Below are 61,265 nucleotides of genomic sequence, written 5' to 3'. Positions count from 1 at the left end.
TTCTCATGAACCATTCACTACCTTTCATCCTCACTGCCCTCTTTCTTTCTTCCAGGTGGAGAATTCTAGAAGAATGTTTAAAATATATAAAAAACAATCTTGGGTTTAATTATATACTCTCTGCTGATTCATTGCCTCAGGAGGTGTAGTTAGCAATTAATTAGCACAGCAGACTAACATGCTTTGTACCAATATCACTCATAAAGCCACTTTTCCCTGGGTCTAGGCCCATGTCCCTAGCAATCACCCATCAGGAGTGGAGGCCAGTGCTGTGCCAGGAGCCATCTGGGGTGGAGGTGAGCTGGTGTCTGCCTGCCTCCCCCTGCCACACCACTCCCAAACTCTGGCAAGAGCCTCCCACTGAACTCCTTTGCACGGCTTTCTGAAGACCAAAAGGGGTAACGCTTTCAGGTCAAATAACTAAGGAAGGACTGGGAAATTCTGGAGCTATGCAATGTTAGAGCTCAGTTTTCGCTATGTTTCTTAACCCTTTGTGATAATAAAAAATTGTAAAACTCTTTTTTCTAAGACATTGCAAAGCCTTTGAGCCCTTTGCAGCTTCAGCTTGAGAGTACCAGCCCAGCCTAACTCACCTCAGTAAGGCAAAGAGCCTCTAGGTCTCATGTTATTTGGCAGGAGGCTTTTGGGTGGGATAGCCATCACCCTGACAGCCACTGCTGCCTGCCAACACGCTGCCGTGCAGAGCACAGCACAACAGGCATGGGCCAGTTGCAGGTTTAAGTGGGTCCTGCTGTGCTACCCTCTGCAGCACACCTTCCCTGTGGGGCAGTACCTAACTCCAGCAGCAGCGCTGGATCCCTGCAAGTCCAAAATGTTTTCAGCTGAAATAGGAAGCCCCACAAGATTTAGGTCTTTGTCCTTTGCTCTTGCAATGGTTATTTGACACAAAGTTATGTTGGCAGAGAGTAACCTGTAATCTCCTTCCTCCCAGCAAGACAGAAGTGTCTTTGTGGCACAGAGATGCTTTGTCCCCATCAGCACAGGAATTTGACAGTGAAATATTCACAGATTCATGTCATGGGCAGCATTTCTCACCTCAGTGCAGATGACGGATGAGCCCTCTCTCACTGGTGAGGCTGCAAGAGGATGTGCATTCACTTGCAGGGTGAACTGAAACAATACTTGAAGCCTATGTGTTAAGCAACCTGGTGAAACATTTCAGCCAGGTTCAGAAAGGCATGCTCTGTTCTAGGGTTAATCACACACTTGGATGCTGCCTGCAAGCAGATTTGAGCCTGTAGTCCAGTCCTCTTGCACATCAGTGAGATTTAGGCAACAGCTGTGCTGAGACAGACAACAGAGTGAGGCTCATGTGAAGTTAGTTAGCTCATAAGATAGCACCGAGGGCTACGTGGGGGTCACCTGGACCAATGCTACATGTCAGGTGCCTCTTTCACCTGCACAGAAAAGGCATTATTGCAGCAGAGAAGGCTAAACTCAGTAGGCAGATGGACACACACGACAGCGGAAAGTCCAGCTGGGATGGCTAGCGAAGGCAAGATGTGCAGAGAAGGAAGAAGGCTGCAACCTTTCTGTCCAAAGGCTGCCTCGAGTTCTCATTTCCAGTGTGTCTGCAGTCACTACACCTTCACTATGAAGGGCAGCAGACAAAACCAAGCAGTTTCCAGATCTCTAAACTACACTCAGGCATTTTTTTTCAGACTTGCACATCCTTCACTTTTAAAAATATGAACCCTGGAGTGTTTACTGAGGAAATTTCCTTTTATATTTGTTGATGTTTTGGTTGCAGCTCCTCCAGTTTCTTCTCTAGGCAATTCTGGCTCACTGAATGTTTTCCAATATTATTTTTTTTACCAAGGGAAACAGGAGTCAGATTTGCAAAGTCTTTTCTTTGCATCTTTGGGTACTAGCAAGACCTTAGCCCAGCAGTCCAGATCTCTGTCTGTGGCATGTAGTCCTGACATAATGATCTATGTAGCCAGGTAGCTTTTTCAAAGAGAGGGTATGTTTTCACAACATCACGTCCCAAAATCTGCTGCTGCCCACAGCCACTGCAGTGATTCTGGGACAAATCCTGATGTTGTCACTGAAGCGCTGCTGCCTGAGCAGTGATTTCTGGGCTCAGGGGAACAGTAATGGGCTCCACTCATGAGGAATGACACTGTGCCATGATGCTTGCAAAGGGGTGACTTTGGGCTGGCTTGGGCTTCATCTGCTCCTCCACCAGGACCAGCAACTCCATGAGCAGCAGGGACTCCTCTGGTCCCAGGTGGGCTGGGGACAGCATGATGTCCCCTTTCCAGTTTTGCTGGTGCACTTGACAAGCTTTTTCTGCATGTGACTGGCTTTGTTAGGACAGGGGCATGAGGCCTTTTTCTTCACAGAAGATACCCGACAGTGTCACCCTAAGCATTAGCACTCCCTGCACCCAGAGGACATCTGGCCACAACAAAGCATTTGTCACATCATCTTTGTTCACCTGCTTTCCCTGCTGCGTTGGCTACTGTGTGAACAAACCGCTATGAACTGGAGATAAAAGTAGGATATGAAACTTGCGGTATTGTGTGCAAGGGTAACATCGCACTAATGCACGCTGGTGGCAGAGGGAGCCTTCACGGATGCATTTATCAGTAAGTCAGATTAGTTGGAAATCTGTAAAGCAGTTTCCGTGTGTGTTTGCCTCTTGCCAGGGTGGCAGGACGTTTGTGGAAGTGCAGCTGCTAGGTTTCAGCGCCACTTGCATCTGTGTGAGCATACGAGACTAACATCTATTCCATGCCATGCTTTAATAGCCTGCAGAAGCCAGGTCAGGATGAATGCTTTCATCCTGCCTTTCCAAAGAGATATGCTCCCCAAGTCTCCATATTTCCTGGCTGCCTGGTGGCACCCCCGTTTTGCTCGCCCCAAGCTCTGACCTTCCTCCATTACACACTCAGGGCAGTGTACCTGCGTGAGCTGCGGTATAGAGAGGTGAGCTTGGGCTGTGCAGTTTGCTCCTGTAAGCCCAAGGGTCATCCACGGCATAGTGTGCCCAGCAGCAGCTGGGGAGGAGCTTGTGTGTAAGGAGAGGGGGCTTCTTTCTGCTCTCAGACACTGAGAGATGGAAAAGTCGTTAAAGGATGGAGTCCTTCCTCCTGCCTGCCTGCCCCCAACATCATATGGCAGAGTCCTAAAAGCGAAGCGAGTATCATATATTAAGTCAGTAGTAGGTACACTTGAACTTAGCCTAACAGTTGACCTTGGGCACCCAGAGGAAGTCAGGGCAGGAAAGCACGGTGGAAGTTAAGTCACTGCCTTCTGCAGTTCTGGTGCAGCGATGGAAAGACATCACAGGCTATAAACCATGGAGGAGCCGGCCCCAGCCAGGGTGGAGGGCTGCTGACATGCCTGTGCCACTCTCTCCTTCCCTCCTGTCCTTCCAGAAACTTTCAAAACTAAACAAAATGCATCATGGGCAAACGTTTTATCTGGACTTAGGGTCTGGTTCCCTCCCCATGCTGCTTGTGCGAGACGTTCCCTGCTCCACAGCGGGGGAAGCGCCCCGCTAGTAACAGTGAACTACTTTCTGCCTGCTGCTCCTCCACATATCTGGGTCATCCTTCTGACACGGGTGAACTCGCCATTAACGAACCCCACCCTGGCATCCTGAGCAACGCAGGGTCCTTCCTCTCCCGCAGCGGCAGGCTGTGGCAGTGTGGGGGGAAGAGCATCCCCGGGAAACCACACCTGAACACGAGAAGAACACTCCATCCGTGGTGGGACGCAGTAACCGGAGAGTGTGGCACGCTCCTCACTGGGGTATGCGCTGCTGCTGAAAAGCCTGCCGTCTTTTTCTTTGGTTTTCAGTGCCCACCTCGTTCCTCCCAGTCAGATAAAACTTTATGAACTAGCTCTTGAGTACCTGCTCCGCCCTAGCACCAGTGGCATCTTTTACCGCGGTTTCACGGGCTTCCAAAACTAAACGTCTCTGAAAGCCCACTCTCTCCGGCAGCGTTCCTCTCCTCACGCTCTGAGGCAGCCGGCAGGAGAGGTGCCCGCCGGTCTTCAAGGGCAGCCGCCTAAAAAGACGCGGGCAGGGCGGACGGGGGGGGGCCGTACCTCTCGACCGGCAAGTGCGGTCGCCAGCACCCCTGCCCTCCTGCGGCGGGACCGGGACCGGGACCGGGACCGGGACCGTGGCGGCGGCCGTTGGGGCGCCCCGTCCGCGAGCGACGGGGCGGCCGTTGGGGCGCCCCGAGAGGCGGCCCCTCGGCGGTGCCGCTGTGGGTGTCGGAGGCGGGGCGGGGCGGTCCGGTCGGCGGCCGCCATTGGCTGTCGCTATGCAGGGCCGGCGGCCGCCCGTCCCCCCCCGCTCCCCGCTCGTCCCCCGCCGGGGTGCGGGGCGCAGCCGGCGGCGCGGGAGCTCCATGGCGGCGGCGGCGGCAGCAACAGATGCGGCGGCGCGGCCCGGCCGCCTCTAGCCGTTCCCCGGGCGTCGCCGCCTCTTAGCGCCCCGCCGGCGAGATGGCCGCGTCCCGGCGGGCGGCGAGCGGCGAGGCGGGCAGCGGGCAGGCCATCGTCTGGCGCAACGTGGTGCTGATGGGGCTGCTGCACCTGGGCGCCGTCTACGCGCTCAGCCTGGTGCCGCGAGCGCAGCTCCTCACCCTCCTCTGGGGTGAGTGCGGGGGCGGCGCGGGGCCGCGCCACGCCACGCCACGCCGCGCCACAGGTGGGGCGGGGGACAGCGGCGGGGCTCCTGCCCGGCTCGGGGCGGGAGGTTTCCTCCGCGGCCGGCGGCGTGGGGAGTCAAGCCGCGTCTCGTCTTCGGCGTGTTTATCCCCTGCTCGTTTGTGCGGCCGCTTTCGCCGCGCGCGTTCGCGGGCAGACGTGGGCCGGGCGCCCCGCCGAGCGCCGAGGGGGGCGGACGCCCCGGCGCTGCCCGGCGGCCTCCGCCGCCGCTTTTGTCTGTTGGGGTGCCCTCCCGGCCGCTCCCGGGATATGCCGTTGCCAGCGCGGCGCTGGGACCTCGGTTGCTGTAGAAAAAGGAGGCAGCAGCCCTCCGGTCACATCTGTCGGTTTTTGTAGCTAAAAAGAGTCGAGCAGCTGATATGTCGGTTTAGAAGTCTGACGGAGAACGCGTTCGTCTTCCCTGTGCCGCCTCCTCTTGTTACTTTATGATCACCCACGTCTTTCTGCTCCGGTTGGGAGTAGAAAATCACCCCATCCTTTGTCTCTCGGGGAAGGTGATACACCTTCTCATTAGGGAAGACTTAAAAGTCGAGGAAGAGCTGGCATGGAGAAAATAAGCCCAGCTGTGCTTGCTGAGGTGGCTTGCTGTGTCTGTCTTCTTGCTAGCCGTGAAAAGCTGAGGATTTAGTTTGTAGAAGAGAATACGAAATACAGCGTCTCTGCTTCCATCCTGCAGTGAGGTCCTCTTTTCTCCACAAAAGAACGATGCCGGGAGAAGAGCTACATAGAAGCACTGCAGTATTGTGCAAGGTTTCTCGGGGTCTGTGACACTCATAGATGGTGGATGTCAGCATCATCCTTCACTGGGCAGAATTGTGTATTGAGTCATGTAAATGTGGGTGGCCAAGAGGATAAAAACTCGAGTGCTACTTACAGCTGGTGTAATTTCTTGGGTAAAAGACCTGCTTTGGGGAGCTTTTGAGTGAATGGAGAATGTAACGGCCCGCGACTCTTTTATACAAACAGAGGAAAGAAGGGTCTCTGCTGCAGGGAACTCACAGACAGGGAATGCATGTTGTTAGGCTGCCATCAGTAGTGTTGAGATGACTCTCAAAAAGCCCCAGCCAAATGCTTTAGAAATCCAGTTTATTTCTTCTGTTTGAGGAATTCCTAAATCTGTTTTTCACTATTGATATTCAGTCTGTCTTAAACCCTTAGAAATAGCCACCATTGCTGTTTGCAGTTGGGAAAGGAACCCTTCTGTCAATTACCATCCTCTGACAAGTTCTTAATTGGGAAACTGTTTCTGCATCCCGGGTGGGGATCTGGCATTTGACTGGCTGCCTGGTTTGCACAAACCATTACCTGGGTCTTGCAACCAGAAAAGGTTTGGGGGGGTGGTTGTGTTTTGCTTAGTTTCCTTCTGTGAGCACTACTCCTTTCCCCTCCCTATTCCTGGTCGTGTTCAGGCTGATTTCATATTTTACCTTGGCCACAGCTTAATGACTGGGGAGACCAGGAGAGCCTGCAGGAGCTGTGTGGCCAGAACACACAGCCTGTGGTCTGCTTTCAACCCTTTTAGGTCCCTTTTTAGCATGCAGGCAGGTGGGCTTTCTTTTTTTGTCTGTTTTGCCTTTCTAAGAAGACAAGTTGAAATCATCTCTGATTTCACTGTGTCTTAATCACAAAACTCGCTATGGCTGGAGCCAAAGGATTGAATTACCTATTCAGCCCTCCAATCCTCCAAGGTGTTTTTTCCTACTTGAAATTAAACAGATGCTAAATAATAAACAGGTCTCAATGACTTTGCAACTTAATGCCTTTCTTTCTGAAAGCAAAAGCCTCCCGTTTCTCAACATAGTTATTTTTAACAGCCACCCTAAAGCAGACCACAAAGTTTTTACAGGAGTTTGTCTGGTGGTTTTTACAGGGGCTCCGCAGCAGGGAGTGAGTACATTGGCTCCAGGTGTCGTGGCCAGCTGGATGCCGCCTGCCGCTCTCGCAGCTGGCTGCTGCGGGGTCTGCCCCCCTCAGAGGTGGTGGACGAGGTGAAAATACAGGATCTCCTGCAGAATATGTCAGACGAAAGTAGCTCGCTGTCACGCTGGAGATCTGTGTCTAAGGTCCTTCTGAGAGACTCTCTCGGGGTAGACAAAAGCAGAGTTGTTATTGCTTAGGTTAACAAACCCATCTCGCTGCGCTCTGGAAGGAGCCAACCAGTAAAGTTGTGCCAGAAGGAAGAAGAATTGATCAGATGTGTTCCTTGCCTTCCCCAGTTCTCCACATCTCCTTCCCTGTGCAGACCAGCTGTGAGACTGCCTTTCTGTGGGCAGTGGCTGCCAGGCAGCCTTTGGAGCAGGGCTGGCACAGCAGCGAAGTTGGGTGGCCGGTAGGGGTGTAGCGTCGGGTAGTGCAGAGATGCGCATACACCGAAGGGTGCAGATGGAGGAGCTGCAGCCCTCGTGTCCGTCCGTGGTTTTCTTTTTCTTCCCAAGCTTGCCTGGGACTTGGGAAGCTTCCCAGTGATCTTACACAAGCCCTTGCATTGCTCTGTCCCATGCTCCCCACCACTGCTCACCCATGGGTGAGCTGCAGGAGCAAGTGTGCGGAGAGTGGCTCGCTGGTGCGAGGTGTGACCTCCGTGGGGTCTGGTAGGAAGCAGGCAGCCTCCCGTGACTCACCACTGCCTGCTTGGCTTCGTAGTTCCTCCTCCCCGCACCCCCGAGACATCCACGGCTCGGTGGGTTGCCGGCTGGGGCAGACCAGGTGCTTCCCTCTGTGTGGGGTTTGCTTTCCTCTTTCCCACCCCTGAAGGCAGTTGGTAATCCCCGATTCACCACTGTTTGCTAAGCGGAGCTGAAACGCCACTGTGCCATCTAGAAAACAGCTGTTCAGCCCAAACTGCCTGCTCAGCAGGGCTCATTTCCATTGGTAATTTATTGACATTCATCCAGCTGTACATAATAGACAATGGAAAAACGCTGCCAAGCGAAGGCTCGGCTGGTTGTTTACTTAGGATTATCTGTGCTCCCCTGTTCCCATCGCCTCCTGCACTAACACCCCGAGGACTGCCTTGCAGCTTCCTGCACCCCACATGGAGCCAGGGTTGCACAAGGGATCCCAAACAGCATTATGGGTGGTGCAGCCACCTAGCTTGGGCGACACTGGGAATCAGGTTATCTTTCAAGGGATGCACAGATAAACTGGTTAAAACATAGGCTTTTGGGGCCATCCCAGTGCCTCTGTGGAATTTGGTTTCAGTCCAAGCTGAACAAAAACAATAAAATTACTCATGTCAAAATTTTCCATGAGCTGGGAACGGCCTTGACCTGAGAGGCGGCAGATGATACATGCAAGGCATCAAGCAGCAATGGGCTGTGTCCGTGGAACAGCCATGTAGCCATCCCAGCAGATCCTGCTGACGCTGTGCTTTTGAAATATCCCCCACCCTGCCAGCCTGACTGCGCTCACTGGGATCCTTCTTGCCTTGCTCTTTTCCAGTCTGAGTTGTGGTTTGGTGGGAGGGTGTGTGGAGAAGACCTGTTGCCTACCCCTTTCCCTCTTGATCCAGAGCCGGGCAGCTTGCAATACATGATCCCTCCTTCCTCTTGGTGCTTTGCTGTCTGCATGTGTGCTGTTTTGTAGCTGACAGCTACTGCTTTGGGGCATCCCTGCGCTCCAGGTTCCCAGCCTTGGAAAGGGGTGGGAGCTGTTGAAGAAACATGCCTTGAGTCTTGTCTGTCCCCTGTCCCACCAGTAGGCTTGCTGGCACAGCTGGCAGGTTTGGCAGGGTTCGCTGGCTGTCCTGCAAAGCCCAGAGCTCCAGGGAACTGTCATGTAGAACTTCCCCTTCAGGACTCTTTGTCCACCTGCTTTTGCAGGGCTTTGGGCTCCTGGTGCTTAGCACATTCTGTAGAGGTTTGAAGGGGAGGGATCACCATTCTCTGCAGACTCGCGTTGGGAACCAAAGCAGGGTGAGAGCACCTCACTGTTAGTGGGGCCAGAAACCAGAGAGTGGTGTGATGGGTCTGCCAGCAGGGCCAGGTGTGCAGGTTCCCCAGGAAGGAACTCGTGCAAAGGGGTCCTTGTGGCCACCTGGGGCTGTGGATGTGGCTGTGGTTCGCCAGTGGCCTCTTTTTGGGCTGGACATGCTGCACCTCCTTCCACAGGCCACTTGGTAGGAAACTGTGCGTGGCTTATCCCCTAAGTTCGTAACGTGCCATTAAATGATGCTTCTTAACCAGGAACCTCTTCGCTCCATCCAGCTCCATCCTGTTGCAGTCCCAGCGAGGTTATCTGTTTGGGTTAGGAAAGCAAAGCAAAAAACTCTGAAATCCCTGTACAGAGAAAATTACCAGCATGTTTCGCTGCAGGGCCCAATGTTTCTGCTGCTAACTCTTTTTTGGTGTGCGCACGGTAGCTTTTTCTTAAAGACTCCGTTCTGGGGGATCATGTGCTGTGTAAGGGTCTCAGATTTTGTTTGAAAAAAGGTGCTTTTTAGCCTTCACAGGGGGCTTGTGAGGAAGCACTTAAAGTAGCCAAATGCATTGTAGGAAATAGAAAAACCCCACAAAAGATTAAGCAGTTTACCTGCTTTAAAACCTTTCCGTTCAGGCTGCTGAGCTTTACTAGTACTAGCAACTGTCAGAATTGGCACAGGCATGGCCACCCAGAAACGCTGTATCATCTGGATGGGTTTCGCAGAGCTGAATGATGTTCATGCTCATCGTGATAGCCAAGCAGATGTAGGCTTACGCGCTGATAAGCCTTGCCAGAGCCTGGGATCAAGGAGAAGGATGGCCTTGCTCTAATGGTGCTCGTATGAGAGGGGAGGCTTGTTGCTGTTATTTTAGCCGTGTTTAGGAGACGTTTTAGTGCTCTTGAGGATGCCGGATTGATCACGTTCAGCCGTGGCAGGCCCTGTGCCATGCTCACCCACAGCGTTCCCCTGCGCTCGAGGGCTGGCTGGCTGAGAGCGCAGGCGGAGCGGCGGTGCTGCCCAGCTGCATCCCCGCCAAAACACAAGCTGCTCCCGGGCACGGGTCTGCATCCAGATCCTGCTGCCTGGATCCCTTCGATAAGAGAGGTTAAAGCAATTGTGGTCTTAGCACTTTGGGTTGCTGTGGTGGCTGCACGGCACCCCTGAGGTCATCACCTCTTTCTCAGCCTTTCTGGTAGCATGTCTATGTAATGAGGCACATGTTGCTGTTGTGCACTGCAGCAGATGCAAGTTTTATTGGTCTTGCACATTTCAGAAGTCTTGCATATTCCTGAGTGCCATCTACTGGCTTTTTGGTTATTAACTGGTTTTAGTCGTTAACCATTTCTATGCACAGTGTTAAGAGACTCTGCACAGACGGCTGTAAATAAAAAATCATAGCTCCAAGGAATTTCCACTCAGTATCTCTGAGACCTCTGCGGAGGAAGGAGAGTGGAAATACTGTCTCCATTTCGCAGACAGGAAATGGAGACATTTGATTAAAACTTCTCTTACTGTCACTCCTGCTGCTGCTCTGGCAGGAGCACCCTCTGGGTCCTGCAAAGTGGTTATGCTCAGGTAATTTCTGTAGGCAAGGTTTTGGCTCAGGAAACAGGTAGTTAATGCTTTCCTCTTTCCTCTGTGGAGGTATCTGCAGCCACCTTGACGGGACGGGCTTAATGAACAGAAGGACATTACCTCGCCTTACTCCCAGGAGAGATCTCCTGTCTGCCGGCTCACAGAATGGTCCTGGCCATGAGCAGTGAGCAGCTCTGGGAGGTTTCGGTGGCATACAGGAGGCCACCCTTGTTGTCCACCAGCCCCTAGCTGTGCCGTGCTTTCAGCAGTTCAAGACAGCAGCTGGTCCACTAGATGAGCAGAGAAGAGGTGGACCTTCAGAATGGGAATTGCACCTCTGAGGTGCATATCAGCACTGGGGAATAGCCCTGCTTATCTCCAGAGTGGGTTTGGACTGGCTTTTCTTCCCTTGCCCCAATTGAAAGCATTGCTTTACAGCTGTCTCTCTTAATAGTCAAGTTCTTGGCTTGTTCCTTCCCCCCTAGCATCAAGAGCTGAACTTCCATCATCTCTGATGGGAACAGAGTCTTTTCTCAAAGAGTACTTCTCTCCTTAAAAATGGCAAGTGCCCTAGAGCTGGGGGTGGCTGTAATGTGCTGTTCCCTAGCCTTTTGTATCTGGGAATGGTCTGAGCTCTGTGTCCACTGTAGAGCTGGGGAACACACCCTCCACCTAGCAATGCACAGACATGAGAGTGGTCCTGGGCCTGTTCTGGATCCCGCTCTGAGATGCCCTACTGTAGAGGGCACTCCTTCCCCAGCATCCACTATTCCGTTGTTTTAACTATTGCTGGAGATGATTCCTTAAGGTCTTGTCTGTGAACTTCATGATGTTCAGCTGTAAGTACATATTTTTGTTCCCTGTCTTGGTTTCATCCCCAGTGCATTACTGGTGCTCTGTTTTGTTTCCCTCTGTTTTGTGTGCTGTGCGTCATGTGGTCACCGTGAACACAATAAATGAATGGAGAAAAAAACCTAATGTCTGTGTGGGTGCAGAGCGTGTGCGTGCTGAGCCCTGGATGCGTGTGATGGTGCTTTGGTCCTGTTGTTCTCAGGAGGTGGGTTCAAGGCACTCCTAATGAGTTCTTGCAGTTGGGCAGCATGAATGGCTGAGTGAGTAGTGAAGCTGTTCATGTTTAGGCACCAGGATGTTCACCCAGCATGAAGCACTGCTGGGCCCTTGGCTGCTCTGAGCCGCTCCAGGCAAACCAGAAGAACCTGAAATACTCTTTCCCTTTGATCTGTGCAATGAGGACAGGGGTGAGAGCTGGATCCAGCAAAGGTAGAAATCCCTGTCTCTACTCCTACTGAATGTGACAGGGATAGTTGGCTTCTGGGCTGCCCCTCTGACATTAGGTGGTTGAGAGAAGCATCCCTCTTGAAGCAGCCCCGTGAAGGAAAGAGCAGGGGAGGTTTATTGGCACCCACAGAACTGGCTGTGTCAAACACACAGAAGCCCAGCCAAGAGCGGTGGAAATGTGAGATGCCTTCTCCAGCCCTGGCCTGCCAGCTCCTGAGCTGGTGCAGGCAGGCTGTGGGGAGGCAACAGAGATTTGTGGCTCTAGCTTTTTGTCTTTGGTTACATGTGGAGGTAGGGATGGCAGTATACAGGCTCTGAGTAGTTCCCATGGATGAGCTGGGATGGAGTTTGCTCCACAGAGGAAGTCTCAAGGGGCTGGAAGCAGATCAGATGCCTCTGCTCCAGGAGATGCCACCAGGCAGAGCAGTGTGAGCCATGCAGACCTGCTTGTCTGATACTGCTGCAACTGCTGTCAAGGAGGCAAAAGCGTTGCTTTCTCCTCTGGGAGGGCTGGGCTGGACTGGACAATGTCAGCTCGCCCACCAGAATTTAGTATGCATCCTCTCACTGCCACTCCGCCTTCCCTCCTTGCAATTACTGTTGCACTGGTAATTAACAGTGATGTTATAATTGAAGCCAAGCAATTTCTTGCAATCAGATTTTATTTTTACCATGTAGGCTAACAATAAAATGTGCTGCCCCACTGGAGACCTGAAACATTAACAATTACTGTGCTAAGTAAAGCAAGGCTGATATGAAAGAGCAGGGAAGGCTGTTTGTCAGATGCTGGTGTCAGGAATGCTGCGTGCTATCCCTCTTGTGCAGGGACCTCAGCACCAGGAGGATGGGGATTTCTGGAGGGAGACTGAAATGAGGATTTTTCTCAACCCATTTTTTGGCCACTGCCTTCTCAGATGGTGTTCTAAGCGGCTCAGAATAAAATAACCTGGCCTTGGCAAATGGGGGAGCTCTTCTTGACTGGACTCTTTCTTTGCCTGGCTCTTTGGCTCTGTTCTTTGGCTGACTTTCTATTTTTGAGTGTTTCATATCCTCCCCAACCCAGCCTCGCTGTAATGTCTTCTGTGCCCATGGGATGCCTCTGTGTCAGTGGAAGGGGTTGTAGTGTTTGGCTGCTCCTACCCTGCCTTCTGCATCTGGAGTAGTTCACAGGATGTCTCCTATCATGGCCACACAGCTGGATCTGGGAAGGGACTTCTGCCCAGGCCCTTAGGTGGCATTTCAGAAGCAAGGAAGAAGGCACCTGGAAGGGCTCTGCGCTGCTCTAACCAGCAGTTGCTGCAGCCCAGGGCTGGAGTGGACATTCAAACTTGCTGTGCCCTTCTGAACACCTGAGGGGTTGGAGAAAAGCTGGAGGCCAGGGCAAGACGAGGCGATTGTAAGGTTTATTTCATGTTCTTCGTAAATGGAGGGGGAGGAGTTGGGATGCAGAAGGGCTGCAGTTCATGTAGAGAAGTGCTTGGGCAGAGCAGCAGAGGCGAGTCCTGATGGGAAAGACTGGAAATAAGTTCTCTGGGCCCTGGCACCATGTGGGGTGGAAGGGGAGCAGTCTTGGGCTCCCGCTTGCTGCCTCTTGCTCCCTTTGGGTGATTCTTCAGGCAGGGCACTGGAGAAGGGAAACATATGGGTGCTGGGTAATGGTGCAGGTTGGAAATGGCAGCATGTCTTAGGAAAATGTAAGAAACTCTATTTTGTGGTGGATTGAGGGTGTAAAAAGGGGTTTTGCCTTTTAATAATTTTTTTGGCCAGCACCATGAGGTTGTAACTTCTTTCCAGAACCCGTTTGGCTGTAGGTGTGGAAAATAGGACCTTTATAGTCAACTGAAGCAATCAGTTGCAATGGTGGTTGTAGATGATCAGTTTCATTCTCAGCTGCTCTTTCCCCTGCTGCAGTCGGTTGGACTCGGCTGCAGGGAGGCAGGCATGCGAGTGTGGCCAGACCTTCTTGCAGGAGCCATAGCAAGGCTCTCCTTGTTTTCCGTTGGCTTTGGCTCATACCTTTGATGCAGAGGGATAGACTTGCGTGCTTGAGTTGGCCGAAAACTGCTTGGCCGCTATTCAGCAGGCAGATGAAAACTGGCCTCCTTGTGCAGTGTATACACAGGTGGTGGTGGGGAAGTGGTGGTGGGAAATATGAAAAACATCTTGCTGGGTAGGTAAGAGGCGGAGACCCAGTGTGTGGGAGCTCTCCCTGTGCCAGAGCTTACTGTGGGAGCAGAGCTGGGCTGGGCTAGGGCTGTTTGGGCTGTAGGGGTGCAGTGAGTAGTCATCCAGGGATCATGGTGAGCAATCATCTGGTGAGTGCCCCCTGAGAGCTGACAACATCAGCCTACCTGCTGTGCTGGGGACAAAGGTGTCCTTCTCTCCCCTGGCACCATCCTCTAACCTAACAGCTCTGGGTAACTGACCCGCCTGCTGCATGTTTGGCTGGATGCAAGAGGCTTGTGTCTTCTAATCTTAATGAGTTGTAGTGCTTGCAGCCCAGCTCTGAGGCTCAAACTGCCAGAAGGAGAGAAAACTGGGAGAGGCCATTTTTTGCAACAGGTTTTTCTCTGAGCTCTGTTTGATTTTGGAAGCAGGAGGAAAAGGTATAGGAGTTGACAGCATACAAGTAAAGCAGGCACAATGCATCTGGGAAAAATGCTGTGATAGATGGCAACATCGTCCAGAGTCTGAAGTCCTGAGAAGTCAAGGCCATCAAAGCCGTTGGCTGGCCTGAGAGAGCACGGGCTCAGAGCAGGGTCTGTCCTGTGCAGTGGATCCCATTCAGCAGGCAGCTGGGACAAAGGTGCTGCTGCCTCCTCAGGGAATCAAGCCTGGAGGCTCCCTGCTGAGCCCTGCTCCTTTCATGTGCCCCATGCCTAGAGATTGTAAAAGGTGGAAGCTTTCAGTTTGGCCAAATCACAAGTATGTAGCATGCCACGTCTTTGTTTCTAATAGCGGAGAAGCTGCTGTTCCCCGGCTCTGTGCTTTCGGTGGTCTTGCCAGCATGCACAGCGTGAGTGGTGGGATGAAGCCATTCCCCCACCGTGTACTCAGCTGCATGCCAGGCAAGCTTTGGCCAGTGATGGGCAGGGGTGCTAAATAACTAATCCTTCTTTCTTGAGGCAGAGCTGCCTGCTGCATGCAGGCTCTGGAATGCCATGCTAATGGCTTAACCACACCATTTCTTTGCTCCGTCCTTGAAAAAAGAGACAAAATTGGCATTAATTCTTTCTTGGCATTTATAGAGCACTTAAAAACCACCAGAGCCCTAGCCGGCATGGAGATTGAGGACAGCAGTGAAGTCATTGGGAGAGAAGTGAGATCTGCCCATTGGTTTTGTGACGACGCAGTATTCAGCTGAGCTGAGAGAGGCTACGCATAAGCATCAAAAATTTCAGAGAAACCAGAGCATCTTCCAGCCTTTTCTTTTGATCTAAAAATATGTATAAACTGTTCGGTATCTTAAGGCAATCTTAAGTGGCTGGTGAGTTCAGGGAATCTGTATTTGCTTCCTAGGGGAATTTCACTGTTCACTGGAATACTTGCTGTCAGCCACAATTTCCATTGCTGTATTGGCTTTATTTATGTCACCTTGGCTGCAGTTGTCAATGTGAATGTTTCTGCTATTCCAACCGGAATAAAGTCTTTTGTATACTCAGCCAAAAGGGCTGGCTCTGGGGAATGTTCCTGAAAATGCATATGTAGGCATGTGCATCCAGGCAGAGACAGCCTGGATTTTATAAGCTGGTAATGGCAGGGCAAGAGGATGCGACACATGGCTTCTTCTGGAGCTCCTCCACTGTGGTACAGAGGGGCAGGAGAAGGGCCTTGTCTGAACTCATCTTCTCTGCAACTCTAAAACTCTGCTTCATCTTTGCCTTTGATATGCTTCCTCTTATCTCTTTCGGTTCAATTTAGAGTAGCTCAGAGAATGTGTAGATCTAATTTTAGATGAACCCACTTCTGGCCTGAGATTTCACACGTTTGGTCTTCACAGGAATGCACGGCTCCCCATGAGAGCTGGCCTGCTCTGTACGGTGGGTGGCTCGGGTAATTGGTGCTGCTGCACGCCAGTGCTTCTTAATTCTCAGTTGCTAGTTTGAATCCAGCCCAAGGTGTTTTTGATGCCAGGCTTTGATAGTTAGCAGGACTCGGCGAACAGTGCGTTGGCCAATTGACTCTGCTAGCAGAGAAGTGTTTCCTTCCCAGAGACCCCAGGGCCAGAGCACTAATTCAACATTTCTTCATGGCAGCAATTTAGGGACTAAGGTGGAAAATTTCTCCCTCCTTGGTAAATGTAGTTCCAGGTCAGGAAATGAGGATTTTTTGGTAGGATGATGTGGATGAAGTGCTGTGTTACTGCTCCTCGCATCTCTCTGCTGTGGAGGAAGAGATCTCCAAGGTTGCCCTGGAGGGTGACAGAAGTAGAGATGCGTACTGGAGACTTGATAGCTAATCTAGATCTAATAATGCTGCATGTTGACCTTGGCCCTCCCATCAATGCAGTGCATGACATCAACCAGCATTTTTAAATTAGATGTTTGGATAGACCACGTGTGGGTCTAATTTGGTGCAGGAAAACTTTCCTTTCTGAGGGCAGACACAGCATTTTAAGAAAACATATCCCAAAACTTGGTGTTATCTAATGATAGTGCAAAAAAGTGTTGTGGTACCAGGCACCATTAAGTTACTGGCTGCATTTCTGATCTGAGCCCTGATGCTGAATCAGGAGAGAACCTTTTACCGCTGCCTGTGTCCATAGTGAAGTGGAGGATCTCTGAGGTGTTCAGAAGAGGCCAAGCATGGCGCAGCTGCTGAAATGGATGTGCTGCCTGCAGTTCCAGTGGGAATGGAGTTAGGCACTACTCAACGCTATTGGAAGTGCTTTCCCTGATTTGGTCAGATTAACTGATGTGGCTCATTAGACCTAAATCTGCCACTGAATAACAGCAAAAACCCACAAGTGAGGAAGAGAAGGCAGGTGCAGGATATGCAGATGTAATATAATTTTTAGAAAGGAAAAAATCCTAACCATAAGTTACATAAGTGTTATGTATTTATGGTGATCAGTCAGCTTTGCAATGGTTGCTTTGTGCTTGAGCAGCTTGCTGTATTTTTCATGCAGTTCTTGTAGCCTGATGGAAGACCTTGGGTTTTATGCATGGGGTTATTAAAATTCCCTAGCAGGCAATTTTGATTTGGCTGAATAAGCGGAGGTAAAATGCTGGTGTGGAAATGGACAAATGTTGCATGACCATCCCTGTTATTTTTAATCCTCAAGTAGTTATTTATACAAGTAAGTCAAGTTGTGGTATCTCTTTATATATGGGTGTTGTGGTTTAACCCCACCTGGCAACTAAGGACCACACAGCTGGTCACTCACCTCCCTCACAGTGGGATGGGGGAGAGAATCAGAAGGGTAAAAGTGAGAAAACTTGTGGGCTGAGGTAAAGACAGTTTAATAGGTAAAGCAAAAGCCGCACACACAAGCAAAGCAAAACAAGGAATTCATTCACCACTTCCCATGGGCAGGCAGGTGTTCAGCCACCTCCAGGAAAGCAGGGCTCCATCACATGTAACAGTTACTTGGGAAGACAAACGCCATCACTCCGAACGTCCTCCCCTTCCTTCTTCTTCCCCCAGCTTTATATGCGGAGCATGCCATCATATGGTCTGGAATACCCCTTTGGTCAGTTGGGGTCAGCTGTCCCAGCTGTGTCTCCTCCCAACTTCTTGTGCACCCCCAGCCTCCTCGCTGGTGGAGTGGGGTGAGGAGCAGAAAAGGCCTTGAGGTTGTGTAAGCACTGCTCAGCAGTAACGAAAACATTTCCGCATTATCAACATTGTTTTCAGCACAAAGACAAAACATAGCCCCTAGCTACTGTGAAGAAAATTAACTCTATCCCAGCCAAAACCAGCACAACAGGGATGAAAAAAATGGCCTGTGCTGAGATGAAAATTTCTTTCCAGGCTTTGTCACACAGAGGTTTGCCTGAGAGTTTGCTGGCTACTCCAGCTGTGGAGAGAGTATTTCCACCAAACGGTGTCATGTCACAAGATGTCTTCATCATGCAACAGCATTTTTAAGGTCAATTGGTTTTGGCTGCCCTATTGTTGAAGAGGTAACAGATGTCTACAGGTGAGGCACAGCCCTTGTCTTTGTTAATATTTCTTCTCCAAGCAAAAGATGTGCTTTCTCGGCCATTAGTGTCACTGGAATTCACGTCTCCTTAAGAAATTACTCCCTCCTGTATCCATGGGATCTTTCCTCCTGATCCTTGAACTGCTAGAGACGCAGTGTGTGTGCAAAAATGTTGAAGCCTGTGCTGAATGTAACTTCAAGCACTCCCACCTGGGGCTAGGAATGTGTCACGTCTTGTAGGCTAAACAGTGTTGGGAATGTCATTGCCCAGCAGTGAGACCTCCAGGAGAACCAGCTTCTGAAGCTGTCCTCAGAATGATGGCAGTAGAAGAGCTAAGATTTTTCCACGACAGCAACTGAAAGCTGAAGACGCCACTCAAGGAAGATCTCCCTGAGCAGATACCAAATAACGCTGCAAGTTGCTTGTGAGCAGGGCTTTGGGTCAGGGGGCTGGCAGGTAGCAGCCGTGGGCAGAGGCTGTGACAGAGAGCTTGGGAGAAAGGCAACCACAGCCAGAAACCAGATGGACTCCAACAGGAGGTTCAAGCAGGGTGTGGTTTTGTGGCTGGAGTATGCAGATTTCTTCTACCCTGTTTCTCACCACAGTGAGGGCAGTGGATGTTTTTCTGGTCAGTGTTTCATTGCTGCTGCTCCTGGCTTGCTTTGCTGGCTTGTTGGATCTTTCCGTCTGCCAGAGCCCCTGCTGAGTGGGATGCCGTGGGGAGACAGAGGAAGCGCTTGGCGGTCTGCAGAGGGATCTGGCAGCCCCAGCTGGGGGTCCTCTACCTGCTGATTTGAGGCCATGGGAACAGCAGCTTCCAAAATCTGTGTTAGGGCTATAGCTGTCAGTGATACTGGCCGGTCCTAGGAGAGAGTGATGCTCGTGCAGCTTGTTCTGAGCTCTCTGTGCTGGGCTTTGCACCAGCGCAGGAGTAAATGGGGCTGACGTCCTCAGAACGAGACATAAAACCAAGGCCCTGATCCTTAGTGGTTATCTTGATCCAAGATCTGTCATCCTCATGGTAAGAGCAAGTGTGATAACAACTCTGGGACAGCCTCCAGCCTTGATAACTACTTTCCACATACTCTGTGCAAAATGCCACATCTTGGAAGTCCACCAGTGTGCAGGCACTGCTAGTGCAACAGTAACTGAGCTGTATTGTCTTTTTTTCCCCTTTTTCTTTTCTTTTCTTTTTTTGTTTTGTTTTGTTTTGTTTCTTTTGTCTCCTCTGAATAGCAACTCCTCTTACCCCTGTTGGGACAAAGTATTGAGTTAGGTGAGCCACTGTTCTGATCTCCTAAGGCATATCATCTCTCTTGTTTGGAGTGGCGAGCACTTTGCCCCACCTGTTTTTCCTCATTGTTGGTACTGGTGAGACAGGTGGTCTGGGAGTTCCTGTCCTGCTTCCTGGCGCTTGATGTAGTACATTCTCATGCTGACTGACCTAAGGTTTGTAATCACTTGACTTAAAACTGGGTCAATGATTTGCTGCCCCAGGACCAGAAAAACATTTGTTGCATTTTGTAACATGCAAAAAAGCTCAAATGTTCACAAAGCTTGCCTAGTCCCAAAGTCTGGAAAATGAGGCTGTGGTGGGATCTGTGTTTGGTACAACTCACCTAGACCAAACTGCGAGGCTGACGGCTCTCAAAGCTTGTGTCAGGTTCAGAGTAGTCACCTTGCTATGGTTGAATGTAGTATCCAAATCCCTCACTTCTGCAAGGGACTATGAGGTTTTTAGCCACATGTGAGAGATGCCAGCAGTGGGACTGGCAAGGGCTGATGGCCTTCCCAGCCCTGCTATCCCTCCTCTCCTCGCCACCCCTGCACAGGCAGGGATTGCAGGCACTGGGTGTGAGTCAGTGCCAGGCTCCGCGTGTCGCCACCCCACGGGAACAGTTGTGTGACATGATTCTCTGTTTTAAAGATGTTTTATATATTGATGGCAGCACCGTTGTGAATGTGCAATTGATTTTGTTTCACCGCTACTATTTTTATGTCTGATGTTTTGTCCCTCAGAGGTAATTGCGATTTGCTCCATGTAACTGGGTTATTTTTGACGTTGGTAACATGTGGATAGTTGCTATCCAACACAGTGTCTCCTTGTAATCTGTGCCTAAGAAGAATGTCTAGACATCTCATCTCTTTCAGGAGCCAGCATTGTCTATTCAGATGTGCAGAGTGAACCCAGTGCTTGTTGGGCTTCTTGTTTCGGTTGATTTGGGTTTTTTATAATCAGATAGAAGTCAAAAGCAATCTGGAATCTGCTGGGTTCACAAACAGTAAATATATATCATGTTTCTAATGTGGTCCCAGGTTTCAGAAATGGAAGAGGTTCTAATTTTGATATTCAGCATACAAAAGAATTTAAATTTTGGGGGGCAGAGATCTGCTCCAATTTAAGCAACCACTTAGAGCAGAGGATGATTTCCTGATGTCTGTGAAGTAGCTATAGACTGTGGCAGTATCTGCCCATATCTTCCTAAGAGGTCAGTCCCCTGGACACAGGCTTTCAGAAGAGTTTGACACCGGGTATAGTAAAGGTTTTCTGGAAATCCAGCCATGGGGATAATGAGCTGTTCTGAAAAAGATGTCTCAAATGTTTTATGCTGTTGATCTCCCATCCCATCCATTTTTAAATGATTTGCCTGGTATAGCTTTCATTGCTTCTCTCCGACAGCGAGATGATACCTCTGTACCTGCTGTTCAAAATCACACTGATGCCTTGCCGCCTTATCATATTGCACACTGAGAATATTTTATGAGCTGTTGGTGATCGTCCTTGCAGGCTCCCGCTTCCTGAAGCATCTCATCTTCGTCTGCAGTTACCACCCCCTGAACTACATTACTTTGCTTTTTATATCCAGGCAGATCTTTATTTGAGCCTTACTTTCCCTGTTTCTCCATGGATCCTTTTGTGTTTCTTAGCTGTCTCACTGCTGCTCCAAATTTAGCATCATCTGCAGTTGTAATTAATATGCTGTTTGCCTTTGTTCCAGGTCATTAATAAGGAAGGATGTTGAATAAAAATCTTCTGCTTATTGATTCTGGCGTGTTCCCATAAATAGCATCTGTGCACAGGCACAGCGTACTTGGAAACCTAGCAACCCGCCAGCAACCCACCGGCTCCCCATTTGCACGGTAGTTTAACCTCATGTATCTTGTCTCTTGCATCCTTTTCCTGTCCCCCTGCACTGGTTTTCTCTTTTGTCCTTTTGCACAGGCTTACTTACTCTTCCTCTTTGTTCCCACTCTTAAATGCTTCTCCCATCAGAAGCATTTTGCTTATGCTGTGCTCTATCGAGTGAGCTTGCGGTTGGAAATGCTCCTGTCAGACCTTATGCTTCTGCAGGGCTCCAGTGGGGAGAGTGTGCTGCCTGCCCAGGGGAGTGATGTGTTGGGGCCCCACTCACCATGGAGGCATTTCACACCAGTTTACTCCGTTAATGCATGGTTTGTGTGTTGCAGAACTTGCAGGGAGGGTGTCGGAGACAATGGAAAAAGGTAGTAAAATTCCTAGTTTTGAGAGAAATTCTGCCTTGAGGTCTTGAGAAGGAGTAGGGAGAAAAAAGGAGGAACCCACTTAAAACCTCTGCTCTGCTGGATTTAATCATCCTTCTTTGAAACAGATCCTGGCTTACTGTCCAGTCAAAGGCAGCTATGGGCTTGGTGGTTGAATTTTGCAGAGTCCAGAGCTCTTGGCACAGGCTTTGCTGTTTCAGGTACTTGCACCCAGGTCTCGGACTTCTCCCAGACTTGCAGCAAGCCCTAAACCTCCCTGCAGAGTTTTGGCTGTTAATTGGGATGGCAGTTAGAGCTGTTGACTGGGGACACTTGTTTTGTATGGGTTGGGGGTAGAGCCCTGGCAGAGGGCTCTGGCCGGTGCTGCAGCCCAGCTGCCTGTGCTCAAGGATCCAGCTGCTGGGGTGATGAGATGAGAGCTACCTCCTGGGCCTTTCAGCACAGCTGTGGGCACCCTCCCGGCTGCGAGGGGCACCTGGATGGGCATAGCTGAGGATGCCTGTGGGCATGTCTCTGACCATTACTGTAGAAGGACGTCCAGAGGCTACGTTTCTAGAGAATTGTCCTGAAGCCAGCATCCTCAGAGAAATGGGAGAAAAGTGGGTTTGACTAAAGCTAGATCTCCTGTAATTATTGCTTTGAGCAGACAGCGATTCAAAGCAAACCATAGCCAGCTGAAATCCTCTAAAACTATGTAAACTTGGGCTCCACCACCTGTCCAGGCTAAGCTAGCTATTGCTCTGGGGAGCAGCAGGCATGGCTCACAGCATTCCCACACCATCCTAGGGGCTAGGGAAGATAATTTAGCTCTCGTTCTGAGTAAATTCTTGAAAGCAACAATTTTACAGTAGCAGAAGCAGGAGTAAAGGCCCAAGGGGGCACTGCAGACCTGTGGAGCTCCCTGCCATGCAGTGCCACAGTATCCAGAAGGTGCAGAGGTATGTGAGGATGACAGGTGCCCAATAACATGGGTATCTGCATTAACAGAGTAGATCTGAACTCTCACACCGAACATGGTAATTGGACCTGATGCTGAGAAGGAGCTGCTTTTGAGTCCGTGTGTGGCAGGAGAACCCTACTGCAGGCGTAAGGCAGACCGCAGAGCCATGGAGTCAGCACCGGGATGCATTCCCAGCCCAGTGGCACACTTCAGCTCCGTGCCAGGAAGATGGCTCCCTGCCAGTGGCTCAGTGAAGCAGATGCTCCACGCTGCCTTCAGTCCATGAGTGAGGCAAAACTGAATAAACGATCAGAAAATGGCTTGAAAGGCTCTTCCTCCCCTCCCTCTGGCTCTAGTATGAAACTGTGAGCTGCACAGCTCTAGCTTGCTTTTCACAACACCAGAAATACCAGCCTTAAACCCACTGTCTTTCACGGATCTGTTCATTGGCTGCTGTGTTTCCTCTCTCATCGCAGGTCTCTCCAGGCAGCTTTTTCTGCTGTGTTAGCTTTTGCTTTTTCATTTTTTTTCTCTTGAAGTCCCCATTCTACTCTTTTTTTCTTTTTTTTTTTTCTCTCCTCCTTTCTTTTCCTTTGGTATTAGCGTGACAACCTTTTGTCAGGTGGCTTCAAAGCTCCTTGCTCAAGCTGCTGTACTGTTGGTGGAACTTGCATGCACTGGCTCTCTTAGATGCTGGCGCTGCCGGCCTGGCAGTTCTGTGTGCTCTGTCCCCAGGCTTGTGGTTAGCGAGTCCTCACCCAGCCCTCTTCTAGCTCCATCTTCCTTATACCTCAAGCACCTCTCATTTCACAAGCAGCCCTCTCTGTGCAGTCGATGCTGGGGCTGGCTTGGCCTCCCAGTGAGGACAGCCCCATGGAAATGCCTCTTGGCCTCATAGCTGGGTATCTTGGGGAGGTGGGGATGCTGCCAGCTTGCTGTTCTTCCTTCACATCCATCATCAGGGGCTGCTGACAACCGCCTCCACCATGCTCCAACACAGCCCTCTCCCAAGCTGTGCTCCTGCCAGCCCTGCAGCACCGGTTGAGGGGAGGAAAAGCAATATATTATTCCTCCTCTCTGAATTCCTCCGGTACTTGTAGTGGCCTGTGATCGTGTGTGAAGCCAATATACATGGATAGCACAGCTCAGTCTTCAGTCTATAGGTTAAGTTTGAAATGCTGTGGTTTCCTTGTGAGTCTGATTTTGCTTTGGTCAGTCTGCCTGGCTGCAGAGTTAGCTCACTAGAACATGCAGAAGGCTATTCTGGCTATTTTAGCCGCTTCCTCTTTGTACATTAAGTACCTTGCTAAATTAAAAAGAACTATATTGTTAACTCTTTGGATTCTAGGCTGTTTATTGGTACTTTTCTTGTGTTTTTCTTTTTTTTTCCCCTTTTTCTGCAATAACTGTGTTTTTACTCTTTATTGCTTAGGAGACCTGTTTAGTTACAGGTCTAATGGAGTTTGCAACATAGGGGGAAATTGCTATTAACTGAGCTGCTTTGCTCCACAGTGTAATCCTTTTGTGTTTCAAGGAGATGTTCACCCCCCCTACATGCTCCCCACCCCCTGAAAATGAGCCAGGTAGGTAAGTAGTGGCTCTCTTCTCATGTAGTTACTGTAGCTGTGCATAATTAATGTAAAATCAAACGGTTTATAGTCTGATTTTTGGTTTGAGTTCATAATTTATTCTGCAAAGGAAAGCTTGAGACCTAACTTTATGCAGCAAATATTTGTCATCCTGGCTATTTATACATTGGGAATTAGTGGCCAAGTAATATTTTCAGGCACCCTAATTCCTGTAAGAACCACAGAAGTCTGATATCACTGTACAGTGCATTTGTCTGACAGGATTTGTTTCTGCTCTGGTCACCAAACTCCTGAGTAATGTTAGTTGTTTGTTTCTGGGAATGTTTCAGCCCTCAGGATTTATATTAGGAAAATTTCCGCTGTTATGATTCTTCCTCTGCAAAGCCAAAAAAATAGGCAAGTTGTGTGGGTATAAGCCCCAGCCATTTTAGCTTGATCAGTGTGGTGGTGGCTGAGGCTGGCAAGTCCCTGGAGGGCTGCAGAAGGCAGGACAACAGAGCTTGTGGTTGTAGCCCTGGGAAAGTCCTATTTGATCAGGGCAGCATGTTTCTGGGAGGCTCTGGTGGTATTTCATCAGTCTGGCGCTCATTCTCGGTTGGCCTTCCTGGGAGATGTGAATTGAGAATGATGCTGGGAGAAGGCCTGGACTGGGAGGTGCTGTTCAAAGGTCTGGACACAGGGTGGCGTGTAGACCTTAGGGCAGCCCCCAGACTCCCAAAATACTGCTGCAGTGCTGGTGGTGCAGAGTGGGTTGAATGAAAGGGTCTCTGTTAAGCTGAGCTCTGCAAGAGCTGAATCATCAAGTGGCATAAATCCCTTTTATTTAGTGCAGCTATTCCATGTGGTCTGTATGTTACCTAACACTCTGCCTCTTTCTTGCACTGGACAGAGAAGTAAAGCAAAATCAGCCTTAACGTTGCATATGTCTCATTCTACCCACTTATCTCTAATTCTGGTTTTAAGCAACGGATCATGATTAAGATGGCAGGATGCCTTGAGAAGCACTTGGTCAACTAAATGATCTGTTGCTTCGAAGTGGGAGAAAAGCCACTCTTTGTGGTTTAAGGAAGCAAAGAGACTGCTGAAGATGGGAGATTTCAGCCCCTGTGACTAGCATGAGGTTAACCAGTCATAAAGCTCACAGACGATATGTTCTTGTAATGATTCAGGACTATAACCTCAGTAATCTTAGCTTGATAATGTCAGTATTCTATGTGTCACAGATCTGTTTCCACAATTACAGTCATTTGAATGATTTGGAAGGTCTTATTTAGTGATGTTTCTGTACAGCTCAACAGCATGTACAGAAAATGACAGGATAGGTTTTCCCTAATTTCATGGAAGTCTGAGTCCTTGCACTGACGAGGCATGTGCAAGAACTGCAAGACTGCAGTGGAGACTGGAGATTGAGTTGTGGTGTCGTTATTTTTACTGATCTGAGAGTAAGCTGTAAACTCAACAAAATCTGTAAATAATGTGCAGAGAATGCACAATTTTCAGTTCATTTCTGTACCTCCCTTCAGGAAGGAGGCAGAACTCTGAATTTGGCGATAGACTTCAGTGCAGTGGACATAACTGCACAGATGAGTTTTTTTTGGGAGTAGCATGAACACTGCAGGCTGCTGAAAAGGAGAATTGCCTCTTCAGTGGTGGTGTCCAAAGCGGGTTTTACAGATGCGTCATCTTTATCAGGACCATTCTGACTCCATTTGTCTGTTGCATTTTGTGAGAAAGGGTTTGGTTGGCTGTGCCAGAGATGACAGGAATTTAGGTCATGTACATAATATGAAACAGTTTGGGTAAATCTGTTTTCAATGGATCCACCAGCGGAGTGGATAAGGTACATTTACTCCTTCAGTCCACAGGGGTGACGATCACCATGAAATATGGTTGCCATTATTTTACCAAATATCTTTCTATTATATTTTCTCTTAGATGCTGTAATTTCAAGCATTGTGAGCTTGGAGTTGATAGAGGGACACAGTAGACACGGACCTACATACACATATTTTTGTTTTCTTTTTGCAAAGATAGATGTTTTACATTACATACTGGGAGAAGCTGATTGTGAATTCGTTTCTAGCCACTGCACGTCTAACAGAGTTCCCTGCTGGACACACTGTTGTGCAGACACAAGTAGAAAATCCCCTTTTGGGGATAGAGTTTTCCTCTTTGTTCCAGTAACTCTATTTAGGTATTTTAAAGACGCTGTTTTAACCAAAACAAGCCTCTGTGCGTAGGGTGGCAGGGAGCCCTGGCTAAACAGAACATCACTTCAGACCATGCAAGCTCATTTGAGGTTGTTCTGTAATATTCTTATTGTTTGAATCCACTCTTGTTTCTAATTTTACACTTGTAAAATGAGCCTATACTCTTTAGGCACAGAATGAGAAATCGACACCTATGGGAGGAAGACATAAGAGTCTGTATATCATGGCAGCTGGGTAGCTTGAATGTGAGTAGTTTTAAGCAGTCCAGTTTATTTGGGACTTTTATAATACTTTCCTCCTAGTGGTTCCCATTTTCCCTCTGGTCTCTCTTCAAAAGGAGGAGCAGCTCTAATGCACTGTTCTTCTAACCCTTTCCCATAGTGTCCTCTTTTGTTGCAAGTCAAAACAACTCAGGCAATGGATCATCCATCACACAGGAATTCGGAGACAGTAGAGACAAAAACAGCTAGCAGATCAAAGGAGAAGCAATCGGTGGACAGATGCATGGCTTGAGCACGCGGGCCGAGGTCCTACAGTCTCGTTCTGCTGCCCCAGTCAGCCATTCCCTCTGCCCCTGGAAATGCAGGGTTAACCGGCCGGAGCGTGTGTGAGCATGGCCCCTGCTGGAAGGAGAACCAGAGATGTGCTGATGCTGTGATGGTGGTTGGTGGGGGTATTATTTTAAGCATGGGGCGTACATTGCGGGACGCATGTGCTTGGGCTGTGTGTCTAGCCTGGAGCCAGTGTGGTCAGTAAGGAACAGACCTGCTCCTGTGCTGTGTTGGCCATCTGAAAAAATGCTCAAAACAAGTTTACTTGGCCAACTTTTTAATTAAGGGAAGGAAAAGCAGTTCCTGAAACTGAGGGAGATGGTGAATTCTCCAATTCCTGGTGCATTTTTATTACTGAGTCATGAGCTCCTGATGATAAGAGAAGTTTTTATTGTGGAAACTGTGACACAGGTCGTATCTGTAGGGGTGGGATGTGATGCTTTTAAACTAGCTGACAGATCAAACTGGAGCAAAGACCTGTCTGAAGGAGGCTGGCAGTGTCCTGCTAGAAGAGTGATTGCTACTCCACTGACATGAGTAATGAACTTTGACTCCACTGTACTTGGTGAAGGCACACTGCATGAACATGTCACGACACGGTGCTTCAGTGCGCCAAACTCTCCTGAACAGCACACTGGCTAAATGGGGAGGGGTGGGAAGTGGAACGACACGTCCCTGGGGCCATGGGGCAGAGGTAGGCTGAGAACCTCACCTCCTGTCTGCCCAGCCTCATCTTCTGAGCGACCCTGCAGGTGTCGGCAGGCAGGTGCAAGGATCATCTTTACATCGAAGAAAGTAAAAATAATGGCAGTTGGGCCCTGGCACATCCTGTGTTTTGATTTTGTGTCTTTCAGCATATTTCTGTTTCCTGATGACAGCCCTGGGTGTGACGGCTGGTGCGCATCGCCTGTGGAGCCACCGTTCCTACAAAGCCAAGCTGCCTTTGCGGATCTTTCTGGCTGCAGCTAACTCCATGGCTTTCCAGGTGGGGTTGTGGTCGGCTGTCCAGATTCTTGGCCCCCAGGCAGCTTCCTCTCCTGTGTAGGGATGCCCTCAGCTTAGAGACAGCAAAAGGAAAAAAAAAAAAAACCATAGCAGAAAGACATTTGCTGATAACACTCTGGCTCAGGGGATGCAGAGCCCCACTCACCACCCATGTAACAGTATGCATTAGACAGTCCAGAAGCAATAGTTACTTAAGGACCAAGTTGAACATGCCCAGGTCAGGGACTCAGCACCCCAGGAGCCTATCTGTGGCACAGGTCAGGCCCCACACTTCATCAGACAATGTGGAAACTTTTGTAAGGGTCAACTTGATGCAAATACGTCTGCATAATCAAGTGTCTTTGTCCATCCAGGCAGTTGGAGATTTTGGCATGCCCAGAAAGGAGAGCAATCTTAATTTATCTCTGTTTTATGCAGAATTTTACACCAGTAAAATTTAATTACATTTGCAAAGAAGCGTGTTACTAGCTCTGTACTTACTGACAGGCCATCTTAGACCTCAAAAACGTTTGTGTAACACCCAGCTGGTGGTAGGAGTTAGCCCAGAACCAGGATCTTCTTGGTGTGAATTTAGTTAGTCCTTCTGATGTTCAAAATAGAGATATGAACCTGTACTAACATTAAACTTACTGAGCTTGGCTGCCGTAACGCCTTGTGGCACGGATTACCATGTGAGTGTTGTGCCTTGAGCTTTCAGCTTTTTCTCTTCAGTCTTTTTGGTTGACTTCTCATTCATGTACTTTGATAGGGGATGAAGAGAGTCCCTTTATCCACTTCTGTACTATTCATTTATCATCTTTGATTTATCTTTTTTTTTTTTTCAAGGTGAAAAGAGTTAATCTTGTTAATCCCTCTAGACATTACAAAGAGCACAATGCTTGAATATGGGAATGTGTCCATTTTGACTGTAACCTTCCTTTATTCTGAGCCATATTCCAGCTGCTTTGTGCTGCTCGATTCCTTGCAAAGCTTTACAAGCCCTTTGCTCAGCATGTTAAACAACTGTTTTGAGTTTTGAGAACCCCCTTGGTACTGTCCTCCTGTTATACAGCTAATCTTACCTCTTACCTTTCATCAGTAATTTAAATGAATGTGTTGAGCTGGTTGCAGTGAGCCTGCATGTTGGGATTTCATTGCGTTCTGCTCCCCTGTTGCTATGGATTTTGCTCTCAGCTGCGTTGGCCTCATTACTGCTTTTGGCTGAGGGCACGGTGTGATTCTGAGGCAGGGCAGTACTTTAAAGTAGTTTCAAGCCACCTTTGCACCCTTCGTATCAGAAAGAAAACTAAAGGCCAAATCACCCACTCTTAAGTTTTGAGTAGTCTGAAGCCTCCTCCTAATTACCGTGAGATCCATTGCCTGCTAAAGGCTGTTCACCACCACAAACAGACAGTGAATGAGTTTTCAGGTCCATCTCCCTCAGGTTGGCTTTTGGAGGAAGAGGTAGCATTGGAGATACCTACAGCATCCCTAGATGCTGAATATTGAGGAAATAATCAGACTTCTTGGAGGGCAGGGGAGATTCTGCTGAAGAGTTTCAACTTGATGCATGCGCTGTGACATGCTGTACTTCCTCTGAAACACTGTCAGATGCAGCCACTTTTGCCCTGTGCATTTTTTTATGATTGGAGCATGCTGAGCTGTGTTTCTTCTCTCCATCTAGAGTGAAGCTCTCACAGTTTTGAAAGACTGTGCTTCTTGCTGTCACATGTCTGTTGCAGAAATAGGTAATACCTGGCTTACCTATCTCATGGTGTTTAAGTTTCAGCATCTCAGTTGGGACGTGCTGGTGTCTCCTCTGCTAACTGCATTGTACTGTTGCTCCTGGCCACCTCTGAAAAACAAGCTGTGTTGTTCAGCTGAGATTGTGCTGTGAGCATTTGCACACAGCAACAGTGGTTTTGTGGAAATTTGTGTCAGCACACTGAGGCTGTTACATAGCCCAATTTGTTGTCACATTTTGGTCTGCAGGTTTATTAAGGGACCTGTTAATGAAACCTCATGTCTGCATTACCGTCACAGCATGATGCTGTTGCTCTCTGCTTTGGAAGCGATTTCATTCCTGTATTTACCTGAAGCTTGATCAAGGGTGACATGTTCCTGAAAAATGGTTGCTATTAATATGCTCGGAGCATATTTACATGTGCTATGCTCCAGTTCTTAGTGTATTTGTTGCCAACAGTTCTGGCCTCTGGCCTTTATTTCCTCTTAGCATTTGTGGTTTTTAATTAGATGCAATTCAGTTGTTTCACAGCTTCCTAACCCTTTCATCTAGGGAATCATGTTTTTTGCTAGCCCTGCAGGTGTTTGCTGTGGTATGAAGAGCCAAGTTAATTTCTCACAGTATCATTGCTTTGACCTGGTTATCTGCTGTCCTACAAATAATTTTATCAAGTGCTCTTGTGACAAACTGATCAATAGTCTCACTTGAAAAATTACTTCTTGTTAAAAGGACCTTTTCTAGGTGTGCTTCTTGCATAACCCCGTTTTATTTTTCAATGACTTAATCTTGGCATTTTGGCATTTTCCAGTCTTCTGGATATTCCCACTGAAGCCACTTGAAGCAGTGTAGAGGCTTTTATTCCCTTTGATTTCTTTGCAGGAAAAAAATGAGAAGGCAGCAAGGTAAAGATCTCCCCTTGTTCTCATCAAGGAGTTTGGTGACTTCTTTGCTTCACTCAGTTTACTTTGTTCTCTTGTGCAATGGGATAGTTAAGGTGTGACATACTGGACTGCGGGTGAGGAGCTGATCTTTACTGCCTCCTCTCAGCTTAGATGAGTCAGTGCTGCAGAAGAATGTTCCCCTCATCCCCAGCCCACTCCCAGCATCACTGTGGCCATGGTGTGACAACAGTACATGGCTGAGCACAACTGAATGCAATGGAGCTGAGATCTTTCCAGGGCTTTTGTTCTTCACTTGTCCCTTGTGGGCTTTTGCAGACAGAGAGCATCTTTGCAAGGTTGAAATTGGACACGGAGGCATCTGAGCTGGATTCTTTAGCTGCTCTTTGCAGTTGTTTCTGGAGTCCCCTCAGCAGCACAGGTGGCATCAGTGCTTTCTCTCAGATGTTGGCAGCTGAGAGAAAGAGCAATGATTTCTGCAATGCTTTCAGCGTACAGCTTTTGTCTCTCAAAATATAGATATACACAGTTGTCATTAGCTTGAGCTTACTGTGTCCTGGAGTATATTCAGCGCCATGATGGCTGCCGCACTGCGGTTACTTCACAGACACCACAAACAGTTTGCTCAGTTCTGCTAGGAGCAAAACTGCTGTGGTCGGTGGTTGTGGGTGCTGCTGCTATTCATAAAAGTAACCCAAGCCCTTCCTTCTTTTGGGTATTACTGCTTGGGTACCTCCCTGGCTGTGCAAAGATGGAAATAGCAGAGGAAAGCACGGTCCGCTAAGCACTCTCTGCTTAAAGTTCACACTGTTGTGGATCTATGCATTAACTAACATTTCCATGTTTTGGTGCTGGTGTTTGGCAATTCAACTCATAGATGAGAGTGTGGCCTGTGTATTGCAAGTGTTGTAGATGCTTACAATGCCCTGCACTAATAGCTTGGCACCACTGCAAAAACCACAAGTTTAGTCCAATAGCCAGTGCATCATGCAGAGCAAACTGGGAGGCTGAAATCACTTTGGCTGAGTAAACTCAGGAACTCTCACTTTACGCATCCAAGTCTGAAACTGCAGTCCATCCCTTCCTCCCTGCAATCCACATAATCCCATTTACCACCATAAGGCATTTCAGTCACCCATATCAGCTGACAGCTTGAGCAGAGACAGGACTGAACTTGCTTTATATCTGATCTGGATCCAATGCTGAGCTGATATTATGGGTCTGAGACTTCTATTCCAGCCTGGCTGCAAAGGCAAGACTTGATTTTCCATAAAATAGCCACATCTCCTTTTTTATCTTAATCATAGAATCCTAGAATGGTTTGGGTTGGAAGGGACCTTAAAGATCATCTAGTTCCAGCCCCCCTGCCATGGACAGGGACACCTTCCACTAGATCAGGTTGTTCGAAGCCCCATCCAACCTGGCCTTGGACAATTCCAGGGATGGGGCATCCACAGCTTCTCTGGGCAACCTGTTCCAGTGTCTCACCACCCTCACAGTAAGGAATTTCTTCCTAATACCTAATCTAAATCAACCCTCTTTCAGTTTAAAACCACTACCCCTCTTTCTATTACTACACTTCCTGGTAAAGAGTCCCTTCCCATCTTTCCTGTAGGCCCCCTTTTGAGTACTGGAAGGCTGTGCTCTTGTATACATCCCTGCAGACAGCAGTAATTTAAATGGAGGTGCCAGTTTTACTGTGGAAGATGCATCCCTCCAAAAGGCTGAGCAAGTTCAGCTCCTGTTCAGGTCAGGAGAAGTGTCCATCCTCGGACAGCAATCACCCAGGGAGGACACAGGACCAGGGCAGACTGATGATGGTAACTCCCAAGAGGCTGTTGGCTTCCAGCCATCTCCAGCCCTGGGACGTGTCCAATCTGTGCCACCACTTCCCAGAGGATGTCCCATTCTGTGTGGGCACTGAGAGAAGCAATGTGATGGGCTGGCTGGCTGCAAAGCTGGTGTCCCTCAGGATGTCTTTAGTTGATAACCTTTTTTGAGGAGCATCAGAGAGGGGCTTGTTGCTGTTACTGTGTGGGGAAGGAGCTGCCTCTCTCCTCTCACCCTGCCATGCTTTCTGTGCAGAACGACATCTACGAATGGAGCCGAGACCACCGTGTGCACCACAAGTACTCGGAGACAGACGCAGACCCGCACAACGCCCGCCGTGGCTTCTTCTTCTCCCACATTGGCTGGCTGTTCATGCGCAAGCACCGGGACGTCATAGAGAAGGGGAGGAAACTGGATTTCACTGACCTGCTGGATGACCCTGTTGTCAGGTTCCAAAGAAAGTAAGTGGGAGTGCTGGGCCCTTGTGTGAGGTGGGGTGGAGAGGTACCTCCACCTGGTTGTCTAGTTGTGGCTCATTCCTTATTTTTCTTTCCCTTTTCTCCCTGAAGAGATCCCTGCCACCTTGATTGCAGACATTAGGGCTACTGTCCCTCTGGCCCCCACTATTGCCATGTGGCAGTGAGCCCTGTCCCTCTGCTTTTCCAAAAAGCCAGGGCTGGCTGTGAAAACAGCCGCAGCAGCAGTTGCTGGGATCTTGGCCTTCTGCTTTGATTGTTGGAGCAAATGCTGTAATTGCTAACTGCTTTAATGCAGAAGTGCACATTTCACTCTGCAAACTCGTCTTTGGCACTTGTGGGCCAGCGCAAACCAAGCACTTCCTCTCCCAAGACTGTCATTCTTCACAGGATTAATTATTTCCCTTGAGAATTAGCACAGACCTAGTTCAGTTTGCTACACACTCTGCGAGAGGTGGGGATTGAGCGACATGGCTTTGTCCTCTATGTGAGTACCTGTGTTTTAGGCACAAGAAGACTTCTCTCCCTGCAAGCATTTGGTCCAGGTAATTCCGTAAACCACAGAAGCTCATTTCTGAGTGTTTTGTGGGTGAGGGGAGCAGTCTGTTGAGTCCAGAAATCAGTTTCTTTTTTGCATTAGAGAAATCCATGCGCTAGCAGAATTACCCCTGCATTGGAAGAGCTCCAGGAGTGAGGAATTCACTGCCCTCCACGTATTTTTGCTTTTACTGGTTCCTTAGTTGGTGGTGCCTGTTTGCGAAGGCTACCTTGCAGTTTTCTGCAGCTTCTCTTGGTTGTTACTAACTTTTCCAGGACAAAAGCATCCCACAAGAAGCAGGCTCTACTGCTTTGGTTATGGTGCAAATGTTGTATAGTGAAGAAGTATGTTTCTGCAGGGAAGTTACGTCCTAGCAAATGTCTCTGCTGTGGATTTGAATTTAGGACTTTGAGTTTACCTTCCCATATCTGGGAAGAAAAATACAGGGTTCTCCTTTCTGTAAGGTTGAAGTGTTGGGGTTTTTGACAGCATGGAAAACCTGGCAGGTCAGATCAGTAAGAATCATAATAAACCCTTCTTTGTCACGTTTCGTTTTAAGGCCAGATTGTTAGCTTTGCTGAACTTAGTGGTGCTGGTGTGCTGTGGATGAGGTGCCACTCAATCAGTTTAAAACCACATCTCTTCATCTGAAATCACAGTACTGCTCTAGGCATGACTGACAGCCAAATTTATCCTCTGTGAATAACAGAGCAATAATCCTGCATGTGATGTGAAAGAGGGGCTCACAGGTGAAGTGTCTTCATGACAAAGTTTTCATGTGGTAAAAGCAACGCTGTTCCCCAAGCGTGTATTGAGACATTAGTTCCCTTGAACTCCAGTTAAGGAGGTTTCTCATTCCAGGGTGGATGTTTCAATCAAAGGGAGACTGAGAAAATGTAGTCAGGTGCTCATTCAGATGTGAGATCTCATGTCTTCATCAGAGACTTCAGTCTGGGCTTCTTGCATCTCACAGAATGGTTTTAACTGGTTCCTGATAAGCTGTTGCTGATAATTTTATTTTATTTTCCCGGAGTTGGAGAGGCTTTGAACTTTGAAGGAGTTTTCTGGACTGGAAAATATTTTTCTCCTCCAGCTTTACTTAAATCCTGGCCTTGAAGTGTTGAGGTTTGCAAACCTTATCCACAGCCTGGTTCAGAAGTCAGTCAGATGAGTGGGAAATTATCTGTTATCTTTGGTGGAGCGAAGAATGGGGACTTTTCCTTTGGAGAGCCTTGGCTCAGGTAAGTGAAGATAGAGTTCTGTGAGAGAGCTGAGGAGATGCTGTCTTTTTACCATTGTTGGTGTTGCTGGAGAGCTGCACATCTCCTTCTGGAGCCCAGCATGTGAGGCACAACCTCCAAACAATAACAAAAATATCAGACAAAGAACTTGCACAGCAAGAAGTTTATTTATTTCATACACAAGATGATCAAAACTAGCTGGTGTATTATAGATGAGAACTATGTGCATGGAAACTTTCTTCCTTCCAAAAATACTGTTAATACTAACATTTTTCCAGCCCTCTCTGGATTTTAATTGAAAATTGCTTGCTTGTTTGTTTTTGTCAAACCAAAGTGACAGTTCCTCCTATCTGAAAAAAATATAGCAAATGGAAAGTTTTAATAACTGTTTAACAAATCCAAACTCTGTTCTTCCTCATCCCTTCCACAAAACTCAACAAAAGCAGGGGTCTATTTTAAACCCATCATATGGGCACAAATAAGATGGGTCTTACTTTGCGTTTCTTTTCTTTTCTTTATGCACCCTTCAAAATCCTGTCACCTCAGCCTACCGCTCCAGTTTCTTGTGGCAGCTTGCTTTGATGATGATACCCTTGGGATCCCTGTGGGCTGGGCTACAGGGAGGTGGAAAGGCTCAATGGGGAAATGGGGCCTTGTTTCCTCTCGAGGTGGGGACACGCTGTAGGTGGCTCCCAAGCTGCACTGTCTTGCTGCTCTCCGCTTCTGAGCGCCGTTAGCCCGTTCTCCATTTAGCCTCATTTATTTCTATCTCGCTTTTGGCTTTGCCTCCCCACTTCTTGCTGAGCTGCTCCCTTTCTCCACTTGCCTTGGATTAATTCCCCCAGCACAATTTTTCTCTTTGTTTCCTCTGCTATGGTCTCTGCTCTTCACCTCTGTGCTCCCTGCATCCTACGCGCTCTCTTCCCTGCCTTGTCTGGGCGTGGGGCTTTAGCTGTACTATAAAGCTTTCCTGTTTGTTCTCAGACTGTTCGGCTTCCTCCCTCCCCGTTTTGCACTGCACGCTGATTTTGTCCAGTATACAGAGGAGTGGCAGGGCTTGTGCCCGCCAGTGGGCTGGGAGAGTAGCAGTAATCCTGGCCCCCAGGCCAAGTTGCATTTCTCCTCACCCTTGGCAGGGTGCCCAAGGTCTCTTGGAAGCTGCTTTGGGTCTGCTGCTGCTGTTGGAGCTCACGCAGCAGCAGTGGTATAGAAAGGAGCTACTCCTGCCCTGTGCCACAGGTTCCCTTCTGACCTGAGCACGGGGGAAGTCTTTGCCTGCTCTTAGCAGTGAACGTGTTTCAAACAGCTCCACTGATCCCACACCAAGCCCTAGGCTTCTCCAGTCCCAGAGCTGGACCCTAGGTGCAGGGTGTGCAGCCAAGTCTGTGATTCCCCAGGTTTAAAGGTGCTCAACGTGGGAGGTTTGCTCTGGGACTGGGTCTCAGCTGTTCAGCTCCAGTGTTATCTGCTGCTTCGGGGTTTCGGGTTGTCTTGGCATTTTGAATTGCACTTGGAAAAATTACATCATGATTGTGGATGTCTGAAATGTTCCCTGCTGCCCTGGTTATGGGGCCAGCCCAGGTTGTGCCAGGTGCTTCTGGCAGAGCTGTGTCTCCAGAGATCCAGCCCCGCTTCATCCCAGCTGTCATTCCCACCACAGTAATGATGTCCTTTTGTTTCCCTGCAGGTATTACAAGAGTTCAGTTGTGCTGATGTGCTTTGTGATTCCTACCTTTGTGCCGTGGTACCTCTGGGGCGAGAGTCTGTGGAACGCCTACTTCCTTGCCTCCATCCTGCGGTACACCATCTCCCTCAATGTCACCTGGCTGGTCAACAGCGCTGCTCACATGTACGGCAACCGCCCTTATAACAAGTACATCAGCCCCAGGCAGAACACCTTTGTCACTCTGGGAGCCATTGGTAAGTGCTGTAGCCCTGGGTAGAGCTTTGCAAATTCAGAGCGATGACATCCCATCCTGTTTCACTCTGGTGGGGGTTTTGGGCACCTACAACTGGACACCACTTGGAGGCAGGGCTTGGAGGAGGCTGGAACTTGTGCACCCTAGAGGAAGGCTCCCTTGTTCTGCTGATGGTGCCCACATTGAAATAATACCATGTAGTCGCTGGGCAGAGACGTGTTCACAGTAGCAATCCTCTCTTCTCAGCAGTCAGCTGGGGTCAGCGCAGCAGAAGTAAGCGACTCTGCTTCTTACTTGGTTGTGCATCTGCTCTCTTGAAGCACTTATGGTTTTCTTCCCTGAGTGTAAGGGGTGGGACGTGCCCCTTCCTACTGGGGAGGAAAGCCCAAAGCACTGAAATGGAGTCCATTGTGGGTCTGCCCCAGCCAGGGGCTCCCATAGCCAGGGGTGGAGCATAACCTGCACTGGATTCAGGACTTGAGAAACAGGCATTGGCATGTCCAACCCGAGCGTGTTCCTAAGTTCATAAACCTGCCGGCCATGTGGTCTTTAAACTCCTCTGTTGTTTTTCAGGTGAGGGTTTCCACAACTACCACCACACCTTCCCATTTGACTACTCAGCCAGCGAGCTGGGGCTGAAGTTCAACCCCACCACCTGGTTCATTGACTTCATGTTTTGGTTGGGGTTGGTCACTGACCGCAAGCAGGTTCCGAAGGAGATGATCCAGTCTCGCAAGGAAAGTACTGGAGATGGCAGTGCTTGAAAACTAATGCTTTGCTGTGCCAGCACTGTCATATATGTGGGTGGGTGGGTGTGTGCACACCCTCGTGCCTGTGGTGGATTTATTTTCCTCTGGGTAATACTAGTTTTTTCAGATCAGTTGGGATGAGTTAATTCCCCAGGAACAGATTCGGTCCCAGCTTTTTTCCTTATTAGTTGTCTTATGTCCAAACTTCATATTATTAAGTGTAAAAATGTTATATATTATTTAATATTATAGTTAAACAGAAGAGAGATTTGATTTTAGTCACTGTAGTTCATGTCTGAAATACATTGTAATTTGCTTGTTCATGGTAAACGTTGGCAGGTTGGAGGAACTAACTATTTGCAAGTGCAGTTAGGGGAGATTTTTGTTTCTACTATTAATCAATATGCTTTTGAGATGCATCTCTCGGATAGAATGGGGCAGGCCACAATGTGCTGTTTCAGCTACAGACTAGTAGAAAGGACAGTAGTGGCACCGATGAAAAACAGGATGTCCAAGGGGAAAAATTGGCCTAAATTTAGTTAGATGTTAGTTTGAAAACCTGCTTTCTTTTTTCGTTATCCCTGTTAGCCAGCCCAGTGCACTGCTGTCTTTGCTAAATATGAAAACCATTTATTGCTGAGCAGGCTTTTGTGTTGAAGATTAGTCTCTGTACAGGCAAAAAATACCAACTGATGCTATGTTGAGATGATTCCTTTGTTGTCACATATACATCGTAATTTGTAAAAGTGTAGAGCTCAACCATGTCTTAAGCCAAATAAAGCTTCGGTTTCAGTGTTTGGAGACCTAAGTTATATTCTAATTGGTCACGGCCATCAATGCATGCATATTTTAGCTCCTTTTGCACAAGAGGCCTCTTAATCTCTTTTTCTGCCTTTGACTAGCAGGTCTCAGAAAACTGACCTTTATCTAAGTCAGAGTCTCTACTAGTATTTCAGCTGCACGCAACATCCATTGGTTTCTGAGCAAACTATAAAGACAGTTATGTAACTTCTGAATTTTAACAGTTGCCTTGTTAAAAAAAAAAAAAAAAGAAAAAAACTAAAAAAAAAAAAAAAAAAAGGCATGTGGAATTAATGGGACATGTAGCCCTTTGTGTTAGATGTTAGCCAGTGCAGGAGAGAGGCTTTGTACTGTCAGCACTGGAGCACTTTTGAAGATAGAGGGCATGATTTGCATTTATAAAGAAGGTCACCGCCTTGCCCCTCGGAGAGGGAGTGCCTGTGTCCCAGCTGTGTGGCCCCATGCCTTGGGCAAGGCAGGGATCTCAGATAACTGAGACTCAGGCCCAGATATTTTCAGGAAAGATGTAGAATGGGGTGTGGGGGGGAATTAAAATGGTTTCTTTTTTGTTCTGTTTCTTGTTTTATAAATGATGCCATATAATAGAAAAGAGTTGTCTTTATTCTGTGTTTCATTCAGCAGGTGTTTTAACAGTGTTACTTTGCCATTAATAATGTGTAAACTCTTGAGTGATTTACAATAAACAGTTACAAGTTAGACTGGCCCCTGTGTTTTATTTCGAAACATCTACCAAAGTGGAGGGCTTTGTGCATCACACATCAAAATTACAGCAGTGTTTTGCTTGATGTTTCCAGCTATTCAATTGGTTTCCAAAATGCCTATCCCCTCAGCATTTCTGGTTTCCTCGTCAGTGGACGAAGAGTGTTGTCAAATGGAAGGGCACCAAGAGATTTGATTACTTTGGGCTTAGTGGCCAAGCTGATAGAGGGAAAAAAGAAAATTCAAGCTGACATAAGCTTGAAAGGAGACTGTGGCAAGTTCTTGCATGTGAAAATCCCACTTTAATAGCAAAATATCAGCCCAATGTGACTGTAGGATGCTTTGACCAAAAATATTAGGTATTTTGTTTAGGTTTTGCTGTAAGTTCTCCTTGTTTCTGCTGAGATATGCCTGAAGACCTGGGTGTGCCAGAAGTCGTGTCTTGATGTGCATTCATCTGGAGTTGAGGCCATTTGACAGACACAGAAATTACACGCACATGAGTAGGAGACATCTCCCCACCACCCCCTGCAGTGCCTGGAGGAGGAGGTAGAAACAGGCTCCCAGAGCTGGAAGGTATCTGACCTGCTGGTTGGAAAGATAGCGCTGTTGCTTCCTCCTTTGCACAGTTGACAGGAAGTTGGAAAGCAGCAAAAATCATTGGGAACCCGCCTTCAAAATGATGCAGGCAATGGGTTTGGACTTGATGTTTGAGTGTAGGAGCAAAGCTGGGAAGATGTGCAAATGCCTAATGTTACTGGTGCTCCCATCATTTCGTTTGTGTAATTTCCTGGCTGGAGAACTGCAGTGAATGCACTTTGCAGGTACTTAGATACACATCTTCCTGTTGATCTTTGTCATAATTTAGATCCTTTTTTTTTTTCTTTTGTACTGCTATTACTTGGACTTCCTTAAGCTGATTCCTGTCAAGTACATTGTGTAAGAAGAATAACTGGCCCTGCAAAGAGGTACATGCTGTTCTGAACTTCTCTGACTACCTGAAATCACAACAAGGTGATATTCCCCCATCCACGGGTATGAGTTCAGCAGCAACAGCAGTTCCAGTGGGATTCAGGAATCTGAGATTTTGAAACCATTGGCAAGTTACCCATGGTTTTGAAAAACTGAAAGTAAGTAAAGAAACATCATTCAGAAAATGAAAAGCTCCTCCATCAAATTTCTTATCTTGGAGCTTGTACTACCTGAATTCCTGTTTCTGTAGATGAACTTCTCCATGTGGTGGAGTTGATCAAAATATGTCAGTTAGCCTTTGCAGGAAAACTAGATTTTTGAAGAGAATGCCTTGAATTTTGGTAAAACAAGGAATACTTCCATGCATTTCCATTTTTGCATATTTGTTTTGATTTTTTTGCATGTTTGTTTTGAATTTTTTGCTTTTTATTTTTGTTTGTTTTGTTTTGGAAATCATTTTGGCTGTGTTCTTCTCCCCTTCCTCAAGAAGATGCAGGGTCTCTAGGAGGCAGGAAGGGCCCCAGCTGCCTCCCAGCGCAGCTGCTGGAGCCAACCACAGCTGTGTGCAGTGACACAGGGAAGCCATGAAGCCTTGGTAAAGGTGGATACTGAGGCATGAGCTGCACTTGTTTCTGTGGACTTTGGCACCTCTCCTGCTGATCTGGTAGTCAAGGTCTCTGCTAGCATTTTCTGAGCAGTGCAAAAGCATTGGGGGACTGCTAGTTGGTGGTTGGCTGGCTGTAGGCTGGGCTGAACCAAGGATACAGTGACTGTGAAACTTTTTTCTAAGACCTGATGGTCTGACAGTGCCTAATCTTCTGTTGTCTCCAACTCCGTTCTCAGCATGTTGAACCACCTGGAATAACACCATGTAGGACTGAGAACGAGGTATTTGTACACTGTCCTGTGCAGTGTTGTGCTGAGTGTTTCCAGGCTTTCGGCTTTGGCACACAGCAGGGAGTGGATCTTTTTTACCTTTTTTTCCCAGAACTGTTGGGGCCCTTAGGAAATGCAGTGTTGGCTCAGGAGTCATGTGCTCCTTCCACAGCAGGAACCCCTGAGCAGGTTACCTTTCTGTCGTGGAGTGGCTTGAGGAAATGCTATGCCTGGCCTGGGACTTGGCATAATCACTGAAGGAGGATTTCGGCTGTAACTTGCAGCGTGTACTCAGCTATGCAAATATTGATGAAAACCCATGAGGGCTGTGTACAAACACAACTGTCAGGGTGTGGCATGAGGCTGAGGTTGTGATAGCTGACTACAGAGGAGCTTCCAGGCTCTATCTAATCCCATCTCTGCCACAGTCAGGCCCACGGGCTGGGCTGCATTCAGGTAATCCCCCGGAGTGGGATGCAAGCATGAGCGAAACCTGCTGGCACTGGAGTTACGCCTTGAGAAAGGGGCTGTGATGAGAGGGCGAGTGCTGGCACTGAAGAAGTGCATCAGGGTTCACAGTCCCTGAAAATCAGCCAAGTGGAACAGACACCTCCTATGCCATGTCCTGTCCGGCAGCCCCACTGCTGCGCTCAGGAAAGCTGGTGGCCGTCCTGCTCTGTGCCATCAGGTCAAGTGCTGCAGCAGGGTCCTGCGCAGCAGCACCGAAACTTTACTTGGCCCTTTGGCACTCGGATGCACAGCTTTAGCATGGGGGCCTGGGGTGGGAAAAGGGTGCGTGGTCAGCCCTGGGCTGGTCACCATATCCCTGAGCCAGTTTAAAAATACCTGGTGAAAGTGGGGGATTGCTGGCGGGAGGTGCAGGGATGCAGAGGAGGCTGCTTTGGGCATCGGGGACAGATTTCTGCCAACTCCCTTCAGTGGCTCTGCTGTTCTGTTGTTACCCTGCGTGATGTCTGCATCCTTATCTCCCTCTGTAGCTTGCAAGTGCAAGGCGACTGCTGTCCTCTGGCTGGTGTTGATAATTTTTTGGGCCCAGAAATCAGCAGCCACAACGTGGCTTTCTGGAAATAAGCCCAGCAGATGGGAAATGCAGCCTGACTTCAGGTATCGCATTGAGCTGTTGGAGGGGGAGGCTGCTAGGAATAAAAAAGTCTTCTGAAAGGTCTGCTGTGTTCATGTGAGCCTGGGAGTCCACGCCAGGCTGGAAAACATGGTGACAGACCCCTGGGCTCTGGTCAGCTGATGTCTAGGGTATTTATAGCTGGGAAGGCTCTCCGCTTGGAGGGATTTTTAACAGTTGATGATGTATCAGCTCCCAGACTGTGGCCCCAAAGGCATGGCCAGGCTGGACTTGTATTGCCTCGGTATTTTTGCTCCTGGACTGTTTTGTAGCCGTACCCTTTTATGTAGAAAGGGTCTCACAGGGAGTTATGGGGCTCCTTTCCACCACCTTCTGGGGCGCTTCTGGGAATCAAAGTACAATTTCCCATAAGATCTTCTTCTAAAAGAAGAATTAAAAGAAAAAACAAAAGCAGAGCCCAGTGGGAAAAGAGACATTTGCTAACACGTGCCCCAGTTGCAGCTCAGTGGTGCCTAGCCCAGGAGCTGAAACATCTGGTATCCAGAGGTGCACAGCCAGCAATGCCAGCCCCACTAGATGGGGGGGAACCCAAAACCCCCAAAACCTAGTAAAGTGCTGAGTTTGTGGAGTAGCGAGAGGTGCCCCTGCACGGGCAGAGCTGCCCACTGAATGGTTTGGGGGCTTTTGCTGTTTAAATCATAGAAGCATAGAATCATTTAGGTTGGAAAAGACCTTCAAGATCATCCAGTCCAACCATCAACCATGCTCACTAAACCATGTCCTGAAGTACCCTGTCTACTCACTTTTTGAATATCTCCAGGGATGGTGACTCAACCACTTCCCTGGGCAGCCTATTACAATATCTGACAACCCTCTCAGTAAATAAATTTTTCCTAATATCTAACCTAAATCTCCCTTGCCACAACTTGAGGCCATTTCCTCTCATCCTATCTATGTCCTATCTGACAGAAGAGACCAGCACCCACCTCACTACAACCCCCCTTCAGGTAGTTGTAGAGAGCGATAAGGTCTCCCCTCAGCCTCCTCTTCTCCAGACTAAACAGCCCCAGCTCCCTCAGCTGCTCCTCATAAGACTTGTGTTCTAGACCCCTCACCAGCTTGGTTGCCCTTCTCTGGACACGTTCCAGCACCTCCATGTCTTTCCTGTAGTGAGGGGCCCAAAACTGAACACAGGACTCGAGGTGCGGCCTCACCAGTGCCCAGTACAGGGGGACGATCACCTCCCTGCTCCTGCTGGCCACACTATTTCTGATACAGGCCAGGATGCTGTTGGCCTTCTTGGCCACCTGGGCACACTGCTGGCTCATACTCAGCCGGCTGTCAACCAGCACCCCCAGGTCCTTTTCTGCCTGGCAGCTTTCCAGCCACTTTTCCTTCCCCAAGCCTGTAGTGCTGCATGGGGTTGTTGTCACCCAAGTGCAGGACCTGGCACTTGGCCTTGTTGAACCTCATACAATTGGCCTCAGCCCATCGATCCAGCCTGTCCAGATCCCTCTGTAGAGCCTTTCCTACCCTCCAGCAGATCGACCCTGCCTCCCAACTTGGTGTTGCCTGCAAACTTGCTGAGGGTGCACTCGATCCCCTCGTCCAAATCATTGATAAAGATATTAAACAGAACGGGGCCCAACACCAAGCCCTGGGGAACACCACTCATGACCTGCCACCAACTGGATCTCACCCCATTCACCACAACCCTCTGGGCTCATCCATCCAGCCAGTTTTTTACCCAGTGAAGAGTGCACTTGTCCAAGCCATGAGCTGCCAGTTTCTCAAGGAGTGTGCTGTGAGAGACAGCGTCAAAGGCCTTGCTGAAGTCCAGGTAGACAACAGCCACAGCCTTTCCCTCATCCCCTAGGCGGTTCACCTGGTCATAGAAGGAGATCAGGCTGATCAAGCAGAACCTGCCTTTCGTAAACCCATGCTGACTGGGCCTGATCCCCTTCTTATCCTGGACTTGCCATGTGAGTGCTCTCAAGACAAACCATTCCATAATCTTCCCCGGTACTGAGGTCAGGCTGACAGGCCCGTAGTTCCCCGGATCCTCCCTCTGACCCTTCTTGTAAATGGGCGTCACACTGACAAGCCTCCAGTCCTCTGGGACCTCCCCTGTTGACCAGGATTGCTGATAGATGATAGAGAGTGGCTTGGCAAGGACCTCTGCCAGTTCCCTCAGTACTCTTGGATGGATCCCATCAGGTCCCATAGATTTGTGAGAGTCCAGATGGCATAGTAGGTCACTAACTAATTCCTCCTGGATTAAGGGGGGTATGTTCTGCTCTTCATCCTTGCCTTCCAGCTCAAGGGGTGAAGTACCCTGAGAATAACTGGTCTCACTATTAAAGACTGAGGCAAAGAAGGCATTAAGTACCTCGGCCTTTTCCTCATCTCTGGTGGCTACGTTCCCTTCTGTATCTATTGAAAGATAGATATTGTCCTTGGGATTCTTTTTACTGTTAACGTGTTTGTAAAAACATTTTTTGTCGTCTCTTACGACAGCGGACAGATTTAGTTCTAGCTGAGCTTTTGCCTTTCTAATTTCATCTCTGTATGATCTAACAAGATCCCTGTACTCCTCCCAAGTTGCCTGCCCTGTCTTCCAGAGATGATAAACTCTCCTTTTTTTCTTGACTCCTAGCAAAAGCTCCCCGTTCAGCCAGGACGGTCGTTTTCCTCGGTGGTTTGACTTGTGGCACATGGGAATAGCCTGGTCCTGAGCCATTTTGATTTCCTTCTTAAAGAATGTCCATCACTCCTGGACCCCTTTGCCCTTCAGGACCGTCTCCCAAGGGACTCTCTCAACCAGTGCCTCGAAGACGCCAAAGTTTGCCCTCCAGAATTCCGTAGTGGTGGTTTTGCTGACCACCTTCCTTGCCTCACCAAGAATTGAAAATTCTATCATTTCATGGTCGCTAAGCCCAAGACGGCCTCCAACCATCACACCTCCCACCAGTCCTTCCCTGTTCATGAACAACAGATCTAGCGAGGCTCCTCCCCTGGTTGGCTCACCCACCAGCTGTGTCAAGAAGTTATCTTCCACATGCTCCAGGAACCTCCTAGATTGTTTACTCACTGCTGTGTTGTATTTCTAGCAGATGTCTGGAAAGTTAAAGTCCCCCACAAGGACAAGGGCACACGATTCTGAGACTAATGCCAGCTGCTTGTAGAACGATTCATCTGTCTCTTCAACCTGGTCGGGTGGTCTATAACAGACTCCTAGCACAATATCTGCCTTATTGGCTTTCCCTCTCATCCTCACCCATAAGCACTCCACCTTGTCATCAGAATCATGTAGGTCTGTACAGTCAAAACATTCCCTGACATAGAGAGCCACCCCACCACCTCTCCTTCCTTGCCTGTCCCTTCTGAAGAGCTTGTAGCCATCCATTGCAGCACTGCAGTCGTACGAGTCATCCCACCATGTTTCCATGAAATCACCCCTCACACATGGGGCGCATTGCATTTACTGAGTGCCTCTCCCGCTGTCCAGCTTTCTAGAGAGTTAAACCCTGATTTAGGCTTTTTCTGAGAAAATGATAGCAGAATTCCCACTCTGGTTTTGCATATCTGCAGCCAGCTGACCCTGGCAGGCCTGTCCAGCTGCTCTGCGCCCCAGCTGCCACCATACCCATCCCATCCTGCTGGCTTTGGTACAGCCATGCTGAGTCCCAGAGAAGTCAAGGGTTTGCAGCCTCATGCCAGGAGCTGTGCTGCTGCCCCCCCCGCCCCCTCCTGCACCAGCCATGGCCAAGCCAGGGTTAAAGTCAAAAGGGCAGGGAGCAAAGGTATGGCCCCAGAGCCCTGCCCCACACCAGCTGCATCTGTAAAGATAAATCCACTGCCCAAGAGAAGCAGATGAGCAGCAAAGACTGCAAGCAGGACCAAAAAAAAAAATTAAAAAAAAAAAATAAAATCCCCTTTTGTGGGCCTTGGAAAATGCCTGAGAGAAAAGCTCCAGTGAGTGGCACAGATAAAAACCATAGGTGAAATGGTGCCTGCCATCTCTGCACGGTAATGCCTGACCTCAATATTAACTGGGGGTACTAAATTTTCCTGGCTGACATAATTCCACTAGTGTTTATAGCATAACAATAGGAAATCATTATTTTACTAAATCTCATTATTCTTAAAAAAAATAAATTTGTATTTTTTACAGCGTTTTCTCTACTTCATATAGGACTATCATCCTGCCAGGCCAGAACACGTGCCCGTTGGGGCCAGGGCATGCCAGCCTGCAGGTCTCATCTGCACACACCAGCACTTCAAGGTTTCCTCCACAGAGTTCAGACCCTGACTGTCTTATGGGAAAGTCCTGTTTATCCCATGTATTTGCCATCACAGAGATTATTTTTTTGAATTCTCTTTTTATGGAAAAAATTTTGAAATCTTGTATCCATTTTCTCCATTTCCCTTCCTACCATTTAGATGGTGTCACTTTCTTGCAGCGAGATGGGGTGGGTCACTTCAATTTGCTGCTCTGGTCCCAAATTCAGGTGAATTTTTCTTAGTTGGGATCATGTAGGCAAACTGGGAAGAGGGAGTGCTTCATCTTGGAGGGCTGGGATCTGGGGATATTTCTTAGAGTGAGAGAGAGCACTTTGCAGGTAACTGCCTTTCCAGCAAATCCTGAGCACACCTGCTAATGTTAATGCCAAGCCAAGGATGTGCATGCTCAGATGGTGTCTGTTTAGCAGTGGGGCATTTGGAGAAATGAAGTCTATCACAATATTTAAAAAGCTGGATGAAGGAACAGATGGCTTTGATGAGAGATGATCTGGCTAATGAAATGAGGGTTAACACTTAGATTGAGAAACAGTTTCTTAGGCCCTGTATTTAGCCCATGCATCAGAGTATGGAGCAGCTCCAATGGCTGCTGCTGAGCGATCCCTCACCCCTTTCCTCTGCTGCTCCTGTTTCTAGGTTGGTGACGGTTCTTGCCAAGCCTCACTCCGCTTTGGAGCAGAAAGGAGCAGGACAGGAAAACCAGGTGGTAAATCTATTTTCAGAGGAGATATATTTCCTAGGAATGAAAGCAAACTCAAAGCAATTCCCTTTTCCATTTTCCTCACCTTTGTGTACCTTTCCCCCCAAAAAAACAGCCCAGTAAAACTGTAGCCAGTCTTCAGTGGTAATATCACCCTGAGGAGGACTGCAATTAGAAGGGAATGAGGTTGCTTTGTTTCTTCCTGAGCTGTGAGTGAGGTCTGCAAGGGCAGGGGTTAGCTCTGCGGTAGTCCTCTCTTTTACGTGAAAAATAAAATATCTCTGAGGCCTGATCCTACTACTTGATGTCAGGACATGGGAGCTCAGCCTTCCTACTTCTCTGTTGCTGGAAGAAAGTGGATGCAGAGATGGCACGCAGTTTGCTTCCCATGAAGAGCACTAATGTCGTGAAATTTGGACAGGGAACATGCACGTGCTGTAAGGCATTGGGGGGAGGAAATATTAACAGACAGCAAAGAAAAGCTGTAATTTTGAACATTTGCTTGCATTGGAGCATGTCCCCTTTCTAGGCTAGGTGAACTGCCAGGCAGATCCCCAGTGGGTCTCAGCGGCCCAACAGAAAAACCCAGTGAGGACTGGGGCAGGAGAAGTCATGTGCTGCTCACAGCATCCCAGGAGCATTGTCACATCTGTGCACCAGCATCACTGCAATCGTGTCTTTGAAGTTACATGGGCTGAGCAGGGAGGGACATCAGTGTCAGCCTCTGGCACACCCACCCCTAGGAAAGCCAGGCGTAACCCCAAATGAGATGGGGGAACATACTTGTGGCTACTCGTCTTTGCCAAGGTAGAGTTGGTGGAGACATGGGAGGAAAGACTCTTTCCACAGGTCAAGGTGAGTTTGCAGCGGGCTTTGGGATGTGCAGCATTACTGCGAGGGAGGTGTGTGATGTGTTATTGTGGGATACGCATTATTGTGGGATATACATTATTGTGTTCAAAAAACACGCCCACATGCCCTACCTGTCTACCTACCTTTGCACCCACACACCCCTTGGCAGGGGGATGCTGCAGGACAAGGTTCACAGGAGAGATGCTGCTCCTCCTGTGGGACTGGTGTGCTGTGAAGAAGGGATTGTAAGAAATATCCTCGTGGGCCCATGGAACACCACCCCTTGACAGCTGGTGCCTCCCTGCACCTCTGTTGTGTCCTGCACTGGGTGGGCTCTAGTGCACGTTTGATGTCCCCAGGCTGTGCCCTTTTTTTAAGCCACGATTTTTTAATTTGTGAGAGGTCTTTGGTGGGCCTGTCAGCATCATGCGTTTTCCAGCACTTGAAGGAACACCATCTGCTCAAAAAAGAGCTGTGAACAAAATGTCTCAGATGCCCAGAGTTTACCAAAAATTAAATTGCTTTAAAGTCCCATATGCTGCATTGTTTTCCTTCCAGCTTTGGCTGACGGCAGAGGTGAAGTGACTAAGGCGGTTTCTGATGAGTTGCTGCGTTTTCCTTTCTGGCCAAAATAGCTGGGACTGAGTGCTGTCACTTCTCACCTGTTTGATAGAAGATTTTCTTCAGCCTTGGCTGCTGAAAGCCAGAGGTTACTGAACTCAAAGACCTCCCCTCTGTTACTTTTAAAGTGACCTTGCTTGACTTTTGCTATCGCAGGAAGCTTTGAGGTCAGCGATGTTGTTAATGCTGATACTTCAAGCATACTTTTTTCCAGGCACCTTATTTTGGGGCCTGTCTTGGTGACGTGGGGGCAAAGGCACCTCCCTGCCAAAGGAAAGTTGTGCCCAGCTGTCACTTGTCGTGACTGGCAGCTCCTTAGTGTGGCAGTGCCATGCAGCAGCATCAGGTGTACGCAGAGGGAAAACCTGGCCAAGATCTCTGGATTTTGTGGGGTTGCAAAAAGCAGATGCTGTGAGGAGCCATCTATTAGTCCATGATAACAGAAGATTTGAAATACCAGAGCAGGAAGAACGTTATTTCAGCTCTAAAAATAGCTCCCTCAGCCTTTAAAACACTGCGAAGTGTACACAACAGTTGCCTTTCTGCGAGAGTGGCTGTCCTGTCCCTTGGCAGTGCCGCCGCCACAGAGATGCATCCACTTTGGTAAGGGCTCAGGGGACCTGCTGGTGCTGCGCTTGCTCTGAAGACCTGTGCTTTGAGGGGTTCGTAATCCTCAGGGATCAAAGAGATGTGCCACAAGGGCCAAAGCTGCAGGGCGAAGGAGTGTTGCTTGGCTGCTAGAAAGATAGTATATAAAATACTGATAAACTGCTGATGTATAACTTGGCTCAGTTCTGGGGGCTGGCGTGGGTTTAGGCAGGGATGGCTGTCTTGTGTTGGTTTGTAACTGATAGCACCAAGGCAAAACTTTGAATAAGTGCCACCTTATTTGGGTTCTAGGAGAAGAAACAAGACTGTCAATAAATAACACCAGTCATACTGCATCCTGGCAGAAAGAGAGGGGAGGGAGAAGAGAAAAAAATGGTAGCGTTCACATTGACTTACTCCCACGGAGGTCAGATGACAAAGGGATCCCTCCACTTTGGGAAGCGTTCCCAAATGGTTATCGCCGAGCTTTTTTGCTGGGAACGTTTCCTCTCAAAATTCCAGCCACAGCGATGCTTTACGGAGACCACAAAGCCCACCGTCCAGTAGGAAAGGTAAAGGGGGTGGAAGAGGACAAGCCTGGCCCGGGCTGTTCCTGGGGTCTCTCGCTACGGGGTAGCTGTTTCTTTCAGGTCTTCCGAAATACTTAGCAAATGGGCACCCCTTCCCGGGAGGGCCGCAAAGATGTCACCGCCAGTTTTGGGTGGTGAGCCCTCTTCAGTGCCTCTGGGGGCTTCGGAGCAGAAGGCATACCCAAGAGCCGGACGACGACGGGTAGGTGCTGCTGGAACTGGGGAGGGCACAGAGAAGGAACCAATTTACAGCCCACCTCACGGCTACGCCAGGGACAGCGTGCAGCCCCCGGTGCTGGGCCTGAGCACGGGGCTAGTTTTCGGCGGAGACGGGGCCGCCAAGGACCAGCCACACCCGCCCGGTGCTCCGAGGTTCCAGGCGGGTCTGGGGTCGCCCCCAAACCCGGCACCCAGGGCGCGGCGGGCTTTACCGCCGACCGGCTCCGCGGAGCCCCGGGGCCGCCAATGGCCGCTCCGAGCCGCCGTGGCGGCGGCTGCAGTCCCCGCCCGTCCGGGGCGGGGCGGGGGCGATGCCGGGGCCACCTCCCCGGCCCTCAGCCCGCCCCCAGCTCGCCGTCGCCGCCGCCGCCGGGGCCGGAGGCACCGCCGGAGCCGCCCGCAGGTAGGAGCCGCCCCCGCAGCGGCCGGTGGGCGACCGTTGGGAGCGCGAGACCCTCCGCCCCGCTCCTGTCGCGCTGTCGCCACCTTTGTCGCCCCGCCCCGCCCATCGTCACTCCCCCTCCCCGGTCGTGGTCTGGGTGCCGCCGGCGGGGAGGTGGCGGTCGGGGAGCCCCCCGCGGGAGGGCGACCCCCGTGCCGAGGGGCTGCGGCTGGCGAGCGCTCCCTGCCCTCCCCTGCGGGGGGCTGGCCCGGCGTGGGGCACCGCAGGTGCTGCGGCGCCCGGGAGGAGCTGAAGCCCCGGTGCTGCCTGTCCTGAGGCGTGCTGATTTGCGGCAGGTAGGCGCAGGGTAGGTAAGACGACTTAGAGCCGCTTGACCCGGGGCCTGAAGGACCGGCTGTGGAAGAGATCCTCTAGGTCACGATTTCGGCATCCCCCTTGCCCGTGAGCCCCTCGGTGGCATCCTTTCGGGGTTGAGGGATTCGCATCCCTCGGGATGACAGAGCTCGGCCCGGCCATCCGGCAGGACCTCTTCGCGGGGGTCTGTGGGGAAACTCACCTGGGCTGAGGCTGCGGGGTGGGACAGGTCCTGCCTTCCTCGGATCCTGTCAGGGTGCCTTGCCACGCAGGCTGTGTCCCGTTAAATTGCCGGGAGGGGAAGAGGTTTCCAGAAAGGCCGTTTGGCTCTGCTGCAGTCCCTCAGGGAAGGAAGGGAGAGATCCTGCCTCTGAATGATAGAAAGAGACAAGACGATGCCGGGTGCTAATGTCCCAGGGTGACGATGGGGTTGCTTGGGATCTCAGTCTTAGCTTTTTTTTTTTACAGCAGCATGCGCAGATCTTTGATTCAGAGCCCTCAGGCTATAAAGGTTGAAGAAATTCTGAGCTAATCTAATCTTCTGCCTTTTTTTTTCCCCTTTTTTTTTTCATTTTAAACGAAGCTTCTAAGGAAAGTGACCTTAAGGATTGTCTGATCAACATTCAAGCAGTCCTTACACCATAGCAACGTACACATGTATGGTTAATTATGAATAGCAACTCAATATGGAGGAGGGAAGTGTGTGAAAGGTATATCCTAACACACTGCCTGCGTGTTGTGTCTTGCTCAAATGGATAAAACTGCCTAAAAGAAGGGGACTTGATTCTTCCTGACTTTCTGCCTTTGGGTAACAGGGTAAAGAATGGGGACTCATATTTGCTTGACAAACATCTAGCTCCTGTTTTCACTGTTGTACCGTTAAAAGTCAGATTATTTTCTTGTGCTGTTCTTCGTGCCCAGCTGTCAGCATTTTCTGAGCCTGGATGGTGGAAATCAGCGCAGTTGTTTCATTTGCCCTTTTAAGATTCTTTGTACTGCAGTGTTTGCTTTTCAGATGCAGAGCAGGGATGTGTGCTTGTATGAACACCAACATTTTCAGTTGTTTTTTATTGGTAGAAGTCTCATGTCCACAGTTTCCTCTCCTCCCCCAGCTATTTCCGGGCAGCCTGAGATTGCAAGATTGCGGTTTGGCCCAACAGAAACACTTTAAGGTCCCAATCCTGCAGTCCAAGCTGAAACAGTGAGCTCTGATTGCAGGATAAGTGGGAGCGAAGAAGCAGAGAAAGGTCTGTGGGAAACGAGAGATGATCCTAGACAATATATTGGGAAGAATAAACTGTGAGGGGGCATGGCTGGCAGGCAAGGATGCTGCTGCTGTGGTAGGGGGCTTGGACCAGGACTCTGAATGCATGTTCCTCTGTGCCACCCATTTCCCATGTGACCTCTTGGCAAGCAACTCACTGGCCCCATTGTCTAAAATGGGAATAATGATATTTTTTGCTGTCTCAGGAAGACTTGCAAAGGTCTCTAGGTGCCTGGTTCCCCTCACCTTGGGTCCCCGCAGGTTGTAGAAGTGGTCACCTGAGGTGCAGGGATGAAGGCAGGATAAGAGGATTGAAAGGGAAGCAAAGCACATTGGGAACAGGTGGAGAGAGAAGGGTGGAGTGAATGGGAGGAGGGAGGAGAGGAAAAGAAGCCTGATGAAGCTTCAGAAGGAACTGTTAAAACAGCTATAGATCACCTTGCATGGGGCTTGATGCAAATTTTTAATGCTGAGGTTGCCTCTGGATGGTGGTGCCTGCAAGGAAGAGGTGCCTACTAGAGCAGCAGTCTCTCTGTAAGAGTGCTGTTTGCTCAGTGGAGAAGTGTTTGCCTTCGGCAGGCATGCAGACTTGGCTCCCTTGGGGAGGGCTGGTCTCGTGTGCAATACAGGAGGGAAGCCTGCTTTCTGCCCTGCCTGCCACACAGAAAAGCAGAGGCCTCCTCCCTAGCACCCAGGAGCTGCTGAGCTGTGCTCCCCTGTGGAACAGGTGGCATTTTGGGTAAGTCTGGTGGGAGGGGAGGCCAAGGTGCTCCCTGGTGCCATTAGGAGAAGTCTGGGTTGCCTCTCCTGCGGGGAGCAGCGGGAAGGGAGGAAAAGCCTGGGGGACTTGGGCTGGTCTGCTGCAATGGTGGGGGCAGTGCCCGGCATCCTCCTCTCAGTTTCCTGAGCTGGGGCAGATCCAGGTAGCTGGGGAGAGAACTTCTGCCCTCCCTGTCTTATTTCCTGCTCCCCATCAGGAACCGCTGGTCTTAGTAGTGGTGGCTGCCTCAGCCAGAAGAGCCAGGGGCCTGTCAGTTTTGGCACCACAGAACTGCAGGAGTGGACTTTGCCTGGCCAAGACACTGGAGATGGCCACAGCTTTGTCAGGGAGAGCCTCCCCAGTGTGGTCTTGGCCCAGCTGAATGCTCTTAGTGGTGGTTTAATGTGGTGTCTTGTGCTACAGGAAAGTCTGTCTCTGAAAATATTTTAAAAGACAGCAGAAGTTTCAAGCCTTCTGGATGTGGTGGAGAAGCTGGTCACAGGAGGCTTGCAGGCTTGACCCCTGTTTAAGAGGTGGAGGCTGTTCCCTGGTCCCCTCTGTCCATTTTGTTTGCAAGAGGTTTGCGTGAAGTGAAACACTGTATGACACCTTCCTCCTGTAGCTCACCTGAGCACCCTGCAAACAGCAATTTATGGTTGCAGCAGCCTGGGAGACTGGTAATTAAACGTAACTAATTCTACAAATAAGGAACGCTGGCGAGGCAGTGATGTACACCACAGAAATGCCTAAGTATGATTGCTTACCTTGTACTTGTCTCAGGGCAAATGATTTCCACAGGTCTAAACGGAGCCAAAAGACTGATGTGGTAGTTTGTACCCTTGACAATCTCTATGCCAGAGAGGGCTACATTAGAGTAATGACAAAAGCCAAGTCATGGGTACCGCACATTCGTTCCTTGTAGCTCACCCTCCGGCCCATCATCTCGTTGCTGCTTCTCTGGGGCTTTGGTGGTTAACACAAGGGGGAAAGGACCTCAGTTTGCCAGGTGAGTAGAGCAGGAGGCACAAGTCCTCAGGCTGAAGAGGTTGGTGAGGGAAAACTGCCCTGAGAAAGCTCGGTGTGCTATGCCACACTTGAGTGTTTTCCCCATGGCTGACAAGTGCAGACTGCTTGGTATTTATGCTTCTGCTGGTGGTGCCCACTGGTGTAACAGAAGGAAATGCTGCTTTGGGGACAGTGCACACGTCTCCAAAAGTGTAGAGCTGCAAAGTGCAGTGAAGAAAGGAGCTTGTGCTTCCAAACAGTGGATAGAAGATGGGTAGAAGGAACAAGAGAGGTGAAAGACGAGGTGAACAGGTGGGAAAAGCCCTGCTTACACTGCATGGGAAGCCCTGTAGCTTGAGTGTATGTTTTGTGCTTGTTGGGGAAAAAAACAGTGGCAGGGTAGCGAAGGGAGGGAAACCTGGAACTGTTCTGGCCTTCCAGGGTATGCATGCTCTCATCCATAAACTACAGGAGAAGGAGACAATTTAACCAGGAATAACTGCTCTGCTAAGTCTGTTCTTCTGGGCTTAAGTCTGTCTTTCCTTACCTTTAAAGCTATCTGTAACTCAACATGACATATCTGTCTCTTTCTTTGCCAGGTTTTGCCTCCCTGTTGTGTGTTCTTTGCCACTCCCAACACTTACGTTGTTCTCTCCATAACAGGACAAACCTTTTTTTGGGCATGCTTCGTAGCCCTTTCCATTGTAATGTGTCTTAGCTTTGCTTGCTCATGCAAATTGGAAATGCCCGAAGGCATTTGCGGTTTTGGAATTGAGGAGCAAATAAAACACCTCTGCAGACCTCTATCAATCTATTAATAGACCATTAAGATCACTGTACCTTATGGGAGGAGAAACACCTGTACTGCTTCTTGCTGGTTCAGGCAGTGGCCATTAGATTGGGGTGGTTAAGGTGGGGGATGATCACCGGACAGCCTGTCTGCATGGTGCCTCAGACTTTCTGGGCTTTGCCGCAACATCAGCCTGCATTTGTGTATTACTTGCAGAGCAAGGAGATGGTTCAGAGACTCTTTCATCACAGCATAGCTGAAGCAGGGAGAACTTTGCTGTCTTTTATTTTATGAGGAGATAAATAGCCATCCTCATTTGCCAGCACCTTTTCACTTTGGGGTTTGGCTGGGACTTTGGGTTAAGTGCCATTCTCACAAGCATCCCAGACCAAAGGGTTGGCTATTCGTGCAAGGGGAAAATATGCCCTTGAGGCGATGGTGCGGGACTGTGGGGCTGAGTCTGTGTTGAGACCCTCTGCTAGAGGCTTCTCTTGCATCTTGGGAGAGGTCTGGCTAAAGTGGCCCCAGTTTTGAGCATCTCTGCTCTTGGAGAGGCAGTAAGGCATCTGTCCTGGGACACGGCCAGTCCAACACACTCGCACTGCGAGGACTTGCCAGAGGCTGGTTGCTGCCTGGCTCACGCAGCTCCTGCGGTCACGAGGAGCCAGGAAGGGTTGAATGTTGCAGCGGGTGCTCCCAAGCAGAATGGGGTCCTCGGGGCAAACAAACACACAGCATCTGCAAAATGCAGTGCTCTGCAGCTTGCTATCTTGCTCTAAGCCCTGGCTGCTCCCAGCTGGTTTCACCACCTGCTGACCCAGCTTTCTCTCTGAGCTGGATGTGTGCCTTCTGCCTTACCCACTGCTGCCTCTGCCTCCTTTGCCTATTGCAGGCTGAGGGCCATGACTGCCCAAGCCCTGGTCATGGTGTGAGTGGGACCTCGTGGAGTCAGTGCTGGCTGATGTAGGTGCATGGGTCAGAGTACAATGCTGTCAAAGCCTGCAAAACACCCCTTTGGTCCTAAGGTGGCAAATCATATTTATTTTTCTTTTATAACATCCAGGAGCCTGGTCTTGAAGCAGGACGTGCCTGATTTGTACAACAGCAAATGCGAGAAAGGCAGACTTGGCCCAGAAGAGTTTACAGTCGACGTCTCTGGCTGTAACGCAGCAGGTCAACACTGGTTCCTAAATGGCCTGTAAGTACTCATGTGTGACTGAGCGTAAAGGTTGTGCAGCAGCAGGAAGCAGCATACCAAGTGCACTCTTTGAAGCACAGTAGGGTGCAGAGGGGTGACACTGGCCTCGGGACCCAGTGGTGCTGCAGGAGTATCTCTGGGTAGGACATGCTGTTGGCCGCATGGCCTTCTTACCAAGGCACTCAGGAAAGGCTGTATATACACATATATATATATATATTTACAGAATTGATAACAAACTAATTTTACACAGCCCCAGGAGATAGCTTCCCAGGGAAACTTGGAGGGATGGTGTGGGCAATCGGATGCTAATACAGCCTTTTCTGTCCCCCTTTTTGGTGACTAGGTGGTTTCATTCCTTTGGTGCACTTTGCCCCTCTCTGTTAGGTTTGTGTTGGCCAGGGCATTTCATTAGCACACTGAATGTATTTAGAGTGTGTGAAATGAGACAAGAAATATGTATGAATGTTTCTGTGGGTGAAAGCATTACCTCTCAACATCATTGCAGGATTACTGAAGCATCTCCTGCTTCCCCTGTGCACAACCTAGAGATGTCTTTACGTTTTCCCATTCCTCTATTATATAAATAAATGAAAATGGCACTTCTGCACACCCTTGAGATGGTAGGTGGGTACCTGGGGCAAGGAGAGCATCATACCCTGCTGATGGAGGGGATCGCATCTTTTCCTGTTATCCCATGTTTTGGGTTTGTGTGGCAGGGTTTTGGTAGCGGGGGAGATGTCTTCAGGGGTGGCTTCTGTGAGAAGCTGCTAGAAGCTTCCTTGGCTCCAACTCGAACCCACCTCTGGCCAAGGCTGAGCCCATCAGCAGTGGTGGTAGCACCTCTGCAATAACATATTTAAGAAGGGGAAACCTGCAATGGGGAGTGGAATGTGAGAGAAACACCTATGCAGACCAAGGTCAGTGAAGAAGGAGGGAGAGGAGGTGCGCCGGAGGAGGTGATGCTCCTGCAGCCCATGGAGGTGAATGGTGGAGCAGATGCCCACCTGCAGCCCATGGAGGACCCCAAGCCAGAGCAGGTGAATGCCCTCAAAGGCCGCCATGACTCCATGGGAAAGCCCCCGCTGGAGCAGCCTGTGACTGAAGGACTGCAGCCCATGGAAAGGACACACGCTGGAGCAGTTCGTGAAGAACTGCAGCCCATGGGAAGGACCCATGCAGGAGAAGTTGGTGGAGAACTGTCTCCCGTGGGAGGGACCCCACGCTGGAGCAGGGGAAGAGTGAGGAGTCCTCCTCCTGAGGAGGAAGGAGCGGCAGAGACAAGGTGTGGGGAGCTGACCCCAACCCCCATCCCCTGTTCCCCCTGCACCACTGGCGGGGGGAAGGTAGAGAGAACCGGGAGTGGAGTTGAGCCCGGGAAGGAGGGAGGGGTAGGGGGAAGGTGTTATAAAATTTGGTTTTACTTCTCATTATCCTGTTTTGATTTGATTGGTAGTAAATTAAATTGATTTTGTTTTTTCCCCAAGTTGAGTCTGTTTTTCGCCTGTGACCGTAAGTGGTGAGTGATCCCTCCCTGTCCTTGTGTGGACTCATGAGCTTTTTGTTGTGTTTTCTCCTCCCCATTCCACCCGGGGCGGGGAGGAGTGAGCGGCTGTGTGGTGCTTTATTGCCAGCTGGGCTTAAACCACGACACCCCACTGTTTTGTTATGTATTTACAAGTCTCTGGCATGCCTTATCTCTCTCATTGTATGCTCAGGCTGGGAACCTTGAGATAAACCTGAAATCGCTGTGCTTTGTTATGTTGGCATTTGTGTCTTGTGGGTGGCAAGTTGTATAATGTGCTGGTTTGTATCTGCTCCGTTACGGTAATTAGGTATCAAGTGACTGTGGTTATTTTTGCTTTTAAAAGCAACAGAGAGCTATAGTGGGCTCCCCCAAAAGACAAATTGTGTTTGTTCCCCTTTGATTATTGCTGACTGGCAGAAATTCTTTATGAGTTGCCGTATGTTTTGAACACCATCCTCCTCCCAGTGCTTCTGGCTCTGTACCTATTCTCTGAAATGACTCAATGGCCTAGCACTGTGAAATGCTGGAGCGTTGCTCTGGCTTATTGTGCAGCTTGTGTATGGAGCCTTGAAATGCATCTGCATGCTCTAGTCTTAAAAAAGACATATGACTCTTAAAGTGGTAATTTTGTCCGTCCTTACATTCATGTTCTCTAGCGAAAACAACTTCAGGAAGACACTGTAACTTTGCTTGGCAGATTAAATTAAGATGCCCACATTAGATGAACCTTAGGCAAGCAGCAGTATATGTTTGGTGAGCTGCCTCCTGTAATCGAAGTGTGTACATTAGAGGAATGGGAGCTTAATTGGCTGAGGGGGTGTAGTGGGGCAATGGTAATAAAAGCAGAGCAAACAGCTGACAGTCTGAGCCAATTTAGACATAAAAATGGGAATGAAGGAAGGGAGTAAGCCTGCATTGAGAGAATTCTAAAGACACGCCCTGTGGCAGTGCTGATGTGTAACCCTTTGCAGTTCTGCACCCTGACCCATGATAGCTGGCAGCAGGAGTGCACCTTGACAGGGTTTTTGCAATGCTGGTGTGAGACTGTCAAGAGGAATTGGAAAACCACAGCGTGTGCTTTTGGGAAGGTAGGCTGACTCTGGCTGGGGTCAGCTGTGAGGCTGAAAACATGTTTTTATTAGCCTTGTGAGCCATTGCACCATGAGGGCTTTCTGTTGCTGAAGGCCTTCTTGTGCAAGCCTTAAAAATGGAAGACAAATGGGTGTATGCAATTACAAACTGCCTCCTGGACGCAGTGAGTTTATTTGGGGAAACACAGGCCATTGGAGATGGCTGTTGTCACCAGCTGGCATTGACTGCTCAGATTTGGCATCGCTGGTCACGGCAGCAATGCAGAACAGAGCTCTGGAGAGGAAGGTTGGCTTTGTGTCATCCCAGTGGAGCAATTAGCTGTCAAAGAAATTGTTTCTACATTTCCCACAGAGAATTTAGGTTATTTTTCCTATTGCTCTTGGCATTTTATTTTGGCTAAACTGCTGTGGTGCTACAGGGGATGCTGTCATTTGGGTTCCTTGTTCTCTTGTTCCTGGCTGCTGTTAGAGGTGCTGGTCTTAGCGTGCATGAAAGTCTCCTGGCTTGAAGACACAAACATCGGGGCCATCCCTGAAGAGAGGTTAACCCAAAGGCAACTGCTGAGAATGATATCCACTGAACATGAGTGCAAAGCTAGGCAGGCTTGGCACATGCTAGGGGTTTCTCCTTTGGAAGGAAGTGAGGTTACATGTGATTTTGTTCCTGGCACCCAAATAGTGCAGCAGGGAGTAAACGAGAAATGTGCAAGAGCTGAGTCCTGTTTTATACCATCCTCTTCCTACATGGGGATGTTGAAACAGCTTCAAGCATGCGTGGGGTGTGCCAATGGACAGCATTAAAAGGTGTTGCCATTTGAGGACATGGGGGAAAGGGACCTTTCTTTCCTGCTTTTGGTATTTCATCTGTCAGACACAGGTGGCTGACTCCTCCTGTGTGGGCTGGCAGGAGCCAGCAGCGCTGCTGGTCCAGCCATTGCCCCCCCTGCTCTTCTTCCAAGGGTGTGTCAGAGAGTACTTTCTCATGCTGTCCTGCACCCATGCCTCAGGATGGAGTCTTTCAGAGGGGGATGCATAGTGGCAACATCCTTCCCTGGTCAATTCTTGCTGCCTGCTGTGAGAGGCAAGCTTGCACAGAGCTTAGCATCCTGGGAGGCCAGCTGGCCTGACGTGGGGTGCTTATTTCCCCAAAAGTCCAGCCGTGGCTGCACTGAGCTCTGGGGAAGACCTGGCCCCATGCAGATCATTGTTGTACTCCCTGGGAGTGCTGTTCTTCCTCCTTGGTGCAAACCCAACTGGCCGTGATGAGAGGTGTGCGGGGGGTGTGTTCTCTAGGTGTTTCCTTTTAACCAGTTGAAATGAATGTGTTTCTCTAACTACGGACCTGGCTTCCCTCGGGATGCTGTGCTCTGCGCTAGTCATTCATTTAATATGCAATGATTTCGGATGTCATTTTCTGTTAGTGGTTGATAGAAGGGGACTCTGTATGGCACAGTGAATATTAAACACAGGGCTGTTTTCCAGGGGAGTGAATCTGTAGCTGTGTTGCACTGACTTTGATGAGGTTGGGCATCAGTCCTGCCCCTGCTATGTTGCAGAGCTCAGCACAGAGTAATAGTTATCTGGACAGCATTTTTGCATTTTCCCACCTCATCCTGGCGTGGAGTCCCCGCTGTGGGCTGCCTTGATGCTCTGCCTGGGGGAGAAGCCCTGTACCACCTTCCTCTCTGCACAACAGACAATGCTGCAATAGTTTGCGAAGGCTGGAAGGCATGCTGGAAGGCAGGACCTGTGGCAACCCATTAATGAAGACAAGTGTTATGGCTAGTATTTGCTTTTATTTTATAAATGAATCCTTTGTACCTTTCCAAAGGGGAAGGGTATATAACAAGATCTGCCATCGCCTGACCTGAAAGAATGGTTACCTTGGCTTAGTCCAGCCACCACCAGAGAAAAGAGGAGAGTCAAGCACTGCGTTAGCAGTAATTACCTTCCAGAAGAAACACAGGCTGTAACCGGAGGTGACATTACCTGCCTACTCCCCTTCAGCCAAGACAGGAGTGGGGATCTCCGCTACAGCTATGTCTCCCTTGCGCAGGGCACGGGAACTTGGGCACTGTGTTGCCAGGGTCTGGCAGGGATGTGGCCCTGCCACAGGTGAGGCAGCTGCCACCTGGAAGTGGTCCTTGACATTGCCAGCACGGGTCTCCTGGTACGAGAGCAACGGCCAACACCAGCTCAGGGATGCTGCTGCATGTTGATGGGCTGCAGGAGGAAAAGGCAAGGGCAGCGCTTCACAGAATAGTCGCAACTGCTACAGCAGGGGCTGTGCAGGGAACAGAGCTGTGAAGCGCTTTGTGTCTCCTGTGCGGGAGGAAAGGAATAGAGATGAGATGGATGGGGAAACCACCCTCACTGATAATTTCTTCTCTGTTGTGCCATGCTAAAGATGTGTATATGCGTTGGAGCCGATTGCCTTTTAAACTGACATACTTAATACTTTCATCATTTCATGCTCCCTGTCTGCAGTTCTCTCTGCTCCCAGGTCAGGGAAGAGTCCTTATCTGATCACTTTTCTGTCTTTTAAGATTTGCAGTTCAGCCTCACTCGAGGCTGTACAGACAGCACCAAATCATGGCCTCGTTTTGTGGTTTTGTGCAAGTGTGGTGTGGCTCAGGGTACCACAAGGGTGTTGTTTTGTACCCCTGCCAGGCAATGTGTGGGGAAGACAAGACAGCTGACCTGTAGGGGCAAGTGTGAGGCTGCTGTGCCTTCTGCAGGGTCTGGGGAGCCTCACCTCAACCCCTTCAGCCTCTGCCGCTGTGGGGCAGGGCGGGAGTCAGTGGCTGGGGTCCCGTTGCCTTTGCAGCCTGGGGCTGTCCTGTAGGATTGGTGAGCTGGGGGCTGGCTGTGACACGGTGAGGGTGCTTACTCTCTTCTGTGGGTCCTCACAGCAGGGAGAGAGCAGGGCAGCAGCCCAGAGAGCTCCTGTGCTACAGATGTAGGAAGGCCAGGGGAGCTGAGAGGAGGAGGATGACAACGTGGGCACTTCCTTCTCTGGAGCAAAGGGAAGAGTCATTGCTTTAGGGACCTGGATGAGGTAACTGACCTGCAAATACAAGAGAACGCAGGGGTGCAGATGCTGCTGCCCTGGTGAAAGTAAAGCAGGCACTGGAGCCGTGAGCCTTTGGTTGCATCTCTTGGCTGTGTCAGGGCCTGGAGAAACATTTATGGAGGAGGACAGAGCACGAGGAAATATTTGATCCATTGTCAAAGGACTCACAGGAAGACACAGGACTCTCTGTGTCCACAGCACAGCAGCTTAGCTGCGTTTCTGAGTTGCACATGTTATGGGAACAGCCCCGGCATCTCAGATGCTCATCCAGTGTGATCTTGCCTGGAGGACAAACGCTTCCTCAGGAGGAGGTGTACACAGCATCCTTACGCCCTGTGCAGGATTTCATAGTGCCTACATGTCAAGAGCTTATCCTGTTTGTAACACCTTGTCCTGACAATGTTGGCACTTGAGCTTGGCTCCGCTCTGGGTGCGGCCAAACGCTATTTTTAGCTGATTGCTGCAGCCAGGATGGAAGCTGGTCGTGTGCTTTGCGGAGATGAGGAAACAGCACGTGCATCCTTCTCCCTTCATGCTGCAAGCTTTGCTGAGGCAGCGTGTGTGGAATTGATAATGATCCTGGGAAGGAGGCTGCCTTGCCCTGTGCCTATG

General features: G+C 49.4%; 2 protein-coding genes across 10 annotated transcripts in view; both read left to right on the top strand.

Moving 5' to 3' along the window:
- Positions 1-4,306: 4,306 nt before the first annotated feature.
- On the top strand, positions 4,307-38,362 carry SCD5 (stearoyl-CoA desaturase 5). Its single transcript, XM_075033828.1, has 5 exons — positions 4,307-4,636; positions 27,319-27,449; positions 32,177-32,382; positions 35,864-36,096; positions 36,669-38,362. Exons 1-5 carry the CDS (start codon positions 4,486-4,488, stop codon positions 36,857-36,859), a joined length of 912 nt encoding a protein of 303 aa, XP_074889929.1. The 5' UTR covers positions 4,307-4,485; the 3' UTR covers positions 36,860-38,362.
- Positions 38,363-49,532: 11,170 nt separating this feature from the next.
- TMEM150C (transmembrane protein 150C) overlaps positions 49,533-61,265 on the top strand; it is a 25,911-nt gene continuing 14,178 nt past the window's right edge. For 2 of the 9 annotated variants that reach the window (XM_075033773.1, XM_075033735.1), the window contains exons 1-2: positions 49,976-54,726; positions 54,827-54,961. In XM_075033773.1, coding sequence (XP_074889874.1) covers positions 54,955-54,961 — 7 coding nt within the window. In that variant the 5' untranslated portion in view covers positions 49,976-54,726; positions 54,827-54,954. Of the gene's footprint in view, positions 49,591-49,656; positions 49,926-49,975; positions 56,247-56,448; positions 56,481-61,265 lie in introns of those variants that run through there. The other 7 variants (XM_075033791.1, XM_075033800.1, XM_075033763.1 and 4 more) reach the window with 5 other exon arrangements.

The sequence above is a fragment of the Buteo buteo genome, chromosome 1 (assembly GCF_964188355.1).
Source record: "Buteo buteo chromosome 1, bButBut1.hap1.1, whole genome shotgun sequence".
In the NCBI taxonomy this organism is placed as follows: domain Eukaryota; kingdom Metazoa; phylum Chordata; class Aves; order Accipitriformes; family Accipitridae; genus Buteo; species Buteo buteo.
The sequence above is the reverse complement of the archived record's forward strand: the minus strand, read 5'-3'. Positions and strand labels throughout refer to the sequence as shown.

What these genes read in the sequence shown, in the direction of transcription:
- SCD5 (XM_075033828.1), top strand. Translation starts at nt 4,486, where the DNA reads ATGGCCGCGTCCCGGCGGGCGGCGAGCGGCGAGGCGGGCAGCGGGCAG. An exon ending in CTAACTCCATGGCTTTCCAG is followed by an intron (nt 27,450 to 32,176) that starts GTGGGGTTGTGG and finishes CTTTCTGTGCAG; the next exon opens with AACGACATCTACGAATGGAG. An exon ending in TGTCACTCTGGGAGCCATTG is followed by an intron (nt 36,097 to 36,668) that starts GTAAGTGCTGTA and finishes GTTGTTTTTCAG; the next exon opens with GTGAGGGTTTCCACAACTAC.